Raw genomic sequence first — 72,089 nt, 5'->3', positions numbered from 1 at the left:
ATACAAGCTGGGAGTGATGGGAGTTGAAATACAACAGATCTGCAAAGTGATGGCATTGGGGAGAGTTGAATTAAAGGGCTGGCTGCAGCTTAAAGAACTGAAGTGAGCCACGCAGGGCCATGGAGAAAAATTCAGAGGAAGTTGCACTCTACTCATGATGACATACAAGTACTACATTTCTGAATGACACAGGACTAGAAGTATTTGATACTTTTTAATAACATGGAAATGAGCTTGGCACAGAAGGCCACCTATGATTATGCAGAAGTTCAGGTACTTCAGAAGGTAAAACTCAAGAGACAGTGAAACAGTGTTCCAAAAGGCCTTAGAAATGGCAAATCATTTGAAGAAACTGGAATATACCTGAAGGGAATGAGATAAAATGAAAGCCCAGGAGTCCTAAAGACCCAGACCACAAGAGATCAAGCTGTGTTTGACAGTACAAATAAAGTCTGAAGAAGAGACAGAATTGTACTTGTCTGAGATTTTTGAGTTAACAGTCTTCACAGAGTGTAGCGAGGATGTACATGGTTTGCCTGTTGCACTCTTCACTGCAGTTTTGCTGAACGCCAGTTTTTGTTTTTAGAGCACCGCATGTAGGAGGGACAGGCTGCAAACCTATATATGCCTGGGTGTACATACTGTTGACTTTGCTCATGAGTAAAGCTATACAGGATTGCACTGAGGAGGAAGATCTAACAATATTTGAATTTCAGTGTGTGTGTGTTTTGTACCATCATGTTGCATCTGACTTTTAGAGACTCTGATAGGGTTTTCAAGGTAACTGAGATATTTAATGAGTGGTTTCATCAGTTTCACCTCTCCCCTTGAGTTTCCATTGCTGAGTGAGGATTCAAATCCAGGTCTTCTAAGTTGTCTGTCATTCTATCCATTACACCTAGAGAGTTCTCCAGAGCTCCATCAGTACAGGAGAAATCTCCCTTCCTCTCTGCCCAAAAGGCACACAATTTCAAAATTGTGCTCCGTATGACCCACAAATCAGATGAGAGATAACGGGCTGCAAAAGTGGGAATCCTTTCCAGTGATGGATGCCATTCCATCTGTGGACATGCACAGCTAGATGTAGCACTCAGACTTTTTCCCAACGTTTTCCTGGGGGGATATGTGCAAGAACAAGAAAATGGAGAAGAAAGGAAAAGAAAAACAGGTATTGATGAAGATATCGATGCTATTAGATTACTGAACACTGGGGTTCAGGATTGCACAGACAAGTGTGTAAACTCACTCTACTGAAAAAAGAGAAGGCTTAAATCACTATCAAGTACTATGAGGGTTCTGTCTGTGGTAAATGACCTGTGATAACAGATTCACACATAAAAACCATTCTAATGCTACTGTGAATGAAAGAGGAACCAGGATGTCTGGACTAATATAACCTTGACTTGAAAAAAACTTTTTAAATAACAGATTTGTAGGTCAAATGGTGCATGTCAGTAACCTTCAAGTCCCCTTATTTTTAAATACATTTTGGAGAGCAGCATCTGTCTTAACATAAAGGACAACAAAACAATGAGTGATGCCCATCTATTCTCCATTATTAGGGCCAGACCATATGAAAAACCTGTGTGAAAGATAGCTTTTAGAGGAAGAACACTGTGGAACCTGGAAAATGAATATCATCACAGTGAAGGTCCAGCTCTTTAGGTGCAAATGCCTTCATTTGCTTCGAATAAAATTACTTCAAACTTCTTTGATTCAGACCTCAGCTGCTCTGCTAACTTCTATGGGCTACTTACTACTCAGTAAAATAAATGCATGGTGATTTGGAAAAGAAGGCCTTGCTGCTGAACATCATCTGGCCCACACAGGGAGAAAGGGTGAGTTAAGTTTCCTCAGTGTAGAAGGGCTCGGCAAGGACAGGGAAGCTGAAAACTTATTTGCTTTCTGAAAGAATTAGATCAAGTTGGCTTGCTTTGACAAATGGTCTGAAAGCTGTTCCTAGAAAACTAGTACTTGCAAAAACCTATTTGAACCAACTGATTGGTTCAAAATTGGGAAAGGAGTACGACAAGGCTGTATATTGTCTCCCTGCTTATTTAACTTATATGCAGAATACATGATGCAAAAGGCTGGACTGGATGAATCCCAAGCCGGAATTAAGATTGCCGGAAGAAATATCAACAACCTCAGATATGCAGATGATACCACTCTGATGGCAGAAAGTGAGGAGGAATTAAAGAATGTCTTAATGAGGGTGAAAGAGGAGAGTGCAAAAAACGGTCTGAAGCTCAACATCAAAAAAACTAAGGCCATGGCCACTGGTCCCATCACCGCCTGCCAAATAGAAGGGGAAGATATGGAGGAAGTGACAGATTTTACCTTCTTGGGCTCCATGATCACTGCAGATGGTGAGAGGAGCCACGAAATTAAAAGACACCTGCTTCTTGGGAGGAAAGCGATGATAAACCTAGACAGCATCTTAAAAAGCAGAAATTGTGGTGCTGAAGGAAACTCTTGAGAGTCCCCTGGACTGCAAGGAGAACAAACCTATCCATTCTGAAGGAAATCAACCCTGAGTGCTCACTGGAAGGACAGATCCTGAAGCTGAGGCTCCAATACTTTGGCCATCTCATGAGAAGAGAAGACTCCCTGGAAAAGACCCTGATGTTGGGAAAATGTGAAGGCAAGAGGATAAGGGGACAAAAGAGGATGAGATGGATGGACATTTTCATTGAAGCTACCAACAGGAATTTGACCAAACTCTGGGAGGCAGTGGAAGACAGGAAGGGCCTGGCATGGTCTGGTCCATGGGGGTCACAAAGAGTCAGACATGACTTAACGACTAAACAATAACATTCAGTTTTAATGAGTAATTAGTTACAATTTTACTTCCAAGGCAGCATATATCTGCCATTAGAATAAAAAAATATTTAAAACACCTTGTTTTCTGTTTTTCAACAGAAACATCTGAATGCTGCAGGTCACCAGTCTCTGATAACAAAACATTCCTTTTTCTATTATCTCCTCAGTAGAGATGATTTGGTGGTTCAAATGTTCGAAAAAGAATGAGGAGACATGGGTTCAAAATCTCACTTGCACAGGAAACTCATTGTGCGTCCCTGAGGTAAGTGCCTTCTCTCAGTCTAACATATCTCACAGCATTATTGTAGGATACACTGGGGGAAGGGAGAGGAAGATATGTTGTCCAGAGCTCACTAGAAAAATGGCAGCCTAAAAATATCCATAAAACTCAAGAATGCAACAAAATGCACAGGCTGAGCTGTGTGATGTGGTATAGAATTGGCCGGAGAGGAGAGCCAAGCAAGTAAGTTGTGTCAACAATGGAATGGAGGAGGTAGGTGCACTTACGTTGAGAAGCCCAATGAGGTTTACTGAAATTTCCCCGAAACATCTACACAGACATCCTAAGGAACCCTGTTATCACTGAGTGATTTTATGAACAGAGAAGATTAGCTTCTTCCTTTCCAGGATCAGAATATGATCACTCTACTTAAATGTGTGAGAACACAGTATTAAGTGTGGCAAAATACACATGCCAAGCACTAGTCAGTTCAGTTGGTCTTTAAAAAGAGACACTATCAATATCACGAAGATTTGCACAGTTATTATTATTATAATTACTCCAGAAAAAAATCATCACTTTCAAATATATATTTTTTTACAAAATTACACTTAATTGGCCAGATACTGACCCAGAGTTATATAAATACCCTTCAAGTGTTCTCATATAAGTTCCTTAGAATTAAAAAAATGTGATTGCTAAGAGTTGTCATACAAAAAAAAATAAGCATTCAATCTGGACAGCCAAGAAAGGTTACTATAAACTATTAAAAATTATATAAAGTGTAGCACACATATATTTGGTTAAATATATGGTGCTGTGGCTGGCCTTCATCTTGAGCACTGCATAGATATAATCCCTTTTGGAGCTTCTAGGTAGAGGAGGGGGTCCATTTTTTTCAATAACATCCAGTACCAATAAAACGGCCAATTTTGTATCTAATCTGGGATGCAGCATCTTTTGAGCCTTCTAGTTAAAAGGCAGGCTTGCTCATATATTCTTCCATTGTCTGCAACAAAGAACAATAGGGATATTTAATGCAGTTATTAGAAAATATACAGAAACTCTACAATGCAATTGGTTCCCTAACAAGTGATGCTTTGAAACGATGAAAATCCAGAGGGTTGCAGCTAATTTGCAAAGCTAATTGGAACTCAACAACACAATTTGCATGAATGCTGTAAGGCTAATCCCCATCTCACCAGTTTAGTTTTCCAGCCTGGTAGGGTATCTGAGATCTTAAACATCATTATCTCTTAACTGCTCAAAATAATATTCATTATTTGCTTTGGTGTTAAAAATGAAACAAAAAATTTAGAAACCATGAGGTCTGATGGGAATAAGCATGAACATGGGCAGTAGAGTGACATTCTGAATAAAAGATAGTTCACATATCTCTCATATGTTCCTAAATATTAATAAAGGCTAACAGATTATTTTTTAAAACCCAAAGATTAAGATTTCCAAGAGTTTAAGTAATGAGAGGATACAAAACAAATTAGCAGAAATATATATTTGGCTGAAGTTAAGAGCAGTTCCCTATTTTGGCAAAAGTATATTTCAGTACCAAATTTAAGATCCTTTCATTAAAATGCTCAGTCATTTTCCCCAATCTTAAAGTAATGCCATAACCCATGAAAAAAATAACAGAAAATCTAGTAGATTTGAGGCAAAATTCTTAGACTCAAAGAAGCATGGAAGTTACTTTATGACTGATTTTACTATGATTTTGTGCTCAAGTTACACTGATTTTCTATTAAATACAGGGCACAAAATACTTTTCCCATAAAATTGTTGGAATTTTTGCAACCTTGCATGCTGTGTTTAGTAGGTTTGCCCAAGAGAGAGATTTCTGGGCTGGGGTGACTGTCAGTTTATCCAGCACTAATCAATTGTTCCTTCCCTATCTCTGATTTCAAAGCCCCTTCTCTTAGCTGAGAGCTTTTCCCCCCCTCTGTTGAAGTCTGTTGTTGAAAGCAGTCAAATCTGCTGTTTGATCTGTTCAATTATAAGTAATTATAAGTAATTAAATTTTATTCTTTACTTATGTCTCAGGGTGAATTGTTGAGGCTGTAAGTGCCAGTTAATGAGAAAGGGGTGGACTTTGGAGTGCATGAAGCTTTTCTGTTCTATGAATTCCTGTCCTTCTGCACAGCTAGAGGAATTTAACAAAAAAACAAAATAGGAAAGGGTTGTACAACATGCTAGGATGTCACCCTTTCAATTTGCTTTGGCTTTCAGTTTAGTTAGCAGTAAACAGAGGTTTTTACTGACAAACAAACCCTGGTACAATAAAAAAGAGGCATCTTCGTTTGTAATGGAAGTAGAAAAAAGAGAACATTATCTGAATATTCTGTTTTATAAATGGTAGAGCTGAGGAGAAAGAAAAATCTGTAGTGCTGGCAGGTTAAAATATGGGGACTGCTTTTTCCATAAATTACATAATTTTTTAAGTTTACAGCTTCTAGAAGCCTCTAGCCAATACGGTGCTGAGGTGTGGTGGGGTAGTACAGTGGTGTCTCAACTTACGAACTTAATCTCTTCCATAAGATGGTCATAACTCGAAATGGTTGCAAGTTGAAGCACCATTTCCCATAGGAATGCATTGAAATGTGATTAATCCATTCCGGCCAAAGGGGAAAAAAACCAAAAATCAAGCAAGACTCATCGAAAATGGGGGGAACCCAAAAAGCAAACAAACCCTATAACACCCATCGGAAATGGGGGGCAGGGAATCAAAAAGCAAACAAACCCTGCAAGACCCATCGGAAATGGGGGGGACCTAAAAAAGCAAACAAACTCTGCAAGACCCATTGGAAATGGAGGAGGGAAAGCAAAAAAAAAAAACCCTGCAAGACCCATCGGAAACGTGAATCCCTGCAAAAACAAAAAAGACTGTAAGACCCATCACAGCACAGAAACATAACCCCCTCAGCCCAAACCCATGCTGCAAAACACACCTGGAACAGGCAGTTTTAAAAAAGCAGAAGGCAGCACCTTACGAGGCAGTCGGAAGCCTCCTCCGAACGCACACTCTCTAACTGCTGGGGCGAAAGAGCTACAAAGAAGCAGCCTCTTCGCCACCAATATTTAGCAGCTTGAATTCCCCCCTTTTTTCCTGCCTGTTTTCCAGTCGTAATTCAAAGCTCTGGTCGCAAGTCGAAGGAAAATTTTGCGGCCGCAGCTGGTCATAATTCGAATCAGTCATAAGTCAGGACGTTCGTAAGTCGAGACACCACTGTAGTAACACTTCTTCAAATATAACTTGTTAGTTTTCACTGTGACACACTGCTATTCATTGTTTTTGCTAAAATACACAAAGATAGTTACCACATGGTAGTTTTAAAAGGTAGATATACCTTTTAATATATATATTCTATCCTGCTTCAGTGCTGGGTCATGGGGTGACTTAAAAATGATTTTAAAACACATACAACCAAGAATCAATCCATTAAGGTATAATATGGGAGAGAGTTTTTCATTTATTTTTCATTTCATTTGAAATACTTGGCTTTCACATTCTTACTTCTGTTTTTAGCACCTTCCCCCCCCCGCTTTTCTTCCAAGATATGTTTTTAATACCTTCTTTCCACTTCTCTGCCTTACCTCTTGTAACATGTCAGCATCTTCTATTGCTTTCACTGCACTTTTTTTGGATGTTTCTTGAATTTCCCCTCCCATTAGAAATTCATCAAGAATAAAGTAGGCCTTTTCAAAATTGAAGATGATATCCAGCTCACATACCTGGAAAGGATTACAGATAAAAATATTCAGATGAAAAACTACAGCACTGAAGGCAGCAGTGTGCAGAGAATCATCCAAAACCTGCTGCGTGTGTGCACCCTTGTGGTGGGCATTGAACAAGAAAAATACAAAAGTGAATGTAGTGAGACTGTGAGATGGGGATATTTTGAAGCTTAGAAACATTCTAAGAGCATTCTTGCTTCCTTAACAAGGGAAAACAGTGAGTTTTACTCTCCACTATAGCCACATACAGGATTGCCCACATATTACTTTTACAGTTCTGTACATTTGTCCTGATAAAACTGCACTGTCTGATTATTCTGTGTACTTGTTATGCCATTTTGGCCAGAGTCCTATTGCTGATTTGCAGTTGCACAAGGGACATAGTCTTATTGGTAAAATCCTTTTCAGTAGTGATGTATTTGGACACATGCCTGATAGTGTGACTGGTTGTGTCCTGGGGTGTCCTCTGTGCATCTCTGTACTTCTACTGTGTAGCAAAAAGAATTTTTTTCCCAGAAATTCAAAACTTGGCAACATCAAATACTAAAAAAACCCTCTAGAAACGAAGTAGAATACATCGCCTCCTGGAGCCATCTGTTCCACTGACAAACAGTTCTTATTGTCAGGATTTTTCCCCTAATGTTTAGTCACAATAGCCTCTCTTGTAATTTAGATCTATTAATTCAAGTACTACCCTCTGGTAGTCAGCTTGCTCCATCTTCCATATGACAGCCCCTCAGATATTTGAAGATGATGATCATGTCACTTCTCAGTCTCCTCTATGATAAAAATGCCCAGTTTTCTCAACTATTCTTCATAGGCTTGTTGTCAAGACCTTTTATCATCCTGATCACTCTGGACATATTCCAGGATCTTAATACCATTCTTAAACTGAGGTACCCAGAAATGGACACAATATTCCAAATGAGGTCTGACCAGAGCAGTATAGAGTCTTGCTCTCATTTTCTTCGATCTGGACACTACACTTCTATTGATGTAGCTTAGTATAGCATCAGCTTTTTTGCTGCCAGTAATCAAAGAGAAAAGGCTGCTCTAAAGCACTGTGCACCACTGATAGGATTCGGGCCTCCAGTGTCAATGCTGCATTTCATGACCAGTCTTCAAAACTAATGATTTGGACTGTGGGTGGGGATCATACCTCCCACAGACTGCATTCCCCCCCCCCCAGCATTTCCTGAAGCCCCACTTCACCCTATCTGAAAAACACGCCACTGAAATTTGACAGGAAATTATTCTACCAAGTTTGTGCAGAAGCTGGGGGGGCATGTAAGGCATACATTTGGTTTACTTTACATGCATTGTAATTATTTGCTGCTGAAATGTGGCAGTAAACCAAGAAGACCCCATTTAAAGCAAACAAGTGCAACCTGGAAAAGAAATCTTCATGGCAAGAAAAATATTTGCTGGAAAGGTTCAGCCTCTGTTACAATGTATTTAAAACAAGCAATATGTTTGATTCAAATTATTTTTATCCAAGGTATTGTTAACATTTAGAAATAAAATATACTACCGAATTTCAACAGTGGGGTATATGGTGAAATGTGTGAATTTGTGACCAATTGCAGCTCCTGGGGAGAAAAATATGGCCTATGCACTGAACAAAGCTGCCTCAATTTAGGTAAAATGCAGGTCTATCTAGAACAGGCTGAACACCCCCCCCCCAAAAAAGGGTAGCTTGTCCTGCTGGCTAACAGAAACATCTTAATATCCAGTATTACTGTCATTAGACCAATTCTGAAATCATAAAATACTTTGCAAACTTATGAGGTCTTCCAAACTCTTTATCAGTTGAAATCGTATGTAAAATAAAGGCAGGAGGACAAGAAGAAGAAAAATGGGCTGTCCTTCGAGCCATGCAATTTGCACCTGATTACAGTTTCAAGGAATGAAATGACAGGGGAGTGGGGAGCTGAAAACATTCCCATCAGACTGTGACAGGTAATGAGATGGTTTCAGTTTATACTGTACTTGAGACCCTCCCAAGGAGTTCTGAGAAACAAACAGCACATTTTTGAAAGTTAAAATCCAGCAAAAACAGTTTCCTTGGTTTGCAGGGAAAAAAAACACAGGGAGGGGACTCCCACTAAACAGTACTTCTGCCTTATCAGGTCAGAAACTCAATATTTGTAAAGCAATTAATTATGCATACTTGTACAATGAACCCCTAATGCCCAAAAGCCTTCTACCCCAAGGAGAACCTCTCATACCATAGCTCAACTCATACCTGTGGGCAGAGGCAATAATGAACACTTAACATGTATCTGATTAGGAAAAAGTAAAAGGTATTTGACAGCACTTACATTACCAAAATACCGGTCCAACAGCTCAACGTAACGATGGACAACTTCAAGGGCCAAGAGTTCATTATCCTGGTCTTCTATTGCACAGCAGAAGTATAAACTAGCGTACCTAAATTGCAAAAGTGAAAAATATGTCATCATCTGAATAATATTCATATGTGACTGGTTTTCCAAGCGCAACATTTTCTGTAGTAGGTTTTTACATCATCAGTTTATTTGTTTTAAAAACAGGCAAGGTCAGCATTTATAATTAGAATTTCCTTACATAGCTCCTGACTTCATTCTCAGTGCTAATGAAAATGAAAGGATGGTCTTAATCACAGATCTGCAGAGCCAGACAAAGGTAGATTTTAGGTAATAATCAGATACGACAATTATGAGAGTCAAATGCTTATATCTTACTACATCAGTCTTTCTCACAGTTCTATATTTCATGTGGAGTCTGGGCCAATAATTCTGAAATTCGAGACCCCAGATGTTCTTGGACAACAGCTCCGAAAAGTCTAGCTAACAGCCAGTGGTTGGGGGCTTCTGGGGCTTGTAGTCCAAGACTATCCATCAGGAGTCCTAACTTTCTGAACTTCTGATCTAGGCCTTCAGTTAAAAATAAAACCACTGTGAGGCAATTAATTTCAACGGGCATGTTTTAAAGGTCATTTTTCCCTTGAGAGGTGTTCTCCGTGTTCCATTTCTATTGTGTATTATGTGTTGACAAGTCACATCTGACTGCAACACTAATAGGGTTTTCAAGGTAGGTGAAATATTTAAGGAGTGCTTTTACCACCGACACCCCCTGCTCCAGCAAGCTTCCACAACTGAGTGGGAACTAAAGCCTAAGTCTCCTGAGTCCTCTCTGCCATTTTATCCACCACACCAGACTAGGTACAGTACCTTCATTTTTTATTACAGGGCTCCTTCAATAGACTTCTGTAACCACAGCTGCCTTTTCCTTTCACTGGGAAGTAATGCAAGTATTTTTTAATGAAATGGGCATTCATCTTGTTTGCCAGTTCATCCAAGCAAAGCAGACAAGCTAGCCTTGATTTATAATCAAGCTATTCTTCTACTAATGACAGGATGTTTGAAGGGAAAAAGTTTACTCTATGTTGTTCATTCTCCTCTAAAACCTAATGGGATGTTACAGGATTTATATAAAAAGCTAACTTATAAAAACTACTCACACCTTTTGTAAACAAGCTTGAGGTCTTTCCAGTCAACAAAACTGCTCATTTTTTGATTCCGAGCCAAAATAATCTGCACAATTTCTCGGGTGATCTTCTTCCTCTCTTTTTCAGGCAATGTAATAAACCATTTCTGAAGTCTTAATTTCCCTTGTCGGCTGAAGAGCAATATGAAATGTATCTAGAGTGGAACGAAATAATTCAGTAATACGGAAAGAAAGACAGCCAACTTTCTTAAACACTGCATTTCGGATAAAGTCTGCCCTTTTCTTTTTTGGTGAAATACTTTAATTTTTTTAAGTTACAATATACAAACTTGAAACGATGATCATCATCATCTTATAATCATCATCTTACAACTGCAGAGTTAGAAGAGACCCTATGGATCATTGAGTTCAGCCCCTGTCAAGGAGGTACAGTGGGGAATCGAATTTCCAGCCTCTGGTTCTGCAGCCAGATGTCTAAACCATTCAGCTATCCAGTAGTTCATCTATACAGTAAGTATACCGATTATTATTATTATTATTATTATTATTCAGAAACGCTAGGCAGAGTCAACGTTATAGAAACATTGACTGGCATTATATAACAGATACAAGTTTTAACCCCAAACCTATGTATCTGTTAAATATCAGTGCAGTATGTACCGGTATGTTATTCCTAATATTGTTGTTTTTGTTATTATTTTTTATTAAAACTCTAATAATCCATTGCCATTGGCTTGACTTGAAGCTGAAGGAAATTCAAACTATCTGGAAGGTTTTTAGCTTGCTGCTCATGCTATAAAATAAGACAAAGGGGGAAATCCATCCTAAATTATACACTTCTAAGTCCCACTAGAAGAATCAAGATTTGTCATTTTAGCTTTTCAAAACAGTGATAGAAAATAGGCACATACAGATAGGAATAAATAATCTTAGAACTGCTGAGCTGGAAGGGACCCTATGGATCATTCAGTCCAGCCCCTGTCAAGGACGTGCAGTGAAGAATCAAACTCCCAGCCTCTGGCTCTGTGGTCAGAAACCTAAACCACTGACCTATCCTGCAGTTCTGCTAAGGGAAGAGGTAGGCAACTATGGACTCCTGGATGTTGTTGGACTGCAGCACTCTTCCCCCTTCATCGTTGGCTGAGCTGAGTAGGACTGATGGGAGCTGTAGTCCAATAATATCTGGAGCCCTCCCCTCCCCAATTAGGGGAATGTTAGATTAGATTAGATTAGATTAGATTAGATTAGATTAGATTAGATTAGATTAGATTAGATTAGATTAGATTAGATTAGATTAGATTAGATTAGGCACCCTTCAATCTCGAGAGACTATGGTAATGTGCTCTGAATAGAGAACTTGGAACAGCGCCTAGTGCGGCTGAGAAGGCCAATTCGAGAGTGACAATCTCCTTCCACAATGAAGACAAATACAGTCTGTCCCCTGTCCAGCTCCCTCATTTTGCTGCCTTCGGGACTGCCTCTTTGCCTCGGCCTGCTGGACAAGTGCCTCTTCAAATTGGGAGAGGCCATGATGCACCACCTGCCTCCAGGCTGAACGCTCAGATGTCAAGGTTTCCCATCTGTTGTCCATTCCTAAGGCCTTCAGATCCCACTTGCAGATATCCTTGTATTGCAGCTGTGGTCTCCCACAGAATGTGGAGAAATACAAAGCAGTTAAATCTTCTCTCAAGTCTCCTCCTATTCTTTAGATAGGTGAAACGGGAGAGACAGAATGTCCATCATGTAATTCCACCAGGTTGCCTTGCCAGTCCCATTGCACATTTGCAAATCTGAAGTTCAGAATGGCCCAGAATCAGAAATTACAAATTAATTATGGTTAAATATCACAATTTGCTCTGCATATAAAACAATTCAAAGAATGTTTTATTGTTCGCATGACGTAAAGGTTGATTCAAATCAATTCAGCCCTTTTTACTCCCAAAGCAGCGTTTTTTTTCCTCTGCTATGGGGTGGGGTTCCACTTTTTCAAGCCGGAACTATTCAAATGAGCTTTTACCCACTTAGTTGTGATAAATTCTTGTAACATTGGGGTGTCTGTGTCTGTAGTGACATACGCAGTTGTGATGTGCTGTTCACAACTGGGGAAACATAACCCACACTCTTTCCTCTCTTTGATTGTCCTCCAAATTCTTTTTTTTAAATTCTTACATATATGAGATTAGTGCTAGATTACCCTATCACTTTATCTCTGGGTCACCATCATTATTATTTCACATATTTATTTCCTGTCAGTTCCCATTCAGATTGGCAGAGACAGGACCATAGGAAGGAAGGATTGGCAGAGGTGGGATCAGAGGAAGGAGGAAAGAAAAGCAAATCACATCACATGCAGTATGAAAAGTTAACTCCCAAATCAACCTACAGCCCCTGTGTGAGCTCTGACTATTATTTCAAATGTAACACAGGCTGCAAATCAGTGTAGTAACTGTTGTAGTCATATGACATTCCAAGTTCCCTGCTCCAGGAAATCTGCACTCCACATAAGGGATGAACAAGTGAGAAATGTAACAGGTCCATGATGGGACTCACATCCCCAAATGTTTCCATTCCTCATTCTAGAATGAAAATTTACTCTCTCTTTTTTAAACTGCAGTTCCCATAGAGTGGACAGTAGCTCACTGGGGATTTCTGGAAGCTATAGTTCAAACAAGTAGATTTCCCAAGCTTCAGTCACTGCTCCAAGTCACCATTTGTATTATCCTCTACTAACAAAAAACAAAGGAAGCCTCACTTGAATTTAACCCCAGCCCATTTTATACATATCATTAGAATTTTGCACTTAACATCTAATCTGATTAAAAGATTTATAGTAGCAGTACTGGTGAAGGCTGGGTAAAAAAAATATTTAATTGTGCTTTCAGAGCCTAAAACAAGAAGCACTTTCCAGTTTCACTGACACCTGGCCCTGTTGATAATATTCTCCAGCCTGGAGCAATCAATACATGGTCCAAGAGGAAAGTTCAAAAGCTGCAAGCAAGAGAACAGTCTGTGCGCTGCTGAGCAATCTCCCAGCCATGTAACATAATTAAAAGGGAGATAACAAGCAAATTAATTAAGAAACAATCCTTGATGTTAATTTGGCTCTTGTACCTCAGTAAGAGGTATGTCCACCTATATGAGACTTATGGTTCTGAAGAGGAATGAAGGGGGTCTGGTTCTGTTTTCATGCAGGGGACTATACATGCCTCCCCCTGCAATATAGTAGAGTTGCCATTGGATACCTGCAATGTTAGAGCAATACTACTATGGCTATAAGAATGGCAAAGAGTTTTCTTATTGTTAAAACTATTGATCCTATCCCATCATTTGAAAATTAAAATTTGCAATTATTATTTCTTCACCACTATTAATAAACAACCATTGCAAGTTAGTATCCAACTTCTCCAGTCCCATATTCAACCATATCTGCCATGATGAACCCCTTGCAGGGGAGCATTGGGCAACTTCAAAGGATTTGGGGGGCAGCCTCCCACCCTCTGGGACCTCCTGTGCTAGATAAATAGGATACTAAGAGGTATGACACTCAGAATCAATCTGGTTGAAAACTAGAGGCCAAAGCAGTGGTTACATGAAAAATATTTAAAGAAAATATTTTAAGAAAAGCAAGAACTAATAAGAAACTGGAAGAGTTTAAGGACATACATGTAGAGAGAGATAAACAGACAGACAGTTGTCAAAGAAAGGGGCATAAAGAAAGCAGGAAAAGAGTTTGGTTTGAGAACTGGATATTTAGCCTTATTTGGTCTTACTGACAGAATTTAGTGGTCTATGTCAATAGTGTGACTACTCAAGAGAAGAAATCATTCTGGAAACTGGTGCTATGCTTTTACTGCCTATAATATTCTAGGAAAGCTTTTTATGAATAATGGAAGAGAAAAAGATCTGTAAACTTAATTACAAAAGTCCATAGAATTGGCTGCCATGTCTGAAAATCTTCCTCTCTCAATAAAATGGCACAGAAAAAAGGAAGAAGATAACTAAGATTACCAATCTGCATCTAGATCTAGAAAAGAAAAGATAGTTAAAACACACCTAGGCAAACTATCTAACTGTCACCTCCTCACCCAGAGCAGGTTACTTGCTACCTGCAGAGACGCTGTATTCTAGGGCAGAGTCAGAACTCAGATGGAAGGAAGCATTCAGATATTCTGTGAGCTGCAGCTCAAAAAAATAACTTTTTCACCTCTAAAAAGAACTGTTGCAGGAAAAAGGAACAGAAATTCGATTCCACTAGATTAGTCTCCAACACTTGAATCCAAGTCATAACCTGTATTACAAATTGCGCTCCTGTCTGTTTTCTCCTCTTTTTTTCATTGTTTGAGCCAGTGTAACCTGGTCATTGGCCATGAGCAAAGACTTAATAATACAACATTTACACATAGTTAGTTAAACAAGTAAAGGGAAGATCTATTCCCAGCTGGTAACAAAAGCAGACAAAAAGCAGATCCCTCCTGCTCAAGGGCAGGAGGGATCATAGGCTGATAAGCAGAACAAGGGGACAGGAACACAGATACTTGGCAAGGGAAAGATAGCCAGTTGGCCATATGTCTTGACATATTATAAATTGATTTTCCACAAGGTTTGCACATGAACACAATGGACATGGTGAATTGAGATAATGAGTTGTTTCTCATAAATGAGGAATGGGATCAGATAACTGAGATTACATTCAGAGATGGCTATTAATGTTGTCCTACTGCTAGCTTGCAGCAAAATGTCCTGTTTATCATTCAGTCGGTTCTATTGTTCTCACACTCTCTCATATACGCACTATAATATGTCGCTCTCCTGTTATCTTTCCTACAGAGATTGCATGTGCCCTAGAGCTAAGGACCTCATCTTTCTTGTCAGTCTACATTTATTTTAATAATCAAAAGGCAGGCTTGTGATATGTAAAAAGTGAATACTGTAATTTCTTAGGCTACCTAACTATAATGTTATGAATCAGAGGCCAGCCTAATTGGCACGTTGTCCAGCAGCTCTTCTCTTACATCAAGACCAGAACGTTTGGAACAGTTACAAATCGGACTACAGCCCTCATAACCTCTCAGGCAGCATAGCCTTTGACTTCATAATTCTTTAAAACCTTGTTTGCAGGATTTGTGTACAATATCTGGCCCGATATGAACACATGGTAAACTTGCATAACTAAGAAGCATATGTGTTAGAAATAGGTTTGGGTTCAAATAAGAGCTTAGGTATCAATTGCTGTTGTTGTTACAAGCTGTCAAGTCAGAACCGACTTATAGTGACCCTGACAGGATTTACAAGGTGAGTGAGATATTTAAGGCATCGTTTCACCAGTTCCACTCCCCAAGTGAGTTTCCATGGCCAAGTGAGGATTCGAACCCTGTCCTCCAGAGTACATATCCATCACTCTGTCCACTACACCACACTGGGAATCTACAAGTATCAATTACTTGTGGGAAATAGTTGTTCCTCAGAGGGAAATGGATACTATTCCAATGGGGGGAAAAACCTTGTTTTTAATAAATGCCCCTTCTCAAGTTCTCTAACGCATGTCAAAAATGCTAGGATACATTTTGTGAGCTTGCTAAAGTTACTTTTTGAACTGTGTCTAGAATCCACCGAAGAGCATGGCAGTGTGATCTGGAGGGAGCTCTCAGAAAACATGAGGCGTTCAGTACTTCCAGCCATGTTCAGGCATTATAAACTGTATAGACTATTTGTGTGCAAAGGACAATGTCCTAGCCCTGACCACTTTTGGCATTACATCTGTCACACTCCTACTTGCAGAGAGTGCCAAGTATGAAGAGGGAGATCCCTCTTCACGTAGGCCAAAACCCTGGAAAATAAGGTGTCAACTAACATGAAGAGCCCCTGTGGATACCTGAGGCAGTCCCTCTTCATACTCATCATCTTCATATGCATAAGGGTGAAAAAAAACACCAGGAATTAGATAGAATGCTACCCTCTACATGTGAGCTTTCTACCTAGTTAATGCTTGAAAAAGGTGTTTTGCTATAACTCTTCTGATAATCTTAGAGCTGCAGAACTGGCAGGGACCCTATGAAACATTCAATCCAGCCCCTGCCAAGAAGGCACAGTGGGGAATAGAACTCCCATCCAGAGACCTAAGCCACTGAGCTATCCCTCAAATTCAGCTTCTAACTTATCACAGTCTTTCAGTCATGACGAATTTTTTGGAGCATCTAAGGATAGAAAGTTGGAACACCACCATAAACAAAGCCAGCTCAAGACATTTTGTCCAGAAAATCCCATTTGCAATAGGACTTGCCTGGGTCAGAGAAGCGAATGTCCCCTCCCAAATCAGACACAGTCAGGTTGTTTTGCCCCATGAGGCAGAAAACATCCAGAAGCAACTCTTCTTTTTCCTGACTGTAAGTCTACAATTACAAAGTAAATATCTGTTCACTGTCCTTTCATGACATCCCAAATCTTCTGCAATGATAAGGAAGTGGGAGGCTTCCACTTGGGGCTGCTTGGGCCCCTCCCAGTATTATGGCATATCTCTAATGATATGAAAACGGCATAGCTGGCTCCAAGATGTTTCACTGCTGGAGCCAAAGGACAAGATGGCATGTAATCTCCTTCTGACTACAGCAGCTGACCAGACTGGCAGGTGCCTCTTACATCAGCACTGGACAGAAGTGTGCCTTCCATTGCATCTGAGGAAACATGTCAGCTTAAAAAGACACACAGAACCAGCTCACACATATGGGCACACATATACCCCGTAATATACTGCTACAGTTCCCCACCTTCAGCAGCTTCTGTCTCACTCCACCTAAGGCCAGAAGGAATGTCCCAGCTTCAGCCAGTTGACTTTGTTTATATTTATTTATTTTATATCCCGCCTATCTGGTCGGGTCAGGACCACTCTAGGCGGCTTGTATATTGTATATTCTTGTATATTCAAGAGTGATGCGCCCACAAATAAAGCCGACATGGCACTTGGACAGGAGATGCATTTGAAATGTAAGAAACCACTTTACACTAGGTAAAACTCAGTGGAAGGAGCTTTAACACAGTGGTAGAACACATACTTTGCGAACACAAGGACCAAGGTATAATCTTCAGCATCTCCGGGCACAGGTAGCAGAATATCTTACTGGGTATTGTCAGGTTGGGATTGGCAATGCTGGGCTAGATATACTAAGGATCTTACTCATTGTAAGGCAGCTTTCTATGTCCCAAAATTATCGTTTCGGACGACAGTTCCCAGAATCTCCCACCCAGCATGACCAGCTCCACTGGCTGCTCGTCCATTTCCGGGCACAATTTGAAGCACTGGTTTTAATCTACAAAGCCCTAAACAACTTGGGTCCAAGCTACAGTAACTCAAAGGTCATGTCTTCTTTATCCTGCCTGGGTACTAAGATTATTAGGATAGGTCTTGGTCCCACCTCCTTCACAGGTGCGTTTGGTGGGGACACAGGAGAAGGCCTTCTCTGTCACTGCTCCCAGAGTGGAAGCAGTGGAACTGCCTCTCACAGGAGGCCAGACTGGCCCCATCTCTAACATCCTTCCACAAGCAGGCAAAGACCTTTCTCTTCAGTTAGGCTTTCCCTGAGTGCCTGGCTGCCTGAGTGAGGTTTTAAAATGGACTGTTGTACCTTACTGTTTTGAATGTGTTTTGGTGCTACTTTTGTTTTTTAGTATAGAATTTGTTTTGTTTCTTCTTTTAGAATTTGCATAAGATTTTAACTCTTAAAATCTTGAAACACTGTCTTTTAATACTTTAAGCCACCTTGAGTCTTTTTAAAGAGAAAGGCAGAATTTTTAAAAAATCAAATAAATAAATAAATTTATTAAGGAATTGTAGTCTTTTCCAAGTTGCGGTAAATGTTCATCTAGCAATCCGGTCTATTCTGACTGGCAAAGTGGCTCTCTGGGGTCTGAGGGTGAGTTTTGTCCCATCATCTGGACACCTCTTTTTAAAACCCAGGTGTCAAAGATTGGACCTGGAAAACAACTTCTTATGTTTCAGATTATCACCCATTTGTCTTGTTTCGTGTTGGCTTTATTTGTGTGTACGACACTCTTTAAAGAATCGAAGAGAACAGAGCTGACCAGTTAAAGCGAGGACATCAGAACAATGCAAGTGTTCCACCAGAATATTCCGGCTTCTCCCATTTCCCTTACTTCCCTCTTCCCAATTCATGGGTCCGGTCAGCAGTGACGCTGCCACCAGAGAAAGCAGCACACCGCTGCTCCTTCCACTTTGTACTTACAAAAGAGGCACAGACTCTCACAGAAGGTATAAAAGCAAAGCTCCTGGCAAGTGTCACCAGACTGCTACTTTAGAAAAGCAAACATGAGGGATCTACCCACCCTTTCCAACTGATACTGTGTGTCAAACAAAAGTATTCAGGAGCACCACTCATTGTGTGGATTGCTTGGTCTATTCAAAAGGCAAAGTCAATACAGAGACAGGAAGAGACAGAAAAGAGAGAGGCACAAGTGAAAACTTTTACAACAGCAAACATACAAATCAAGGGTCAAAATCCACCCTGTGCCATTTCCTGCCCTTGAGTTTACAAATGGAAAGAACCACACAGAGCAATTGGGTGGACAGACGAATAGGACATCGATCATGAGTTAAACCAGACAGAGCCAGATATGAGCAAAACGTACGTTCCCCGGTCAGGAATGTTGTCCAACACCCTGAATAACTTGGCCACCTCCATTGTTCAACATACGGGCTTTTCTAATTTGCCTGTCTTTGAATATTTCTACACTGGTAGTACTACTCCCTTCCTGACCCCAACTGCTTACAGACTAAATGCATCTTAATATTACTGAATAAAAAGAATCACAGAGGAGGTCCAAATTATCTGGTAAACATATGTACACATACAACTACAGGTGGGAAAAATCTCATGAACCAGTTTTACCTAGAACAAGATTCTGCCCTTACCTGTGTCGATTAGTCTGGTGCCTTCCCGCTATATAGAAAGACAGCGCTCATCATCCCAAACAGCATGCTGTTGGGCGAATAATGGGGGTTGTAGTACAGCAGAGAGCACTGGGTTGGGTAGAGAATTGCCTGAATCCTGACAGAGAAGCAAAACCTATCCATTGAATTTCAACCCAAACTAATAAAGTTCTATTGCTGCAAAATTACTGCCTTTCATTAGAGCAGCTTTTTGTGTCCTAAATGCACAACTGGGAAGGAGAGGAGGGGATAAAGAAGACCTCAAAGTATCAGCTGAAGAAGAGTAGATACCTTGGTAGGAAAAATATTCCTAACAAAAGTCCTTGCCAAAGATGAGAAAAGTAATGTTTTTAGATTACAACTGCCTAAATATACAGTACCAGCTAGCAGGGCCAGTGAAAGTTGCAGTCCAAGGCACAAAAAGTAACTTCTCCTATCGCTTTCCCTTTCACACCTGAAAAACTTGCCAACGTTTATGGCATAAAAATTTAAACCTCAAACATCTTCGCGTGGGGGCGCGGCAGCTGCTCCTGTTGAACAACTGCCTGTCTCGCAGCTGTTGAAAGCACAGAGACAGCCGGAAGACTCCTCACCGATCCCTTTGGCCCCACGCCTCCCTTCTAAACACTCTCCGTTTCTTTTGTTTGTTTGCTTTGTTTTGTGTTTTCGAAGGAAGTTGAAATCGGATTTTCTTTTCGGGTTTTCAAACCGCTCCTGTTTCATAGCCTTAGTGCACACGGCCTGCCCCTAATGAAGTTATGCCCAGGAAGAACCGTCTCTGGGCTGTTTCCCCGAAAGAGGAGTGGATGATGGATCAGTTTCCAGAGAGAAACTGGAGGCGATCCCAGCGCGTCCCGTATGATCTGCTCCGTCCCTCTTTCTCCCCTGCTTGGCAGCGCATCCGAGAGAGAGAGAGAGAGATCTTGGAGAAACAGGTAAGAAGGAAGCGAAGTTTCACTCTCTCTCTCTCTCATGGCCCGATCAAGGGGGGGGAGCGCTCCCCCATCTCACCTTCCCTCCCTCCTTCGGCTCAGAAAGTCCGCCAGGCGTGCAATTTCTGGGCACATCCAAGAGGTCCGCGCGGCGCTCAAGGGCAAAAGCACGCCTCGCCTTGGCGGTACCTGGCGGCGACGGCGGCTGCACCTGGCGGCGGCAGGTACTTCCTCCTCCTCGTCCCCCCCTCCCCGGCCGAGCTCTGAAGCGGTGCCCCCCCTCAAGCGAGCTTGTCGCCCCCTTCCCCAATGGCCCGCGCCCCGACGGGACTCACCATGGCTACCAGCCCAGGCCAGCTTCCCCGGGGAGGCACGTCTCCCCCCCTTTCTGCCCTGTGCGGGTCTCCCCCCTCCCCCCCGCCGCTGCCACAGGTGAACTCGCTGCCGCTCGCCTGCCTTTCCCATCATGCCCTAAACTGAAAGTTTTATGACTCCACCTCCCTCGCCTCCCTCCCTCCCTCCCCGCCGCCCCCCCCCCGGCTGCCTGCCTGGCTGCCTGCCTTCCTGTCCGCCCTCCCTGAGGCACCAGCCCTCGGCCTTTGGAGGCAGGATGGGTGGTGCCAAGGGGGTGCGGGAGGGGGAGGAGAAGGGTGCTTTGCAGTGGCCCAGAAAAGAAACAGATCTCTCTTTTATTTCCCCTCCCTCCCCCCCCCCGCCTTGTCTCTAATTTGGGACTGGCGAAGGTAACCTGGAGATGGCCTCTACCTGCACAGATTTTCCCAGTGGCTCGCCTGCTTCGGGGAGATGCTGCCACGTTTGCTCTCCAGGGTTGCACCAAAACGAGAGAAAGGCCGGTCTCAGCCCGGAAGACCTTCCCTTCAAATTTAGCTGAAGGGAAAGGGTGAAAAATTCAAAAGGTGAAAAGATTGAAGCAACAGGTACGAAGAAGGCAGGTGAATGCCGCTCCACATCCCCAGGACTGTCTCACACATGAAGCTGGGACAACACTGAGCTTGCCGGTATTTCCAGTTCTGGCTCCCAGAATTGGAGGCCCTTTGGGCAGGATACGCTCAACAGACAACCTCCCTCAAAGGGGTCCGTATAACCTGTCCAGACATAAAGAGCAACATCGAAACTTCCTTTTCTCTTGTCTTCTGGCAAACATCCAAGATTTCCCTGTGGTGGTCTCCTATATCTAGAATGCTTGCTCCACAGAAAACCCTAAATGCTTTTAAAAAAATAAATCTGAACTGTGTTTGGGTCATTTTAAACCAGACAGTTAAATCAGCAACATCTGCTTCACATGATACCATATTAAGTCGGGAGGTGAAATATTTGTTGGAGGAATATTAGATGGAAGGTTCAACATTTGTCCATTTTTATATGACATTTTGCCTTTTTAATTAGATCAGCAGATGTTTTCAAGGTCATAGTGATCGCTTTTGGCTACAGCAACCTGGAAGACCTAGGAAATGCAAATTATTATATAGAATAATGGCCATCAAGTCCAACCACCTGCTTAATGCAGAAATACAAATTAAAGTATATCTGGCAGATGAATGTCTCATTTTCTTTTCAATGCTTCCAGCCTTGGAGCACTCACCACCTCCCAAGGTAATTGGCCCCACTGTCATACTGCTTTAAGAGGAAGTTTTTCCTGATATTCAGCCAAAATCTGGCTTATTGTGACTTGAGTCCATTACTATGTGTCCTGCACTCTAAGATGGTTGAGAACAGATCTTGCCACTCCTCTGTATGACAATCTTTCAAGTATCTGAGGAGTGCTATCATATCTCCTGTATCTTTTCTCAAGGCTAAACATGCCCAGTTCTTTCAGTCTTTCCTCATAAAAGTTGGTTTTCAATCCCCTCATCATCCTTGTTTGCCTTTCTCTGAATCTGTTTTAGTTTGTCAGCATCCTCCTTGAAGTACAGTGTCCAGAAGGGGACACAATAGTCAACATGAGGCCTAACCAGTGCTGACTAGAGGGGAGCTAATACTTCACAGGATTTGGAGATTATATTTTTGTTAATATAGTCTAAAACAGCAATTTTTTGCAGCCACATTGCATTGTTGGCTCATATTCAGCTTGTGATCTACAGTTCCAAGATCCTTCTGACTCACAGTATTATTGAGTCAAATATCCCTCATATTGTATCTGTGTGTTTGTTTGTTTTTTCTCCCTAGGTGTAAAAAATTGCACTTGCTCCTTTTAAATTTCATTCTGTTGTTTTCAACCCGATGCTCAAGTCTATCAATATATTTTGGAATGTTTCTGTCTTCCAGGTTATTAACTATTCCACCCAATTTTGTTTCTTCTTCAGATTTGATAAGCATTCTCTGCACTTTATCCAAGTCATTAATAAAATTTTGAAAAAGCACCAGGTCTGGGACTGAGCCTTGTGGTACCCCACTTGAGGTTACCTCCTCCCAATTGGAGAGGGAGCTATTGATAAGCACTGTCCGAGTCCGATTATGTAACCAACTATGTATCCACCTGACACTTGCTCTATCTAGCCCACACCTAGTTAATTTGCCAATCAGAACATCATGGGGCACTTTGTCAAAGGTGTTGCCGAAGTTAAGATACATTACATCTACAGTATTCCTGCTGTCTACTAGAAAGGTTACCCAATCAAAACATGAGGTAAGATTAGTCTGGCAGGATTTGTTCTTGATAAAATCTGTTTGCTTTTGATTATTATGGCATTGTTTTCAAGGTGATTGCAGTGTCCACTTTATAATTTGCTCCAGAATTTTCCCTGGGATTGATGTCAGGCTGACTGGTATGTAGTTCCTAGGTTCCTCCTTTTTGCCTTTTTCTGAGAGGGACATTAGCCCTCTCCCAATCATCCCGCACAGCCATTCTCAACAAAGGTCATATGGCCCCATAGGGGCCCCTGACCCATTTGAAGAGGGCCACAGACTAGAAACAATTCTTCATAAGCTGCCTTATAAGGTTTGTTATGCAACTTATACAATCCTGATTCAGCCAGTATTTCTTTAATGCTGTGTTTATGGCATGGCAAAAAAAAAAAGGTTAAGAATGACTGATTTAGCACTTTATCCAGCAAAATAAGACATTGGTTCTCAGAGTTCTTCAGCCAGTTTCTCCAGTACTATTAGAGGCAGTTCATTGGGCCCTGGAAATTTGAACTTGTCCCTTTCTGGCACACCAGGTCTTTGGGAGAAAAGTGTCTTCTTAACCATCTCCTTTGGCCCCTCAACCTGGCTGGATTGCACAGAGACGTCATTGGGACATGTCTGAGGTTCACAAATATCTGTGCCTCCCTGTACCAAAGACTTTTCTGCCACCTCCTTGGCAGAGACACAGAAACCCTGTGAGGCTGCCTGCTACTGTTTCATAGTGTCAGCGTTCAACAAGGCAGCTGTGTGACAGATATTTTGTGTGTGTGTGTGTGTGTGTCTGTGTGTGTGTCTGTGTGTCTGTGTCATAGTAGTACTGTAGTTGTATTTTCCCCTCTCAGTAGAAGCTACTGCAATGGATGCAGGCAGCCTTCCTGCAGCCTTCCTTAAGTGCCTACTTCTACTACAGCCATGTTTTATACTGCCTGTAGACTCTACCCAAAGAACAGCATCTGATTCTGCTACAGCAGAACACAAGCCCTTCATATGAAAATCACATACAGAAATGAAATCAATTATCTGTCTGTATACAACAAAATCTTATTTCCCTGCCTAAAGGGCTCAATCCAGGGTGGATAAAAATCCATGATTTTTTTAAAATGAAATTGATTTAAATTACAGTTTAAATTTAATTTTTTTTACATTGAAGTTGCCAAAGTGTTCTATTTAAATTGTGATTTAAATCAATTTGATTTTAATCATCCACTCTAACTAAAACTAATATATATCCCTTTGATTTATAATGTATTAATCTATGAATTTACTAATCCTAAATCTTATTCTGTACTATATTAAGTAAACAAGACACAATGAGATGTAGAGAAGGTAAATGTAAATTGATGGTTCAGAAAAAGATAAAGAAAACTACTGCAGTGCAGGCTTCTCCCAGAGCATATCCTAACAGCAAAAACACAGTGAATTTATAAGCAGCTATGCTTATTTTTCAATTGGAAATGACCAATGTGAGAAAAAAATAGCTTCTGGTATCTGTGACTTGTTTTAGAGATCATTGGTGCAGACATGATTTAGAAGTTTTGCTCTTGCCCCAGCCTCCCTACCTTAGGAAACCCATGACTCCCAATCAGGAGACAATGAGTTGTCTGCTCTAACTACACTTGGTACTAGAATGTCCTTAAGCTACATTTCTCAAGAAATCATTCCAAGATACCTGAGAAATAGGTTTCACTTTCACTTCTTCCTCTAGCAACCTAGCTTTTCGCTTTGTAATCTATAGGAGTAAATGGGACTCCAAATATTAGGAATTGTTATTATGGACATTCAGTACTACAGTCTCTGACTGTGGCATTATTTGGTGAACTGAACATTTCAAATCGGAATGCACATCACTAAGTAATCCATCCCCAGAAAGATCAGGATCACACACACCAGAAAGACCACTGTCAATGACCCATGACAATGGGTGGAGAAGAACTGCAGAAGCGGGATTTTCACTCACTCATCCTCAATCCTTTGTCCATCTAACGAGCCTATTCAGACCAGGGGGAAGAGAAACCAATGCGGAGGGTATATCAGGGACTCCTACCAACTCTCCTCAGACTGAAGAAGCGAAATGTTTCAACCTAATAAGAAAGAAGTTGAGTTGCCATGACTCAACTTACATATGAATTAATCTTGCCTTGAAAATAGAGACAGTATTTTTAATGAAAAAATAATTTGCCTGTGGGATTTTTATGTTGTCATGTGCTATCAGGTTGCTTCCAACTTATGGAGAATAAATTAGTGACAGCAGTGGACTTTTAAAAGAATATATATACTGTACATAATGCTATTCTGAGACATGCAGTATGGTTTTCCCCTGTGGCGGCAAATTTTATTATATGCATTGATGTTGTTTAAGGAGAATCTTTGTTATGCGGAGGTGTTCATGCCCTGAACTACGTTCCTATAATGCAATCTGATAGTGAGATAACTTCAAAACTATAACTCTAGTACCTGTATGAATACAAAAAGTAATTGTTATATATTTTATATTCACTTTTTGGGCAAAGAAGATAGGAAGAGGACTACATTACATTTTCTTTTGTCTTGATTAATTTTTTTAAATTGTCAAAGTAGATTTTCAGCTTTTATTAACAGTGATTATTCACTGAAATGATTACAACAAATCATAGTACAGTATTATTTTGATTAAATACTTTTTAAAAATTGTTATTGTATTGTTGCCATCCTTTCAACTTGGTTTGCACTGCTTCTGCTTTCTTAAATGAATCAGTGATGGGTCTAAAATGCAGCCCATGCTCAGATCAAATATATATGACATTCTAGCTTGATTTGCATTGTAGAATTCATGATCCACGTAACTGAAGTGTTCAAGTCTCTCTTTTCTCCTGTAAGATTAGATGTCAGAGCAGTGGTACAGTTGTGTAGAAAAAGAGCAATTTGGCTAGCTGAGCAAGTTGTACAGGAATGAGAAAACACATCTACCAAAATCCTCTCCTCCCCCTCCTTTGTTTTTGTCAGGCTGCTGGACCTGTCATTCTGTTCTTTCTTTCTTGAGCTTACTTTTCAAGTGCTTCCACTGTGATTAGGGTGTGACTTCCCCTATGCTGACGATACTTGAATAAAGCAACCAATTTCAGAGAAGTGCCTGAAGAACTAGTTTTAGATGAGAGAATTCCAGCAGTTGCCATTTTCCAGAACCCTACATGACAACCTTCATCAGCAAATACTTCCCCCTCTCTCACACTTCTGAGTCTACAATATTACAAGACAAACTCTATTACTTTTGGTCCATGTCAGATGTAAAGTTGCTTCTGATCACATGGTGACATGCCCAGTTTCTGCTTTTCTTTTGTAAACTCACTGGCAAAAAAAGGGAAGAAGCTGAGATCTCACTAAATTTCCAGCTTCATTTGTTTAATGACCAGGACATATAATTGTTTAGAAATGGAGTATGACACTACTAATAAAACTACTTACTGTACTGTATTTTTCTGTGTATAAGACACTCCCATTTATAAGACTCCGCCTGCTTTTCTAAACCAAAATTAAGAAATCTTAACTTAGCTTTGAGTATTCAGCCTCTGGGCTCAGAATGCTCGGACATTACAAGTCCCTCTTGCATCTGAGCCTACAGGCTCCACCTCCAATGAGGTGTGCTCCAATTGGTTTGTTCAACATCAGCTCAGGTGACTTCCATAAAGCTTGTGACTGGAGGAAGCTAAGTCTCCTGACTGTTGGAAGCTAAGCCTCGCGATTGAAGGGTTGAAGCCTGTTTACAGACGCAAGGTATGAGCAGTTTTGTTCTCTCCTTAACTTATTTCCATGTATAGGGCGCACCTCAATTTTTAGTGTAATTTTAGGAAAAAGTAGTGACTTATACATGGAAAAATACAGTAATTGCATATGCTCAGAGTCACCACTTCCAGGTACTCACAAAACTGAAACTAGGCTAAAATTGATCACTGATGGACATTCTCTTCAACTGGGTGGCCCTGCTTCAAATGAACTTTACCTGCGTGAGCTCTTTTCACACATGTCCTGAATCAGCCTGATATTATTCTTTAGCTATTTTCTCCTTAATTCTTAATAATTATGTGCCATCAAGTCAATTCTGATTTACGGCAATCCCTTTTCAGGATTTTCCAGGTAAATAAATAAATATTTCCAGGTAGAGAATACTGAGAACTGGTTTACCATTCCCTTCTTCTATGGGTGCGCTGAGACTGGCTGGTTTGCCCAAGACCACACAGGCTGGCTCTTCCCATAGGAGACACAGTGAGTAATTGAACTCCCAACCTCTGGTTTTACAACCAGGTATCGCAATGACCATATAGGCGGGGTATAAATAAAATAAATAAATATATAAATAAATAAACCACTTAAGACAACAATTAAATGTATTTAAAATTCAGAGGCTGTCTGTAGAAGTAATCTTAACCTCTCTCTCATTGCTCTTTGTTATTGGATTAAATTCCTCTCATCTAAAACCAGAGTAATTAGCCTCAAATTCTGTTTCCTGTTTGGTGCTTCATTAGCTTGATATAGTTGTAACTTCTGTTTCATCTGACTGTTGTATCCTATGCCTTATCTTAGGCACTAGAATATTACTTCTTCATTCACTTAGCATCCTCAGACCAAATGAGTTTTTAAGTCTTCAAGGCATCTGAAGGATTCCAATTGGGGAGTAACTTGCTGGTTTACTTTACATTCATATGCAACATCCTCATTCAATATTACCTTTGTCAAGGACACAGGACTCAGTACACAGACTCCTTCTATACCTTCAAGAGCCACAAAGAAGGAAAATGAACAGGTGCAGTTTTTTTTATCCCTGCTTTCTAGTAGGATGCACTGGCCTCAGTGGAGAAACATTATGGACACAAGAGTCCGTAATTTTGAGTAAACTACTGTATGTACATAGGTTTGTCCTGTTCTCCAAGGATGGCTTCACAAATTGTTTTCATATCTCCTCATATGGCAGAGTAGACCTTTGGTCTAGATGGGCGGGGTAGAAGTTCAACAAATAAATAGTTAATGTCAGACATCTGCCTAAAGGCTAATTCAGACATGTCAGGTTAGATCAATGTTTTATCACTCGTAATTCACACCTGAGCACCCAAGATATCTCTACTGAAAACCACTGTGTCAGATGACATGAAAGCTATGTATATGTGTGCTGAGTGATAAAAATTATAATGTGCATCAGTACATAATGGCACTGCCTTTACGATTGTGCACACATGAGATCACTCTAACAATTATTAAAATTTCACACATCCTTTAAAAAATAGTTTACGTGCATTATATAGGCGGGTTGAAACCGGGGAAGATCATTAAAACAAGAACATGGAGATGCAGGCTGAGTACACTTTACTGATTTAATCTATTAAAGTTTAATATGTCTGCACAATATTGCCACAATTACAATTCACTTTACAAATCTAATTAAGTTGGAGCATTGAGCTAAGAAAATCTATCATGTAGGTTTCTTGAAAAATTATATTGTGCTTTGTGTTTGGAGATGGATGAATTGTGCCTCATACAGGTACAATAAATAGCTGGAAGTATGAAACAGAAAACATACGAAGTAATGCAGCATTCTTCTAAGAAACAGGAAAGTCCAGTCTTCGCAAGCTACCACCTCAAGCAAGATGAGAGCAGATTCATCTTACCCCTTCTTACCTTCATGGGAAGATAGGCCAATATGAAACCAGTTGTCAGAGGGGAAAAGGTGAGATAAACTGAACATCATTTCTACTACAGTAAGTTTGATAAAGCAAAGTGTTTGCAAGCTTCCCTTCCCCCATGCATTTTATAGTCAGTCATCATTCTTAGTACTAAATAACTACAAAAGAAACAAACAAAAACAAGAGCATGCTGTACCCATTTAGTCTTGGTGAACAATCCTTGTAAGAAGTTCAGTAAAGCAACTGTATCTAAGATGGAGGGTGTAAACTGACAGTTAATCTGCTGCTTCAAAAGCTCTGCAGCTGATGTTATCTGGGGCACAGAGTGGATGCACTGCTTTCCTTCTTTGTTTCTTATCTCACGTCATTTTATTTTTAACCCACCCACCCCAGTTCAAATCGGGGAATAGGGATAAATTAGTACCAACTGCATGGTGATATTGGAAAGAGGCCTCCTGGGAGTTTCCTGACAAATGAGATTTTAGATTCATGGCTACCTCTCTCCTGTTCCAGTCCAACATGCAGCACATCTCGATGTGAAACCATACAATTTTATTTGTGGAATTTTAAACACACTTAAATAGCCCACCCATGGCAGAGAAGCCTCAGCCCCAGTGGTAGGAAGGGAACCTCTGACCCATCCAGTGTATTTCAGTATTACTTTGCCCTTCCTACGTGTTCTTAGATTTTCAATTGGCTTATGGAATATACCCTTGATTTAATCACGTTACAGATAACTAGGATTCTTTTAATGGTCACTCCCTTCTCAAAACTGTGTAAGCAAAAATTACCAAGCATATGGTCCTGTGCATTCCTTGTTTGTCACAATTTATTTATTTATTTATTTATTTGATTTATACCCCGCCTATCTGGCCCACCGGTGGTTCCTTCTCTTTGAGCCTCGTGGTATAGTGGTTAAATTGCTGTGCTGCAGCCAAAACTGTGCTCACGACCTGGGGTTCAATCCCAGGTAACCAGCTCAAGGTTGACTCAGCCTTCTATCCTTCTGAGGTCAGTAAAATGAGTACCCAGCTCGCTTGGGGGGGGGCAACGTGTAGCCTGCATAATTAACTTGTAAACCGCCCAGAGAGTGCGTGAAGCACTATGGGGCAGTATATAAGCAGCACGCTTTGCTTTTTGCTTTGTTCAACCAGTCTTCTGGTTGGCTTTTTTTTTCTTTTCCCTCATCCATTTGACCAACCTTTTAAACAAAGCTCATATATCTCAGTAAGAAATGATTACTCCCAAGCAGAAGGGTTATGAGAAAGGAGAGTAGAAATTACTATCAGGAAATACTTTTTTTATTTATTGTACAACATTCAAATTCTTTTTCAAAAGACAGGAGGGAAAAACAACAGACAGCATTACTAGCGTCTCAGAAAAGGGATGATACAGTCTTTCACAAGAGCATAGCGACTGGACAAAAACATCAGTACTTGTTGCTCTGCCATGAAGAACGGGAAGAAATGGGGTATGTATGTAAAGTCAAATTTAAGCAATTACACATTTCAACTGACAAGGACAGTCACTGTTACAGCGCACAGCATGAGTTGTTTCCTCCCCTTCACATCATTTTTTTTAATATATAAAAATTAGCCAGGTATTCTGTAAACGTGTGCAGTTCACAGAAAGTGAAGGAAGCAGGCTAGTCCTGTCCCCTCCATTACTGCTTTCAAATTGCAAAAGCAACAGTCTGAAAGGAGGAGGCTGTTGTATCCATGCAGGCTTTCTCAAGTGAGCCAGAACATATATTAAAATTGGTTTTTGGCTTATATACAGAACCCACATATATGTGAATATTGCTTTCACATATTGAAAATAATCACAGAATGGGCACGATTAGCACATTCCCTTCACTACATATGGAGTACACTTATTTACAGAATATCTGGGCTAGGCCACAGCCTTCAGCAGAGGTCTATGACTTTGCTAGGGAACTTCTGTTCGGAAATATTCAGACTGTTTAATGTTCTTGAATGTATTTAGCTGAGCCAACACTTTCTTACTTGCCACAAAATACATATATTCACTCAGTCAGGAGGCAAACTCAGCACCCTTCAGGAAAATATTAATGGAAGATAATGAGCACAATTACCAAGAGGTGAAAGCTGTTATTCTGAAGTTTATACTCTTAAGAGATTCTACTTCGTACACTCAGTACAGGTGCTGAGTGTTTACCAGATGCAAATAAGCTACCCCAATTTGGCAAGGAGGATATATGTGAAAGATCACAGTCATTTTAATGGGAAAAGGGAAGGTAACAAACATTTTCAAGTCAGATGATTTTTAAAAAATACAGATACACATTTCCAGATAAAATGAGCTTTCTGGCACCAAGGTGAAGAAAATAATTCTAGTTTAAACCATAGACCTTATGCTTCACTTATATATAATCCAATAAGGCATTTAGTAGTATGAATTTACTAGTCCATGGGGTCATTTTTCTCAGCCCTGTGAATTCATCAACTCAGAGGAAGAATATTCTATTCTTGGTTACTCTTCTTTAATCTACTATGCAAGTAATACTGCTGAAATATGTGATTCTTGTCATATCTATTCCTCCTTTCCCCCTTCAAAATGGAATTTTATATTAACTCAGAAACTTAGGAACAATTGTGTATCTTTTCTGAAGTTTCAGTCTATAGCTAAGAAATCAGTAAGTCATAAAGCAGTAGCATGTAACATTGATTCATCCCTATTTTATGACAAATTTTGGAAAAACATTGTATCACCTTCAAATAACATTTCAAATTATGTTTTTCTTCCTCTCATATATATATATCCCTTTAACATATAGAAGGCTATAAAAGATGGAACAGTTGATCCAACTGTTCACTCAAGGGACTCACATTTCAACAACGACTTTTCCAGAAACAAGGGGAAAATCCTTTCCTTGTTAGAATTATTTTTTCCCCCAGTAAGGATCCCTTACAAAGAATCAGCATAATGTACAATAGGAGAAGAGATACTGCTCTCTACGTGGAGGGAGCTTGAGCAGTCCATATCGTAGCCTAAAGGAACTTTTTTTGTCCTAGATCTTAACTGGCTGCCAGGCAACTAATAGTCATTTCATTTTGTTGACTCTGGTGAGCTCAAATATTTAAAGAAAGCTATACTTCCTCTCAGAATTGAAAGGTAAAAAATAGTAATGATGTAACCCTCAGAAAGAATGGAGTGATGACTTGAGCTGACGCTCAGGTGACATTTTCTAACTTATAATTTTGTAGTGTAACAAATAAATCACCTTCATTCACAACATACGGTAAATCAGTATTTTAAACCCATAACTTTCCATGCCTACTCATTCCTAAAACATTTAATTGTAAGAGTCCAAATGTATGATGCTAGTTATTATTGAGATGGTTCAAAAATCATGTTTAGTACTGACTTTGAGATCAAGATGGCTCTTACTACTTCATTAAGACTCCACTGAAGTGGGAAAGCACACAACTCAGTGTTTCATAGCCAACAGAAGAACACAACGCTGTTTCATTCAAAGTATGTTGACTGTCAATGTCATTAAGATTCCACTGGAACATATCTGTACATACATGGCATACAATGCAATGAATCAGTTTGCTTTTATTATTACAGAAAACTGCATTGTTGTGATTTTGGTATTTTATCATATACAAAAATCTACTCAAGACTACCTGGAGATACTTTTCTCACAGTATGAACACATCTGAAGGGAAAAACAGCAGATTTTGTAAAAAATAGTCCAAAAACATTCTCATCCTTACTGCAGTGCTGCCGGGAAAGGATTTATTTATTTACTTTTTCCTGCAGGCAAACTCATACTAAATGTCTGTGAGCCAGCCTTCACAATGCCTGTTCATAAAACAACACTAGTCTACAGCGATGGTTTATAAGGACTGAGAATAAGTTACTCCTACTTGTGCATGTCTTCTTGCCATTATACCCATTTTAACCCCTTACTATACAGTATTATTTCAGCAGAGAACAGCACATTAAACACTACAAATAAATCAAATCAGAGCAGTTTTTCTTCATCAGATGTTTTCTGTATTTGTTCCACAGGTGGTGAACTTGCAGTTAAGTATACTCTGCTATTTCTGGTAAACCTTAAAGAAGAATTCTGCTCCACAAAATGGTGGCTGTCCCATCTTGAGAAAAAAAAGCTTTTACGGAGTCAAGTAGCCAGCATTTTTGTGGTAAATGTCACAGAAGAGAGTGTATCCATTTGGTGTGTAAGGTAGTATATTCTGGCAGGCCTAGATTAGCGTGAGGCATAGCCAGTTGCAAGGCCACAACCCACAACCGGTGTCATGTCCCATATCTGAAGAAAAAGAAGCAGAAGAAAAAGAAGCCATTCTGTGATTTACAGTACGAGTCTTTAACCTTTTCACGTCCATGAGCCCAATTTTGCCCAAACACACTCTTGGACACTCACTTCTTAATGTTTTACCTTACAATGGTGAAACATTAAGTGGTGGTAGCATTTCTATTGGAACCCAGTTTAGGTCAAGCTGTCTCAACCCACTATCTGAAGGTAAATGGTTACCTTTCTCAATTTTTTACAAACATGTATATCCTTTTATACATAGGTTCCAAGGGAATACACAACAAAATAATGAAGATGATCCATTGCAACGCAATGTAACAGAAAACATCAAAAGCCAATCTTTAGCAGACTGTTAGAAGATAAGACCAATTACATTTAGAACCTGCATTAGTCAGCTTGATATTTAATCTTGGTTTTTTAAATTCTAGATCCTTACAGCTGCATTGCTTCTTATTGCTTGTTCCTTGATATACAAAAATTTAAAATGGATTCAGGTTCAAAGATAGTGAGAATAGGGTAGACAAACCAGTTTAAATATTAATTTTTCCAAAACTAAAGATACATAGGGTCAATTAATGCAGTGATAAAATTCAGAGTTGGAGCAGTTGACTACAAAGCCAGAAGCTATGAGTTCAAATCCTCCCTGTCTTTCAGGATGGGGGCGGTCAGCAGAGATCACATGGACATGTGAGGCTAACAGGTCTACATTCCCTGCCACTTGTGCAGCCCTGGGCAAACTGCATGGTCTGAGAGCACCGCCAGAAAGAGGAACTGGTAAATCCCTTCTTTATATATAAAAAATCCTGCAAGTTATCTTAAGCTAGAATTGACAGTAGCAAACAATTGCTAATTAAAGACCCAATCATCAAATGCTGGAGTCAGGAAGATGTAACTATTTCCACTGTGTATTTTTCTGAGCTTTTTGAAGATTACCCAGTGAAAACAGAACAGTGCTGTCCTCTGAAGATGCCGGCCACAGAGACTGGTGAAACATTAGGAAGAACAACCTTCAGAACATGGCCAAAGAGCCCGAAAAACCCACAACAACCATTAGATCCCGGCCGTGAAAGCCTTCGAGAATACACAGAAAACAGAATGCTTTTTAAATAAATCCCTGGCTCTATTCAACAAGGCAATACCTGTATTCTTGAAATCATCTAATTTTTAACAATATAGGCAGTCATTGTTTCTTGTCCCTGGACCTTAACTGTAGCCTGACAATTGCAGCACCTAGCACAGTTCCTTTCAATCACTTTGAAAGTGACCGAATGTTGATTCTGAGTTAACATCAAGCCCCTTCCTGCCTTCTACAAAATCCAAGTAGATCAAGAGTTCTGGAGAATTCAAAAGCTTGCTTGTTATTCTGTAACATTTCTGGTCCTAACGAAGCACTGCTCAGATTGAGATTTTGCATTTGTTTCTTAAGGGCTCACATGGCTTCCTTTCCCTTTAAAAAAAAAAAACACAATTTGTTGAATGCACTAACTTCTACTTTAGTTTATTGAGGGCACTAGACTTCTAAGGTAAGTACAGAGTTGCACCAGCACCGACACACAAGGTATCAAGTGCTAGGCTCTTCGGCAGGAAACAATACTGATCTTCCATTAGTACAGGAGCAAATGGAAATATTGTTAATTCCATTTCAGCACAGGACATCCACATGGCCCTAACAGGGAGGTGAAGTACTACTTTCCCCTTTATGTAACAGTCTACACAGAGAGTTCAGAAGATGGCTGATGTCACCTTGCCTGCAACCTAGATAAAGGTGGGATACTGGCTGACAAGTGACAAGCTAGCTTTATGCCAGCTGTCTAAGATAGGATACTGCACAAAGTTTAATAAGCCAAGACAATGCAGCTATTGAACCTCTGTTAAACTGTTCTGTTAAGGCTTCCAAATTATTATTAAACGTTGAAATTTATTACTGCTATTTGTTTAAGGTTTTCCTCAATCCAACCGAACATTTCTGCATCTCGGGTTTTTGAAGGTTTGCATGTTTCATTAATAGTCAAGAGAACATTTTGGTCAAGGCAGAAGAGAAAGATCTCACCTTCACTACACGATCACTTCCACATGTCACCATAAGCCCTCGTGAGATGTCCATTGACATATGGGAAATGTTATGTTTTCCTTCATGAAAAGTTGCCAAAGAAGTCCGACTTGAAGGGAGAAAAGGTGAGGTTAAATAAGTGACACTTGCTTGATGAGTTCTCTAATATTAAGATCTCTGACTAGCCAGTTCATTAAACAGTTCTCAATATCTGGGATGAGTAGAACATTCCAACCTTACTCCCACCTCAGCCCAGTGCAAGTCCTTGTACAGAGAAGATCCGAGTCTACTCTCCCTTTTAAAAAGTATAGGGGGAAATATCTCCACAGCCTGTCACAGGCTAATCTGACTGCCCTAGTGCCTTCTTAACTTAAGATAACAAGTTCATTAGGGTATCCTGCTGGTTTATACTAGAAAATATCTGTACCATCAGTAAAATTTTGCTTTGAGGGGAAAACAACCCAAATTCTTTAGAAGAGGGCATTAATACCTGAAACACAAAGGAACCGTTTTTAAGCATACTTACTCTTCGTCCTTGATTGAGTCAAAACAGGAGTCACACACCCGGACCTGGAATTCAAAGCCCATTATGGGATAGCTGGAGCGTTTAGTGCTGCACTTGCCACATACTGCCTGGCCACATTTCCTACAGTGATGCTGGATGAAATGAAAAGCAAATGCAATTAGAAAAACCTGGAAGTGCATCATCCTCAAATCACATCTCCTCTAAGATGGTCTCTCTAATCCTCAGTCCAATGAGCTCCAAGAGGTGAGGCAAATAAAGATTTCCAATGAAGATATTGATCAGAAGGCAAGTTCATCAAGGAGCAAGAGGTCATTTAGAAACTCAAGTGCAGACCATCCCAGGGTTTAGAGATCTAAGAAAACATCTGGAGTTGTGACTTGGAACAGAGATCCAGTGAAAATATTATAATGTATTGAAAACAGCTTTTCTGTGTCTATGTGGTAGACAAGGTATGTGTATATGCATGCATATAAAGGATGCAGAAAATGACACAGCTGGTGCAGAATCTAGGCTGCTGCAAGAATAAACTACTAATTCCTGCTGCCACTTTCACCAATTTTCCATACACTGGTAGCACTCAAATGATCTGCAAACAATGGAGCCATCTCACCTGCCTCAGTCCCAGTGTCTTTGTGTCCCACATCTGCTTTATGTTCCAGAAGAAAGGCTGTTCACATTTCTGACACGAATCACTATCCAACCACTGAGGGGCCTGGAAAAAGAAAGACCAATGGATTCATTTTGATACATTGCAACAAAAAAGGAAAAGTCCCTCCCAAATGGTGGAAATGTTGCAGGTATTAAGCTGTCTGCGCTTGGACATTGCTTTGTCTCAGTAAAAAAACATGAAAATACACTGGAGTCTATAGCTAAGACACAGAGTCTGTAAAAGCAGTGTCCCTGAAATCTAAGCATGACTTGTAAAATTTGCCACCCTCCAGATGTAATTAGACTAATTTAGTCTCAAGCTGCACATATGAAGGATAGCTGAAATTGTGGCTGTCCCCTAAATCTTTGCGCACCTCCCACACTTTGCCCTTTGCTGTGGCATTTTTCATTACAACCATGTTAATGAGGAAGACTCCTTTGCCACAACTGAATTATTGGCTGGCTGCAGGGCTTTAAAACTCCCCACTCTCCAGCATCTGGATGATCAAGAAAAGATAGTGAGTAATTGGAAAAGCTGAAGCTTTCAACAGTCAAATAATTATGCCTTCCGTTTTCACTCATAATCTGACGTTAAACATGTCCTGTTCTTGTTTCTGAGTGCTATAAATGCCATTCAAAGCAATTAATTTAATGATCGCCTGGGCTTATTTTCTGTACATGTGTTAAAATCTCTTTCTGTCCTCCCTGGAAATGGGGCCACTTGGAAATCTATGAAAGGACTAGAATATTCCCTAATCTGCTTTCCCATACATAAACACCTGTAGCTTTCAGCCTAAACAAAAGGTTTTTTTAAGGATAAAGGTCTTGGGAGAGGAGGGCAATATATGGCGCACATATGGCCCCAAAGTCATCTTAAGGTGCCCTTGAGTTTTCAATACTCCACCTGCTTGAGTATAAGATGTTTTCCTTTGTGTATGCTGAAGCAACCCGGAAAATTTGATGGCACTAAATAATGGACTCTAATGTCACATGAGTTGACTTCCACTTGCATGATGGGACACTATCTTCCAGCCCTCTCCCTCTCCCTAGATCTTCTTCCAAGAGTCCCTAAGTCCTCCAGAAAGGATACTGAGGGGACATGAAGGCCAGATGAAAGGAAAAACTAAATAATGTTTTGCTAACTAAAACAGCTATGCCAATGCTAATCAGCTACAGATTTTAACGTTCTGTGATCATCAAAGCACAAGGCTAAGTGGATAATGCTCCCCATATCAAGATTTCAAAAACGGGATCCCTCCAAATGGGAGTTGATGATAAAGGGAAAGAAGTAAAAAGTCTTCAAATAAATCCAACAAGCAAATGTTTGATACTTATTTTTCCAGTTTTGCATCCCACTTTTTGGCACACACTGTTGCCAAAGCAGCTGCATGCTATGGCCAGGCAAACAATGGGTGAAATCCTCTTGCTTCGAATAGCAGGCCACAACTAGATAGGCACATTTTTATCACTGGAGCTTATCAAAGAGCTAACTCACCAAATACCCACTAAAGGTAAAGGTAAAGGTTCCCCTTGACAATTTGTCCAGTCGTGCTCAACTCTAGGGGGCGGTGCTCATCCCCGTTTCCAAGCCATAGAGTCAGCATTTGTCCGAAGACAATCTTCTGTGGTCACATGGCCAGTGCGACTTAGACACAGAATGGCGTTACCTTCCCACCAAGGTGGTCCCTATTTATCTACTTGCATTTGCATGCTTTCGAACCACTAGGTTGGCAGGAGCTGGGACAAGCGATGGGCGCTCACTCCGTCGTGTGGATTCAATCTTACAGCTACAGAACTATAGACCTTACAGCACAGAGGCTTCTGCGGTTTAAACCGCAGCGCCACCACGTCCCATAAATACCCACTACTCTAGTGCAAATTACTATGCAAAACAACAGGATTTCAGCCACCATTTAAACCGCCAAGATACACACATGCAGGAGAGGTAGCCCTCTGCTAGAGGGAGAGGAAAGCCCTTCTGACAGTAAAGGATGATACGGAGGAGGCAACAAACTTTCTTACTTGGGAGAATGAAAACCAACCCCAGGAAGCCGAAGGACAAAGGAGAGAATCAAGACCCTCAGGAGATGGAAGACTAGGGAGATGTTTGGGCAGAGTGGCCAGACAACTACTGAGTCAAGCAGTCCTCTGGAGAAGTAGCCCCAGATGAATGAGACCACATCTCTACTTTTAGAGGGGTATGGGTCCAGTTTTGGGTGCCCAAAGGAGAGGACTCCAAATATGAGTACAGGCCACCCCTGCAACCCTCCTTTACAGGAGAAAGGGAGAAGAAAGAAGAGAGGGAGCTAAGAAAGAAAGGTGGCTCTCTCTCGTCCCTTACGAGATGCTGGCAGAGAAGATCTCACAACCGACAACACTGGGAGGTGAGGAGACCATAACACTGGAGGGGAAAATCCCGGCATACCTGCCCTCAGGGTGGGCATATCACGCCTTGCTCCAAGTTGATCAAACTGGGGGCTCAGTAAAGGGAACTAAGTCACCCCAAAAGACTTAGTCCCTTTCAGCGAATAAAAACAGGGAGTGAATGCAGGACTAGTGCAGAAACTGGGACTGATGTCTCAGTATTCAACCATTTGTTATCCTTCTCCATGATCCAAGTTCCAATAAACCCTGTTGAGTTTTATTCGCTGCCTATTGATTGTGTGAATCCAGAAACGGAAAGCAGGAACTTGGCCAAGGCTACTGGGGCTGGCTGGACTCACAGGGACACCCTCCTCACCCTACTTTGGTTTTTACAAGTGCCCCCTGCCCCCTTATTCCTCTATTTCTTAGTTACAGTACTTGGCAAAGTTAACTAGTTAACTGGATGCTCATGAATTAATATAATACATAAATGTAAACAACACTATTTGTCATATTTATGGAACAATCACTTCGAATTGGCATTCCTGAAGGAAATACAATAATTTTAGGCCTTCTGACAATTCCTACCTCTTCTCTGCTAACATCCATATTCCAGATTGTGATCCCCCCATCAGCTGAACAAGAAACCAACTGTCGTGTAAGCTGCAGGTAGCAAAGGGCCTGCACTTTATCACTAAAACAAAACAAAAAATGCAAAAGAACACAATTCTCAATTTCAGTACAGTATTTTAATTGATCAGCTAGAAATACAGAATCGTGATCTAAATCTTCCTGTTGCTGGTGTAAGTATTTTTTAACAAGTTTATCTCCAGGTAAACATTCTTGATTCATGATAACTAGAGGGGATCTTGCTTAATGTTACAAGGTCTTAGGGTATCTTTTTTATGTTGTTGTTTTTTTAATTTAGGAGTGCTGCATGATTACTATCATTTGTCATGAAAGAGCTCTGAGTCAATCCTAGATTAAAGAAATAAACTCACTGCATAAGGTCTTACACCTTCCTCATTATCTTCCTATCACATTTGTTAATAAGAGTCAAAAAAGGAAACTGAAGAAATGCTTACCTTATTTTTCAGTTCATTTGATAATTTCTTTACATAGTCTAACAACCAACATTACAATGTTTGCTACACAATTATTTTAAGCAAGTTTTACACATTCAGACTTGGAATCTGAGCCACACCATCTTGTTCTTGGGGACATTCACCAGAGGGATCAAAACAGAAAAAAATTAGTATCTTCCCACATAGGAGAAGACATATCGTATTTTTCCATTTATAACACCCCCCCGTTTATAAGATATCCCCCTTTTTAAACCCAAAATAAAGAAAACTTAGCTTTCAGTAGCCTCTGGGCTCAGAACGTCGGACATTAGGAGTCCCTGTTGAATCTGAGTCTACAGGCTCCACCTCTGAGGTGTGTTCCAATTGGTTTTTACAGCATCAGCTAACGTCAGTTCCATGAGGCTCATGATTGGAGGAAGCTTAATCTCCTGACTGTAGGAAGCTAAGCCTCGTGACTCAAGGAAGCCTGTTTACAGAGGCAAAGTATGTGCCATTTTGTTCTCTCCTCAGCTATCTCAGCTTACATCCGTGTAGAGGATGCCCCTCAATTTTTAGTGTAATGGTTTTAGGAAAAAGCAGCATCTTATACACAGAAAAATATGGTACCTATTCAACTCCCCCACTCCCACTGAACGCTTTAGCAAACATTTGTGCTTTCTCCCAACATATATGGGAGAAAATGTCAGTGAAGTGCAATCATTAATATTTATAGTAAGAGGTCTTGCCATTATCTTGCAAAAAGAAAATAATGCATAAAGATTGATCTGTGTTTTTTGTAAGAAAGGAAAATTGCCACTACACTGTCTTGACAGATGACACCAGAACAACAAAAACCATTATTGATATTGGAGCATCAACCAAAAAAATACAGACCCTACGCTATAGCTTCTACAACCACATACTTTGCTAGGGTGTGATTCCAGCACATATTCCTGGAATGCGGGAGAACTGACTGCTGTCAAAGCGCTAAAGAAAGGATGGAAACTTTCTAGCACTGGGGAAATTAACACCAGCATGTCAAATATTATTGATGTGTTTGCTGCATCTGTGTCAATATGTTATACATGCAAATGAAGTGCAGTATCTCTGCAGTAAGGAATTATGTATGGCTGGCTAGCACAGAGAGGCAAAAACTCTGTCAACCTGAGTTTAAATCTTTGACCTCCACTTCGTTAAGCACCATTAAACATGCAAGGATTCATTTAGGAGCAGCATGGGGTGGGGAGAAAAAGGGCAAAACAAAATCCCTTGGCACAATATAAGTACCATCAAGGACTCCACCAACAATTATACGTACAAGAAAAATGAAATAATACATACTGATGGCCTTGAAGCAGCAGCGTCCGGCCTTTCCTTCCACCAATATCCCACATAATTATGCTGTTGTCAGAAGCTCCAGAGAAGAGTAACCGCTGAACAGGATCCCACCAGAGGGAAGCAATACTTCCTAGGTTAGGAGGGAATAATATAGTTTTTTAATTTAAATGAAAGGGGGGAACTAATAGCTTTTGGGTAAAGAACCTACAGGCTAAGGAATTTAACACTGCACTTCAAGGTGCCAGCTATAGTCTTGGCCATCTTCCCCTTAAAGGGGGCAAAAGAAACAGCCTAATCAAAAGACAGTAATATGATACAGCTAAAAGTAGTAGATTTTTTTAAAAAAGTAATTAAGAAATAACAATTAGGAAGCTATGCTTGGATGTATTTTTCATGATTTTTTTAAACACCAGACACTACCACAAGGAACAGAACTCAGCAAGGCAAAAGGTGGTCTCAGAAGTAATTTCAAGTATAGACATCTTTAAGCTTTTCACAAGATTTCATCTCTTCCTATTATTAAATGTAAACGAGTTGCTTGGAGCACTTAAATTTCCTCTCGTCCTCTACACAAAATTGCAAACCATTTCTAATAGAAATAGTAAATTGTTTCTGATCAAGAAAATTATATACTGAACATTTCTGATTCTGGAAGTCTTGTTTTGACAGAATGGAAGTATGTGGCCATTTCAAAAATAGTCCTGCACTCTGGGAAAAGGCAAGGCAAAACTGCTTAGAATGCAAAATTTGCACCCAGCACACGAGATTCTCTTAATCCTCACCCTGGCATAAGCTAAGGAGGCAGGCCAGGAAGAAAGGTTTCATTCCTTCCCCAGCCTACTAAAGAAAATGCAGAAGGAGAATTTTTGTTAGACAAAGAGAACCAGTACAGTGTATTAGTTAATAGTACCAGCACAGGACAAAGGAGGACCAATTTCAGACTCCCCAATCATTACAGGCCAGTCACCCACTCTTAGCCTCTGTTGACCCACAGGATTACTGTGAGGATAAAAAAGAGAAGGGAGCCATGGGACAATAAAGATACTTGGGCATCACAAGAACTTGCCAGAAATCTTATTATCAGTTGGACAGGTTTTCACTGTCACATTCCATGTCTGCTTACCATCACACTTTGAAATGAAGTAAAACTACTTAGTTTGCTCTCTACACTGGCCCTTGAAATGTATTCCGAAGTATCAATCTTTTTTTCCCAAGTCACCTTATCTGAATTTGCTCTTTATTCTGAGTTTATTTGATTTCCCTTATTTGTACAGCAGTGTCCCAATATTGACTGTTTCCACTTAATTCTTATTGCCCAACATTTGCAGTCTACTATAAAGATACATAGAAACTGCTAATTGTCTCAGGAACGCTGCTGCATTTGATAGTCAGTGCTGAGCCTCGTGCTTCTCAGTGTGTATAGCTGTGCAACTAATCATTCCATCTGGCAGGGCCATATATCACTATTAGTTTCCCAAGGAAGAAGAGATAAGTAAATGCTACACAGCCACACACATTATGATTCAGTCAGTAGTTTAAAGCATTGAACCCCCAAGCTATGTTTTTGACACTCTTAAGATCCCAAGCCATCCCCAAATCTATCACCACCAAGATGACTGCTGGTATTGCTGCTAATATGGTACAGCGCAATGGTGGTTCTGAAGCAAACTGGATTGCTGCTTTATTGCCATTAACGGTGGCAGTGGAGTAGTTACTGGGATCAGTGGGGCAGGAAGGCTCTCTTCTTTGAAGCTGCCAGCTTGCTGCTTACAATGATTACCATCACAACCAAGAAATGGCATTGGCCTGCCCCCTTCCCAGTAACCCTGAAGCCAGGCATCAGAAAGACTCTGTATATGTGAGAGCGAGCAAGGAGACCATAAGCATGAACATGCCTTTCTCTCTCTCTTTCTGTATGTGTGTGTGAGAGAGAGGGAGGAGTGTTCATGTGTCGACCTAAAAAGATTTTACACCAATGCTTTTAAGGCACATGACAGGGCTGAACTGCAATTTCTAAGAGGGTTTGCACTTGAGCAATAACTGAATGATCCAGGTAACTATAAATAAACGACTTAAAACCATGTAGAAGAGCAAGGGACAATAACACATATCTTTGGAGAGTGCCATTGGGAACCAGTGAATGAATGGCAGACCACTGGAAAGTTCCTACCACCACCATTTCCTTCTTTTAGAGTTCCAAGGTGGCAAGAAATGTGGGAGTTCCACATGTTGGCCAGAGTCAGAGAGCAAACTCTGCCACTGCACATGTCAGTGACCATTAGTAATAAGAACACTAGTGAATGAAATGGGCAAGAGATGGGGACAGCACAGTTAAGACAGAAGACGTAATGGTGTATATAGGGTCCCCATGAATCATCCTGTTCCATGTGTCAGTTTTAAGAAGTCATATATGTAGAAAACGCACTGGATCTTCTGGTTTTTCCTTTGTGCATAATGTTACTAAGGCATAACCTGTGTGCATTCAGAGCAAAAGTGAAGACACATTGCAGAAAAGGCAAAACAAATTAATACTGTGCGCCATTTGCTTAGGAAACAGGCAGTCTCAGTATTTGTAATGCTGCCACCTAGTGTCCACATGGCTTAATAAGTTACATTTTGAAGATAGTCATTCCAGAGTTGGTTTGCTTACCTGGCAGACCATTACCATTTCTGCTCAATTAGAATTGCTACCCACTGATTACTCATCTAAGTAAGCAACACAATTGACAGGAACCATTAGTCCATTAAATACTGCCTGCTCTGACAGTGAGGGGCCATCTGAAGTTACTTGCCCCTGCAATGCACATGCACGTGCCTATCTTGACATCCCTGAATGCTACCTCTCCTTAACAATCATTTTTTTTAAAAAAAAAAAAGCTATTTTCAGTCATTTCTTCTAATATGCTGGTGGGACACTATGGCTTTCCAGATGCTGTTGTACTCCAAGCTTCATAAGCCCTGGCTAGCATGATCAATGCTTGGAGCTGTATTACAAACAAACATCCCTAAAATATATTTATTTATTCCATTTATTTATTCCATTTATATAACAAGAAAAACTCTGGAGGACCCCAGGTGGCCACCAATTTTATCAGCAGACCAGATGCACTGAAAAGTAAAGCACTGACTTCCAGCCGCCTGCAATCTCCATTTTATGCACTAATTTTACCATCTGGGAGCCTCACTAGCATTTCACTTTGAACTGACTCCTCCACCAAAACCGAACAACAAAAAGCAACCTAAGATGTTGTGAGGGCAGGGGCCAGTGCAATAGGGAAAGACATGCTACACACATATATACACATGAAGATTAGAGGTTTGATCCTGGGTGGCAAAGGTGTACAGATAAATGAGGATGCTCGAGGGATAATTCTAAGTGAAAGGAAGAGAGTAAGTAGAATTGGGAAATAAATAAAATCACAGGCTGGGCCTAAATGGGTTTTCTGCTGTAGACAGAAGAGGGACTAGGAAGTTCTGAAAACGAATTGGCCAAAACAAACAAAAGGGGGGGGGGAGTTGGCAGAGGTGAGAGAATGGTGGAACAAACTGAGTGTAATTTATTCAAAAGCACTTTATCAAAGTGTATTGGTTTCTTTTCTATAAAATAGGTGTTTGGCACAAAACTGTGGTTTGGGGGCTCAGGCCCCATCTCTACCTTGTTCTCAGGTTCTTAGGCACATTACTTCTCTTGCAGCCTTTGTGATCTGGCTTCTTTGAAATGGGCAGTTGTGACTATCCTAACCCACCACGGCAGCAATTTTGTGGCAGAAACCATTTGGTCATGATACACATGACATCTCAAAATTCCAATTACAGAATGCCTATGGGTGTAAAAAGATGAAGAACCCTAATGTGGTCTCAGGCAAAGTCCTTCCTGCTGCCGCTGCCCAAAATCCCAGACAGCCTGTTATCTTATGCATAAAAAGATGCTATACTTTCCTTGAAGAATAAATTAAGAGCCTTTTACTACCAACAAACAATAGGGCCAATTATTCCCTTAAAAAGAGGGTTCCCCAACCCCTGGTCCACAACCCGGCAGCAGTCCACGGCCTAAGCAGGATCGGGCCATGGACACAGATCTCGTCGTATTATTAGGTTGTATCATTAGGTACAAGTATTATTCGTTGTTGTATTATTAGGTTTTAGTAACTGTATTATTCTATCGAATTTTATCATTTTTTGTAAGCTGCCCCGAGTAGACTTTGTCTAGAGGGGCGGGGTATAAGTCTAAATAAAGTAAAGATCTCCTGCCCCCCCCCCGCGAGCACTGCTACATGCATGCACACGGGCACACTCCGCCCCTGCGAGCAGTGCATGCATGCACTTCCTGAGCACCATCATGTGCATGCGCGCAAGCACGCTCCACTCCCCAGCAGGTGCGCCACACTCCTGTGAGCATGCCACCCCCCCCAACCGGTCCGTGATTGGGAAAAGGTTGGGGACCACTGCATTTAAAACACACACATACAAACATGTTCGCCCACTATATGTCAACTTAGTTTCTTCAGTTTGCTATCCTCTGAAGATGCCGGCCACAGAGACTGGCAAAACGTTAGGAAAAATCACCTTCAGAACACGGCCAAGAAGCCCGAAAAACCCACAACAACCATTAGTTTCTTCACTTTAGAACTTAAGCTTGGACCTTTAAAAGCAGGACTGGAAAGCTGATAGTAGACACAGAAATAAAAGGTAAGGAATCCCCACTTCAAAAATCATGAGGAAGGACTAGCTGCATCTATTTAGTGTGTTATTTACAGTTTGCATCTATTTATAGTGTGTTATAGATTAATGCCAAAATGAAAAGAAATTAGGAAAAAAGGGTTACCTTCATGTCCTTTGAGAGTTGTAATCACTGAGCATGTGCTCTGTTCAAGCTTCAGCAACGTGATCTGTCCAGAGTAGTCGCCAACAAAGGCGTGCTGGGTTTCAAAGTCGTATCTTGCAACACACAAGTTAAGGAGTGGCTATCTGCTACAGTTCTTGAGTGCTAAGCAGCACAGAAAACACAGAGGCAGGCAGTAAACATATTTAATTTGTCCCAATGTAGAGGAAGATGTACCTACCTAGAAGTATACAGACAGATGTAGTGGATACTGCATTTATTTCAAGCCAACAAAGCTCCAGTCTTCTGTGACTTTAAAAGCAGAGATGGGAAACACTACTTTAGACTACAACTCCCAAAAGCCTCCTGTCTGAGAGGCCAGTGGCTATGTTAGCTGGGAATTCTGGGTAGTGTTGTCCAAAAAAGCAGTTCCCGTTTCTGTTTAAAAGCATACCCGTGCCACTTAATGGTTCCAAAACTGGAGGGAGATGCTAGTCTTATTCAGGACTGGAGTTTCTTTCCTATTCTGCCTTAACCATCTTCTGTAAGCCCCAATTGGGCAAGCTAGAACAAAAAAACAAGGACAAATACATTGCCACGGCACCATGAGGAGCATTAGTTCCATCTCCTGGGCAACACAACAAGCAGCCAACGTCAACAAGAAAAAAAAATTCTCTCAGGGGTTTTCATAATGGGAGGTGGAAGTGAAGAGGAAGCACATGTGACTGCACAGCTGGCATATGTAGGAGTCCAACCAGCATGAGGCTGAAAATGAATCTCTGTCCTTGTGGAAAAGAGCATTCCAGAGAACAGTGCCAGATAAAACCACTTCCCTTTCAACAAAGGCCTTCAATATTGGATGGCTCTGATTGCTGGCCTGAACCAGATACTTCTATGTATTTATTTAAAACAGCCGAACATTCATGGAAGAAGGCCTGTGCATTCTGCAGAAAAGTTCTTAATCACCATCAATTCCAGAAACAGGGACTTTTGACAAATCCCAGTAATATTACAAGGAGGCAAAACAAGATGAACAGATAATACAGATAACATCTTATATTACAAAAGAGCTAAGCTGCTGAAACACTTAGAATTTTATTGTCATCTTAACTGAAGGAAAACACTTATTCTCCAACTGCTCAGCTTGAGGACAATTTAACCGGCAAAAACACACCTACTGTTGCCTTCTTGCTGTTCATAGCCTTCTTTTTAAGCAGACTATGTAAAAACGGTGTCGAGAAATATGTACAAAACCATCTTAAGGACTGGTCCATTGCCTAGACTCAACTGAAAAGGAACAGGTGGTCCTACGATCTGGATCTGACACAGTAACAGGCCAAGGTTCCTCCCTTCTCTTTTGCATTACTCTTGCATGCGTCTCAATTTACTAGGTTAGAAATAAAAGCCGTCTAAAACCTGTGTATTGTATCATCACTGCCTCATACTTCGGTACCGACTTGTGGACTACTTGTTTCAAAGAAATGGCCACTGCAGATTTAGACTGATCATGCAACACATTTAAGAAGTTTGCTGCTCCAGCTTTTTACCATTAGAATTCCATTCTCTGTGGAAATTTTATTACAGTTTGCTCTGATGGACTGACAATGTTGAACACTCTGGACTACCTCTATTACCGTGTTTCATGTTTGCCTATCTTTTCCTAACTGCCTCATTAACTACTTCAGAGGCTCTTGACAAACATACTGAAATAATCATCTGTCTTATTATTAGTGACTCTAGCAAATGGCCCACTGTTAGGAGAGAAAAAATCTGAAGTAAAGGAACCCTCTGCAGTCAAGAGCCGGTGATGCCTTCTGTGAAAACCACACTGGATATTTACTAGAAGCCGTAACTAAGCAGATATAGTAGTATATATTTATATGACTGTGTTCAAATCACAGTCTCCTACAGATTTACTCAAAACCCAAAAGCACAACTCATCTTTTACAGATCGGAAAGAAGAGTAATGAAAAGTATCACAGGGATGCTATAAATATTAAGAATACTTTTATCCTTAAAACTAAAGCAAGTCACAATTGGAGTAGGCACATATGAATCAATAGAACGTACAGAGCAGCTGACTCATATCCCACTGATTCAACAGGCCTACTCTAATGTAATTTAGTCACTAAGCAACAGGGTTTTGTCATGCTATCTTGCAAAATTCATAGAATACAAAGGGGATGAAATCTTGACTGGTTTCCAATGGCATGAATGAGGTAGAAGCAAAGAGGGTGCTAATTTTGTCTCACCAACAATCATGACTTTCAGGACAACTCATTTTTTTAAAATAAAAACATATGAAAGAAGCATTTTGTTTTGTTTTTTGATTCTTTCAGTTTATTCCACTAGAGAGCCTCTGAAATCCAATACTTTTCAGTTTTCTGAAAAAGAGGGCCCCTAAAATATCCAATTTCCACTATTGGATAAACACTGTTTAACCCATTAAAACCACTCTGATGGCAGAAAGTGAGGAGGAACTAAAGAACCTTGTAATGAGGGTGAAAGAGGAGAGTGCAAAAAAACGGTCTTAAACTCAACATCAAAAAAACTAAGATCATGGCCACTGGTCCCATCTCATCCTGGCAAATAGAAGGGGAAGATATGGAGGCAGTGACAGATTTTACTTTCTTGGGCTCCATGATCACTGCAGACGGAGACAGCAGCCATGAAATTAAAAGACACTTGCTTCTTGGGAGGAAAGCGATGACAAACCTTGACAGCATCTTAAAAAGCAGAGATATCACCTTGCCAACAAAACTCCGAATAGTCAAAGCTATGGTTTTTCCTGTAGTGATGTATGGAAGTGAGAGCTGGACCATAAAGAAAGCTGACCGCCGAAGAATTGATGCCTTTGAATTGTGGTGCTGGAAGAGACTCTTGAGAGTCCCCTGCACTGCAAGGAGAACAAACCTATCAATTCTAAAGGAAATCAACCCTGAGTGCTCACTGGAAGGACAGATCCTGAAGCTGCGGCTCCAATACTTTGGCCATCTCATGAGAAGAGAGGACTCCCTGGAAAAGACCTTAATGTTGGGAAAGTGTGAAGGCAAGAGGAGAAGGGGACGACAGAGGATGAGATGCTTGGACAGTGTCACCGAAGCAACCAAAATGAATCTGACACAACTCCGGGAGGCAGTGAAAGATAGGAGGGCCTGGCGTGCTCTGGTCCATGGGGTCATGAAGAGTCGGACATGACTAAACGACTAAACGAAACCCATTAAAGGCCCTGTCACCTATCCTTCCCTTCCTCCTTTTGCCTTACCACCACCACTACCACCAGCACACCTTTTAGGGAGAGAAATGGGGAGGACGGGAACACTGGAGCTGATCCTCTCCTCTTTTCCACTTTCCTGCTAATCCGATCTTAATCAAGGCAGTTGTCAAGATGGCATGGAGTATTTGAAAAAGTGGACGAAAAACAATAAGCAGGCAATGTGGGATCCAAATACAGCCTTCTTAGCAACAAGGCCACTCATGTGGAGTAGTTTAAGTGTACACTAGCTAACCCTTATTTAGCAGCAAATGAGGTACAGACTTGTGCCATAGGTGCCTTTCTAATTCCTAAACTAAAAGAACCCTGGCATCTTTTTTAAGGAGATTGTTCTAATGATATAGAAGCATTTGGCAGCATGCATTTCATAGTCTCCTGCTATAAACACCATGCCCTCCATCCTCTTTGGCTACAGGAACATCTTCCTTCCATTCAAATCCCTAAGCATCTCAATAATTTCCCCAAAATCTGTAACTGAGAATCCAAGCTTAGACAAGCAGGCGACTACACATGCAGACAACTAGACTGACTTTTTCACCTTTGTCTCCCCCTGCTCCTGTCAACTTTTAACCAATCTTAATTTCCGCTTGGTCTGAATGAAGTGACAAAACAAGGTTCTTGGAGAATCCTGCTTAGAGATACGCTAAAGTTGACTGCCAAAAGTGCCATAAAACTTCAGATCAGTCAAGGATTGTTTTCTGTTCTTGTAGATGCTCTCTGCTCCCCACTCCTGATACAAGTGCAAGGGCAGAAGAGAAGGAAAGAATACCAATGGTGGTACCTTTGTTATCACAGAGAGATGGAAGAACCCTTCAGAGCTTCACCCTTACGTGGCTCTGGGAAAAAGGGGTGGAGGGAAAATCAAACCACCTCAGATCAAAAAGTAGGAGAAGGGAAGAGACACCAGAGATGATCATGTAACCTTTCTTTACTTGAGACAATTAACTCCTACTTGTTTAATAATTGCAGCAACAAATGAGGCAAGCAGAAGTTGATTTGTGCATGGAAGGACTGAGATTTCTAGCACTTAGCACAAATTCATGGGATTTCTTTAGCTATACATAAACACGAATCCTGTGGCACCTTGAAGACTAACAGAATTATTACAGCATAAAGACCATAATTTATATGTCAGTCTTTAAACTGTTGCAAGACTCCTGGCAGGTTTTGCTGCATCAGACTAACTTAGCTCCTTTTCCAGAAATTAAATCTAAGTATATGCCTTTAACACCTGTCTCCTTTTGGTAAATTCAAGTATTCTAATAAAAACCAGGACTGATCCTGTAAGTGTATGATATACTAACCACTGAACTAGACAACACTGTCCTACTGTTACTGTTACTAAACAAAACTCTTTGTAGCTATGTCTGCTTTGTTCCAACAGAAAAGATCATTCCTATGTAAGCTTAAACCCTCATCAATAATAGGCAGGAACAAGATGAAAATTAAAGAAACAGATAACTGGACAGGAGTGGCAGCCATACCATGCTTCCCCACTCAGTTAATACAATACACTTAGTGTGAAGAAGTGAAGAATCCAATCAATCAATGACAAGGAATCTGACAAATCTTGCTTTTTCATTCCAAACATGTCTTGTAGATATCAAGAGAACAGTCTTCCACACACAGACGTGCACTGCACTATTGGATGAAAGTAGCTTCTAGTCCTGTCAATGAAGCAAGTGGACGGGTTGCCCAGATAGGCGGGGTATAAATCAAATCAAATCAAATCAAATCAAATCAAATCAAATCAAATCAAATCAAATAAATAAATAAATAAAATAATAATAATAACAACAACACAGAGGTGACTCGCTTAGCGATGTTAATCTGTGCAGCAAAAATCGCTGCTAAGCTATTTAATCGCTAAGTGATATTAAAAAGCCCATAGAAACGCATTAAAACACCATTAATGCATTCCTATGGGCTTAAAAACTAAACTTAAGCGAAAATCCTCCATAGGGGCGGCCATTTTCGGTGCCTCTCAAGCGAGACAACACAACGGGTGGCCATTTTGTTTACCCGGCAGCCATTTTGGAATTGCCGATCAGCTATGTGAAAATGGGGGCAATTTTCCCCATAGGGAACATCGCAAAGTGATCGCTTTTGTGATCACAAAAACATTGTTGCAAAGCGATTTCTTCGTTAAACGGGGTGATTGCTATGCGAGGCACCACTGTACACATCTGAGGATTTGTGAAGTACTGAAAAACTGCACACGGAAACACTATCCAGCAAGTTTAGATATATTTAGTCATAGCAAATTGACAAAAGCATCTGTAATGATAATTAAGTCTAACAGAAGAATCTGTCACTTAATCTCTATCTCTTGGTAAAGATAACATAAAGTAGGGACAAAACTTTTGTGTGCTTTAAAGAAATCTCAAGGAAACCCCACACACTGAGCAGTGCAAACACTCTGAAGGATACTGGAGACAAGAAGCCCAGGACGTGAAATAGTGTCGTCCTAGCATGTTTCCACTTCTGGTACACATCCAGCTAACGCATTTATCATGGCCGGTGCTGATAACCCACTCTGCTTCCAAACAAAAGATGACAGCAGACACTCTGTTCTGGTGAGCTGTGAGACAGATAAACATTACAACACTTTGACTTAAATACACCTGGATTTCAATAACGGATGCCTAACACTTATACAAAGTCAGATTGCAATCAGTACTATTTGTTTTACTGTACAGGTGGAGTCAGAACCACCAATAGCCTGGTTTCTGCTTTCTATGATAGCAATGGGAAGGGGTGGATGCAAGGCACGTTCAACATTGCCAGAAGCTCCTACAGACACATTACCTGGGGAAGGAAAAAAACTTCAGCAGGTACAATAACTGCATCCACACTAACATGCTGACCAGAGTACTATTAGCATTTATGTAAGTCTTGAGTAACTTTTTGTGGCTAATCACAGCTAACTGACAAAGTTCCAGGGAGCGTTTCAGTCTCATTGCCTAGCCACATGCCTAACTGTATAACTGAGATGCATCACAATGCATTGTAATTAGCCACAATTACCTGCAGCAAACTACACAAACCTTATATGAACAATAACAGGATTCCAGCTTTTTAATGCTATGGATAAAAAACAGGGAGAAAAAAGTGACTTCCCAATTATAATCACAGGAGGCTGGCAAGAAGACAGGGTGTATCTTCCCCACCTCTGACATTTTGGGGTTAGGCAGCCCTGACCCAGTCTCAAAAACCATATTTGGCTACAAATGACAACAATTTGCAACCTACAGTGGTGCCTCGCTTAACGAGGATAATCCGTTCCAGCGAAATCGCTGTAGAACGAAATCCTTGTTAAGCGAAATAAAAAAGCCCATTGAAACGCACTGAAAGCCCTTCAATGCGTTCCAATGGGCTGAAAACTCACCGTCCAGCGAAGATCCTCCATAGGGGCGGCCATTTTCGCTGCCTGTAAAGCGAGGAATCTGTCCTAGAAAACAGCGGGGGGCCATTTTGTACACCCAGCGGCCGTTTTGAAAACTGATAATCAGCTGTTTTTAGATCATCATAATGCAAAAATCGGTTCCCGAGGCAGGGAACCGATCATGGTGAAGCGGATTTTTCCCATTTAAACCATTGTTTTGCAATCGCTTTTGCGATCACAAAAACCTAATCATCAAGCGATTTCCTTGTTAAGCGAGGCAATCGTTAAGCGAGGCACCACTGTATTTAGGTACAATTTGTTGTTGAACAGGAGAGAAGCAAAGGTCAACATTCAGAAATAAATTTTGTTGTGGCTTATACATGGATGACTCAAAAGACTGCTGGCATTTAATTCTCAGGCACAAAGACAAAACTATTGTTTTTATTATAATTGCTCCAATAACAAACCACAATTTTTTTTCATTTATCATTAAGTCTATTCATTTAAAGATTTCTTGCATTAAATCAATTCCTTCCCACAAATATCTGAAGGTCATTTTCCATTAAGGAACAGAAACTCAGAGAAAGAAAAAGGTTCAAACAAAGAGCAAAGCACACACATAGTTGCTATTAAACAAAACACCAAAATAAAAGTCAAGGGAGTGACGGGAGAGCAATAGAGAGAAACCACTATTATTAGTTAGAAGGGGAAAAAGCATATTCTTGAAATGGAAAATAGTTATCCATTGTGACATAAAAGCTCTTTTACTGCCATTTCAACAAAAGATCCCACTCAAAGCCAACATTATTTTCTGATGCAGAATAAGTCAAAATACAGATCAGCTTATATGGGGTTGGCCTTGTACTGTAAGAAAAAGCTGTGCATGAATGGAGTGACTTGCTGCTCCAAATATTACTCCCCCTCTCCTAGGATCCCACACTGAAAATGTTGCCTGCATGTATTTTCCATTTCATCCTGGAGAGATATTCTTTCTATTGCTTTGTCTTCCATGACCAGCTGAAAAAAGAGAGCTTGGGAGTTCAAACAAAGTCACTAGTCTTACCACTGAATCTGCCAGAATCTATTGGCACTCCATATTGGATCTCTGTGGCAGATGACAGAGCCCAGAATGGTCCACAGGACAGCAGAGAGAAAAAAATTACCTCACAAATGGCAGATCAAGTCCATCCCACTAATGTTCACAGAACCCATGTTAAATCTGAGGAAGAAAGGTCAAGGATGCTTTGGACCAAAGATCCTGCTGAGTACCAAAGTCATGTAAGCTTTAATTAAAATAACATTTACAAGTTTAATTTTTTTTAAAAAAAAGTCTAACTATTCATTCCCACAGGCAATTTATCACTTCTATTTCCAAACATGTTTAATAATCTGCATAAACATTTGATACTATTTTATCAAATTGTATTGACACTCTCAAATTAATCATTCAATGTATTCGCAAAAGCTTTCACGGCCGGGATCTAATGATTGTTGTGGGTTTTTCCGGCTCTTTGGCCGTGTTCTGAAGGTTGTTCTTCCTAATGTTTCACCAGTATCTGTGGCCGGCATCTTCAGAGGATAGGAATAGCACTCTGTCCTCTGAAGATGCTGGCCACAGAGACTGGCGAAACGTTAGGAAGAACAACCTTCAGAACATGGCCAAAGGGCCCGAAAAACCCACAATAATAATTCAATGTCATCTATGAAGGAATGCACACTTCACTGTTCTATTACCTGGGTAAGTCTTCACAAAGTTCATCTTATTAAAGTCTTCTGAGATATGAAACTCCTGAAACCAAGCAATCAAATGATTATCAAGAGAAAGATTTTTTTTCCAGAAACAAGCAGGCCCTAATGATGCCAGAAAAATACCTTCATTCGCTAACAACAATGCAGTATTTGTTAAACAGAAAAGTCAAGTAACATTGCCCTTCTACAGAATAATTTACAAAGATTGCCTACCAAAATCTTTTATTTCAGGTTCAGTCTGGAATTTCTGTTTTCTGATTTTTTGTTATGGAGAAACTTCCTGTGAGAGGATGACCTTTTGGTGCAACTGCAAGAGTAGCTCTTGGAAAGCACCTATTTCATTGCATCTACCATGTTTCCACAAAAATAAGACAAGTTCTTATATTAATTTTTGCTCCAAAAACGCATTAGGACTTATTTCCAGGGTATGTTTTTTCTTTCTTTTCTTCTGGTTGCTGCACAACGGTGGAGGGCGGGGTTTCACTTAACTAGGGCTTATTTTGGGGGTAGGGTTTATATTACAAGCATCCTGAAAAATCATACTAGGGCTTATTTTTAGGTTAGGTCATTTTCAGGGAAACAGGGTAGTACACCAAATTCATTTTAGTTTACCATATATTGGAGATACACTGCTTATAAATAGTGTATAAGTAACATTTACTTATTTTGCTTTGGAGGTTTCATAAACATCTTGATTTGGAATGTGCATGTCAAGGGGATATAGGAACTTTGCTTAAACTGAAACAGAATGTTTTGAACAAACTGGAAGAATTGAAACCACTAAATTGAAATGGGTTGCATGGAGAAAGTCCCATCTATTTAAGCTATGCCTTCCTAATTAAGAAATGCTCAGGGAAACTAACATATATTTGTTGAGTTTTTGTAAGTAAAACCCCACAAACATCAGATTAAATGTGAGTATAAGAAACAAACAACAGATTACATGTGAGCATAAGAAACAGATTATAAGTACAGAAATCACATCGATGATGGAAAATATTCTCCCTTTATATATTTGTGTGTGTGTGTGTGTGTGAGTGAGTGAGTGGGTGAGAGAGAGAGAGAGAGAGAGCAGTATTGGTATAGATTTGGTTTGTGCTTGACAGACTTAATAACACTTTCATAACAGACACCTCATCAGTTTCCTAACATTTTCCTTACAAACATACTAACAGCAGACAAATTAGCAGCAGACAGCATTAACTGAAAACTAACATATCAACAGACAAGCCTCATACTGACACTTTTTCTTGTATCTGACAGTTAACCCCCAAAGCATCTGTCTGCTGATACGAGACACAATCTGGTTATACATGTTCTCTTAAGCATATAATGCAGTTTATTCGTTCTTATATATACACAGTCATATATACATGCTGGCTAGCATAATATTTACATATTCTAACACTATTCTGCTTCATCTGGATTTGGATATTAAGGGTTTATCTATGTGAGACACAGTCCTCCAAGACTGTGTGATTTCAGAACATAAAGGGAAAAACTATTCTCTGGACTACTCTCCAACAACAAAACAAAGCATACGTAAAACAAATGAGCGGAAGAAACCAGCACCTCTCAAGGAAACGCCAGTTATTTTATTCTAGATTAATTACACTGAGAATTAATAACGTCAATATATGGACTCAAAATATTGAGAGTAATTTACAATATTGTACAACAATTAGTAAGCATCGATCTTGATCAAGTCAGTCATTTTTATTTCTACTGAAATCAATGGGACATTTTGGTATGATTATCTGAAGCCCCACTGATTTCCAGGGAGTAGAAAATGACTGGCAATATAATCCTAACTTAAAGATGTGGTGGCTGTAATAGGTCTGGATTGCAAAGAAGTCATTTGTACTGGCAGAATAGCTCCTACAATGGCATGGCTTCCTATGCTAGATGATCTTGGCTCTCCTGGTGCAGCTGGATCTGCTAGCACAACTGCTATGCTAACTGAGATCAGCTGTCAGGAGCCAAAAAGGGGGCAGAGAAGGGGAAGGGTTGACTTACACTAGCATGAAGCGCCTCCCATCCCAACCCACCCTGAATCACACCCACTTTGCTGGCACAAAGGTAGGGCGAAGGTAGTCCTAAGCAATTTCCAACTTCTCTAGACCAGTGGTTCTCAACCTTGGGCCTCCAGATGTTCTTGGACTTCAACTCCCAGAAATCCTGGCCAGCAGAGGTGGTGGTGAGGGCTTCTGGGAGTTGTATTCCAAAAACATCTGGAGGCCCAAGCTTGGGGACCACTGCTCTAGATGGAGAGGGGTTTGGATACAGCACAGCCTCAGCTGCTTCGCGTTAGCTCAGCCAGTCAGCCACTTGGGTGATGACAACTGCAATTTAACTTACCGTATTTTTTGCACCATAAGACCCACTTTTCCCCCCAAAAAAAGAGGGGTAGAAAGTCTGTGTGTCTTATGGAGCGAAGGTGGTGACTTCGCCCCCACTGGCCCCGTGGGGGCAGCATCACAAGGGTCCGTGGGAGCCTTCCAGGACCCTTGCGACACTCCCCCAACCCCCACGGGGCCAGTGGGGGCGAAATAGCAACCTTTCAGGACCTTTTTAGAGGCTTGAAAGCCTCTCAAAAGGTCCTGGAAGGTGGCGATTATACCCCCCCTGCACCCGTGGGGGGGTGGGGGCAGCGTGGCAAGGGTCTGAGGGAGCCTTCCAGGACCCTTGCCACGCTGCCCCCACCCCCGCACGGGTGCCGGGGGGAAAATTGCCAGCTTCTGGCGAAATAGCGACCTTCCAGGACTTTTTGAGAGGCTTGAAAGCCTCTCAAAAGGTCCTGGAAGGTGGCGATTTTACCCCCCCTGCACCCGTGGGGGGGTGGGGGCAGCGTGGCAAGGGTCCGAGGGAGCCTTCCAGGACCCTTGCCACGCTGCCCCCACCCCTGCACGGGGCCAGAGGGGTGAAATCACCACTTTCTGGGGCTCTTCTGAAGCTTCCCAAGCCTCAAAAGAGCCCCAGAAGGTGGCGATTTTGCCCCCTCTGGCCCCTGGGGGGGCAGGGTGAGTCTCTAAAGGGTCCTGGAGCACAACTTAGGACCCTTTGGAGGCTCACCCTGCCCCCCTCTGGGCTAGAGGGGGCGAAATCGCAACCTTTTGGGGCTCTTGTGAAGCTTCCCAAGCCTCAAAAGAGCTCCAGAAGGTGCCGATTTTGCCCCCTCTGGCCTTCGGGGGGGGGCTGGGTGAGCCTCCAAAAAGTCCTAAGTTGTGTTCCATAAGACGGACCTCTCCGTAAGGCTCATCAATTTTTAGGAGAAGAACACAGATTTTTTCCTGTTTTCTTCTCCTAAAAATTTGTTGCGTCTTATGGAGAGGTGCGTCTTATGGAGCGAAAAATACGGTAGCTTGAATCTTACCTGCTATCTGTATCAGTAAGCCAGTCTTTCCTGAAATCATGTTACGTGTATATAAGCTATATTCTGCTGCATGCAGTCCACACATTCCTACCTTGCTTCCCCCAACAGCGGCAACTAAACAAGCCAGGAATCATAAACAAGGAAGCGTTACTTTCCAATGTAGCATTTAGTTTCGCTCCCAAACAAGCCAGGACGCATAAGCCAAGAACAGACAGTGACAGGTGATTCTGGCTTCTTGAGCGGGTGGTAAGCAAGGAATCCTGGTTCAAATTCCACAAATGCTTCCTGGATTATTTAGTGGCTGCTGTTACAGGAAGAAGCAGGATGAATGGACTGCATGCACTAATACACAGTTCATACTCAATAAGGCAGTATTCCATACAGGGCAGATTTAATTAAAATTTTTAAATCTTTTTTTTAATTTAAAGAGTCAAAACATTTTTAATTTAAATTGTGTATTAAATCAATATGATTTTTTAAAAAAATCATTGATTTTATCCACTTTGGTTCCAGACAAATATAACTTGCTATACTGTGAGAAATCACCTATTGTTTCTAGTTCTTAAACCTAAAAATAGGCAACAAATGCTGATTTTTGCTTCCTCTTTAAAAAAAATCCCTTGGATTCTTAGGCATTTAAGAAGAATCTGAAAACCTCACTACTATGCCTTAGAAGGTTATACCAGCAAGCTGCCAACTCCCAAAAAGATTTTGCAATATTGGCTTAGAATTGCATCTTTTACAACCAACAAAAAAGGACCAACCTACCCAGCCACTAGTGATAAATGACACATAACACATACATACCCACACCACTGTCTGTTGGGGGCTGTTAGAATAGAATTTTTGAGGGAAAGATTAACTTGCTTTAAAAAAATCCTCCATTTTCAAAACTTCCTTCTATTTTCAAAACCTCCCCAGGGATGGGCAACTGTGACCTTTCATATGTTTTTTGACCACAATTCCGAGGCTACCTTAACTATGGTGTGTAGATACTTCTGGAAGCTGCAATCAGCAGGATCTGGAGGGCACCAGCTGCTTATTCCTGACGGTGAGATCTAGATGTCAGACTGGATTTTCGTCTATCTTCCCACAATTCTTCCAGTGAGTAACAAGGAGTGCACAGAGGGAGTAGTGGACTAAGAAGACCCGGGTTTGAAACCCCACTTAGCCATGGAATCTCACTGGGGAGTTGAGTGGGACAGATGAAACTAATCTATAAATATCTCCCACACCACAAAAGTCCTATTACAGTTGCTGTAAGTTGGTTCTGACTTGACAACATATAACATAAAAAAAATCACTGTTCAATATTGGACAGGCCTAACTTCACTTGTTCTCCACAGATTAGGTACAACAAAAACAAGCTCTATTGAAGTCCATATAAATCAATGCTTAATCTGCAGAATCTATGCTTAGTCTGCTGATAATACCAGTTATTTGTTCTATTGTAATTTTTTTATTGCCTTTGCACACCACTGTGAAATTTCCAATATAGAGATGATTAGTTAATAAACATATAAACAAGCAATACTTCTTAACATCTGTACAGTTTTGAAATGGAAATGTGTAAAATGGCTTAAGAAAAATGATAATCGGATGCATGAATTACAAGACCAGCATTCACCATTTTTAGCAGAAATTTAAAAATGCCGCTCAGCAGCAATAATGTGCTCACCATAATGGCTCCATTATCTTGGCCAACAAATATCCGTCTGCTGTCGTGATGGTAAGCCATAGCTGAACAAGGAGCTGCCCAAAGAAATATCAAAGTAAGTATTCACTAGAACTATTCTAAAAATATCTTCATCTACCGAAGCAGCCGCAGGTTTTACCATTCTCACAGGAAAATTCTTACAGTTCCATATAGCTTTTAAACAAAACTAGAACTTTTCACAATACTCAAGTGCTTATTCTTAGCGTCGTCCCTTTGGACCCCTTATACAAAAGAACATGTTTTGTTGTTTCGCTTTTACACCAAACTCTATACTTTTCCTACACTTGTTTTTGTAAGCATTTAGAAAGCCATGTTAATTTCTATATAATTTAGTGACATTTGCTGATTTAAATTCTATTTTATTGCAAATGAATATGCTGTTAATGATGCAAAATCAGACAACAGTGGGTCTCCTCATCAGAAGGCAAGCGTGTTTAAGAGAAAAACCTTTTACCGGCTTAGACAGCATGAAGCTGACCCAGCTATGTGAAGGATCTAATTTCAACTACCTCTGAAATGGCTTGTTGAGGAAAATATAATCCTATGGTTAGTAAGCATTTCTCTCCCTCCCTCCCTCCTTCTCTTTCAATAATTAAGAAATAGAGATTTTAGGTCTATCTTTTTAAAAAATTAAAGAGAAAACAAAGAAGTCTTTATGTTAGGTTAGCCACTCATTTGCAAAACATACTAGATAAGAATACACTTCAGTAAAGTAACAGAACCCTCCAGAAAGAGATTTTCAGAACATGACTGACATTCTTGTATTTGTCAGCTTCCTCTGGCTGCAAAATTTCCATTGCCGAAATTATATTTTTTCCATAGGTCAAGGATCTTTTGCCATCTCATGGCCTACCCTGAAAAATCCAGAAGATGCAGCCTTGTCACAAGACTGTCTCATGGATTATAAGTAGATTGTTGAAACAAGCCTGCTGAAAAACCACCAGACAACCTTTAGAACTGAAAGTTCTTTAGAAGGGCAAAACAGAACACTAATAGGCACCAGAAAAAGATGTGTCTTCTTTCTGGGACCTGCCTTCAATACTGCAAAATGTTACAACAATTATGGCTAGCTTCCTCCTACAAGCATTCCAATAATGGGCCATCTGCTACATGAAAAGGTAAAAGGGCAGTAAGGGAGAGTTACATTGTTATTCTATGTGTGCCATAAATACAGTGGTGCCTCGCATTACGACATTAATTCGTTCCAGCGAAATCGCTGTAGAACAAAAACGTCGTAAAGCGAAAATAAAAAAGCCACTGAAACACATTAAAACCTAGTTAATGCGTTCCAATCAGCTAAGAACTCACCGTCCAGCGAAGATCCTCCATGGGGCGGCCATTTTCGGGTGCCTGTGCAGCGAAAAATGGTTCCTAAACACAGCGGGGAGCCATTTTGAGCACCCAGTGGCCATTTTGAAAACCCGACAATCAGCTGTTTTGATCGTCGGGAAGTGAAAATCGGTTCCCGAAACAGGGAACCGATCATCGCAGAGCGAAAGTCCCCCGTTCAAAACGTCGTTTTGCGATCGCAAAAAACTCGTAATGCGGATTCGTCGTTAAACGGAGCACCCGTCTTGCGAGGCACCACTGTACTTCTAGGTGAGGTGTGAATCTCTCTTCCTAGAGCTCCAAATAGAGGCCTGTGTTTTCTCTTGGCCTGTCAATTGTTAATTCTAAAATCCAGTTTCATTTCTACTCAGTATCAGTATAATTACAGCAGTATGTGATGTTTAAACTGCTACTTTTTCACTTACAATATAAGGAAAAAATGAGGCCTTTCATCAAAGACAGAGAGATTTCAATGTATGTGCAGCTTTCATACATAAACACATATCAGAAGCCATGGAACTGCAAACAAGTTCTGTAAAGCAAAGCATGCTGGTTTTATACCACTCACAGAAAAAGCACTCTCCAGGTGGTTTATAATTTAATTATGCAAGCTACACATTGCCCTGCCCCCACCCCCATCAAGCTGGGTACTTGGGATTGAACCCAGGTTGGGAGCAGAGGTTTTGGCTGCAGTTTAACCACTGTACCACGAGGCTTCTAAAGTACTGTCACACATGTACACTGTGCAAGGTCAGTGATCTACACAAAGCTTCAATTGTGAAAATATGTAGCAAAGCAATATGAACTAATCGGACTTTACCATCTTTTACTAAAAAGAGTGAATATAAATTATCCTATGTAAGCTATTGCATATATTATACCACTTCTCAGCAATTCAGGCCTGGAAGACAGTAAACACATCTGTAATAATGATGCTTATTTTTAAAAACCTAATGGTCAGCGTCTCAAATTAGACAAATTATCCACTAATTTAATTTTAAGGGGCAATTCTGAAAGCCTGCTGAGTACCCTCAATACTAATGGTGGAATTCCAGCCATGTCTACTCAGAAGTACACCTTGTTGAGCTCACTTTCCAGTGTGCCTAATTGTTATCACATACCCCTTATTTCGTTTTATTGTATTGTTTTGCTTTATATTGTATTATTGCACAGTGTAAACCTCCCAGAGTGGCCTGAGTTCCAGACGGGTGGTATAGAAATTAAAAAATAAATAAATGTCATGAACCCTTCAACTCTGTCCTTACCAAAAGCGAAGGAAAGTGTTTATGCGGAATATATATTATCGTAAACCAGAACTATGATGAGGGGCATTCACACTGTGCTGCCCCAAGATCCAACTAGATCCTCTATCAATGCTAGTATAAGTAGCTGAGCAGCCTGCACATCCTCACAGATCCTATTTTCAGTTCCAGATTGCACAACATTGTGCTGATGCAGATGCAGTTTAAGCCAGATACCACCACAGTACAAATGAAAAATAGATCATTTACTGCTTATTCCACAGTCAGCCCTACCATTAGGTGGAGTGGATTAACTTCAGATAGCAAGTGTTGGGAACGGGAAGCAAGGTGTTAAAGACAGCTGTTGTCCATGTGATCTGCTCTTAGATGACAAGCTAGCATAGTGCAGAATGCTGATCTAATGTCAAATGAAAGCTGAATTGTGAGTCTGGCATGTTTTGTAGATGGAACAGAAGGAAATAGAGTCTGTATGTCATTTTGCTCTTTCCCTCAGGCAGAAAGACATCTTGGGCTGGCACTGCCCTTTTTGGCCATATAAACTTCTCTCATAAATATAAGGGAATAAGAAAATAAAGGTGCAAAGACATCTACAGATGTATGTATCGTACATTGGGAATCTGTTGTCACGAGGGGGTTGGAATTTGCTTCTTAAATTCCTAGTAGAGACACAATATATCCAACAACAAAAGAGCTCATGTACTTACTTACATGACATTGTGTGGTAAATGCTGGGCCAGTATTGGCCACTGTCTCTCTTCAGCCATACTCTAATTGTCCTGTGAATTTTAAGAAAAAATAATATGTGCAATTCTTTAGAGGAAATGTCATAATGAGATACTACAGGAGGTCAAACAACAGTGTCTTTACTCATGTCTCCACTGTCATACCACATCTATAACATTCAGCTGATTTTATGAGTTAATAAGGCATAATGGCTATTCAATGTTTGCATGATTTGAATGGTAAATGATTATCCAGCATTCTGACCATGAGCAGTTTCTTTTCGGAATGACTGATGAGATCAGATGGCTATTTTTCATCATGATTCTAAACAGCTTGTTCCATATAAACCTGTACCCAGGATGTTCTCACTCAAAAACTGACTTCTGATCTCAAACACAATCCTGACAGCTCTGATTAGAAGTTGGATCAAGACTAAACAGAATTCTGCATTATAGCCTTGCTACATTTACAGTGTATTACACAGGGTGATAGGAAGGCAAATTCCAAGATCTCATATATAAAAATGATGCACATGGATGTAAGAAATTAGTTCAAGCATCATTCAGCTTTAAAACTAAAACGACGAAGGGTGATCACATGTCCCACTTTACAGAGGACAGTCCTTTGTTTAAAAGTGATATCTGCTTAAAGGGCTCACCAATCCTAGTCCAGTCTAAACATAAAGGTATGCAAAGGGCAATGGGACTTCCAAGCTGGTGGCTATTAAATTAGCACCTGGGCCACAGATTAGCAGCCACATGAATCACCTACTCACTTTATTTTCCAATAATGCTGACTTACAGTTGGATTAGTTTAAAGAAGCAAGCTTTTAACTTCCTATTGTCAGGACTCTACTACAAGAAAAAGAAAAATTCAAGGCAAAAATGCATTTTGTGAGAAGTATACTGAGCAAGACCTTAGGAAGAAAAAGGTGAAGCAAGCATAAATGAACAGCACATGTGGATTTATGCACTCAGAGAACATACACTATTGTAACAATGCTAATTTTTTAAAAAAAGAAAACAGATTCTCACTCAGCTTTATTACATCTGTTAAACAGGACAGTGGCTGTCTTTATGAACCTGCCTGACTGTTAAAATTGTCAGGAGAGGTCTTTCTCTCATTCCCATCATCTTCCTAGGTGCATTTGGTGGGACACAGAAGAGGACCTTCTCTCTTGCGGCTCCCAGACTTTGAAACTCATGCCCACAGGAAGCCAGGATGACCCTATCTTTTTTTGTCTTTCCGCAAGCCGGCAAACACCTTTCTCTTCAGGCAAGCTTTCCCTTAATGCCCGCCTGCTTGAGTGAGGTTTTTAAATAGATGGTTGTGCCTTACTGTGTTGAAAGCATTTTTGGTGTTGTTTTTGTTTCCTGTCTTTTAGTGTGGTATTTGATTTTTTTTTTTTAAGTACAGTGGTGCCTTGCAAGACGAGCGTCCCGTTTAACACCGAAATCATATCACAACGAACTTTTTGCGATCGCAAAAGCAATCGCTTTACGATGTTTTAAATGGGTTTTTTTCATTTTGCGATGATCGGTTCCCTGCTTCGGGAACCGATTCTCGCAAAATGACCATTTTCGGCCAGCTGATCAGCGGTTTCAAAATGGCCGCCGGGTTAAAAAAATGGCTCCCCGCTCTTTTCTGGGACAGATTCCTCGCTGCAAGGGGCATTGAAAATGGCTGTGCTATGGAGGATCTTCGCTGGACGATGAATTTCAAGCCCATAGGAATGCATTAATCGGGTGAATTTCAAGCCCATAGGAACGCATTAATCGGGTTTTAATGCATTTCTATGGGCTTTTTTTATTTCATATTACGACGTTTTCGTTCTACAGCGATTTCGCTGGAACGAATTAACGTAATGCGAGGCACCACTGTATTTGGATACTTACTGTTTTTAGTTTTCAATATTGTATTTTAATTATGTGAGCTGCCTTGGGCCCTTTTTGAGAAGAAAGGCGGACTAAAAATATTTTAAATAAAATAAAAATAATAAAATTGTTTGACACATCCTGCTATATTTGTTATTGTTCAACAGGCACAGCACAGTGCATGAAAACAGCAATAAAAATAAGCTCCAAATATCCAGAAGCAAAACTATCCACATTATAAATCTCACACTGCAAGACAGAGACCCTTGGGAAACAGATCTAAGAAGGTTTATATCTGAGGTGCAATTTCAATGATGGCTCTGCCAGCTAACTGTATACACTAAGCAATTACTCCGCCCAAACTCTCAGCTGATATACAAGATGATATGCAGTAATGACACTTAAGGTGCGCTACCCTGCCTGCTAGGATGCCTGCTGCTCCTGCAGATTCACCCATATGAGTAGCAAGAACTATTTTCTTTCTCTAAAAATTAAGCACTGCTGACTGGTGAACTAAAACCCACCACTCAAAAGTGACCTATCTTATATTCTCCAGTCTCATTTTAAGACAATAGCTCATACACTCTAAGCGAACTCAGGTTCTTCTGTTGGCTTAAAGATAATCAAATGCAACAGATGCTATAATCCCTGAAAGCTCTTAGGAAGGAGTATCAATTAACCCTCTGGTCTGATGAAACAAGAATGCTGTCCAGTTATTTAAGCACAGCTTTGAGGGGCACTCTCTTGCATACCATTTGTTTATATACAAATATACATATACTGCCACTCTGCTCCACCATAAAAAAGACAGATACTCTGTAGGGCAGCTGACATTACTGAACCCAAGGAATAGCAAGTTTTCACCACTGATGTATTCAAATTATGTTATTAGAGTCTTCAAAGTTAATGGTGGTAATATAATAGATACTGACAAAACTCCTGTTATGGAACTACACTGGTGACAAGGCAATTGCTTATCTTACTACAGTGGTGCCTCGACTTACAACCGTCCCGACATATGACCATTTCAAGTTGTGACCACCTCCGGCCGCAAAATTTTGCTTCGACTTGAGGCCAGAGCTTCGACTTGCAAATAAAAGAGGCTGGGGAAAAGGTGGAGAATTCAAATTAGAGTACTAACCATTGGTCGGCGAAGAGCTTCTTTTGCAGCCTTCACCCCAACAGTTAGTGTGTGCGTCGGAGGCGGCTTTGGTGCTGCTTTCTGCTCTTGAGTAAGTACACTTACTTTGTTTTGCAGGGTGAGTTTGGATTTTGGGGGAGGGTCATGTTTCTGTGCTGTGATGTTTTTTGGTGTTTTGGTGTATGTGTTTTTTCAGCCCCATCGCGTTACGATGGGGCTGGCTGTGGTGTTATTTTGTCTTATTTGTTTTTCAGTCCCATCACATTCCAATGGGGCTGGCTGTGGTTTGTTGTGGGGTTTTTTGGTGTGTTTTTTTTTTTAAATGCTGGAATGGATTAATCACGTTCCAGTGCATTCTTATGGGAAATGGTGCTTCGACTTACGACCATTTTGAGTTACGTCCATCTTCTGGAACGGAACATTACAAGTTGCTGCTTGAATACCTAGTCATGAATCATGCCACTCGACTGGCATACAATGAAGAATTTGAGAGGCAATTTGCTACTGTACAGGACACCATTGCTCTTCCATCAGAATAATTCCACAACTGGATTTTGGCCACTAAATGCTTTAAACGTAGAACCCGGCCCCACATATCAACTGTGCTACATAAGCAGCAGTCTAGGAAACATTCAAAAAGTAGATTCATAGGCCACACCAGGCCAAAGCACTCTTTCCATTTTCAAGGCCTGAATGAGCTAAGAAACCACATAATTATTCCTTCAAAAAGCTATTTTTCCCATCTGAAATCAGTACCACATAGCATTTGTGCTGGGAGACATAAAATGCTCAAGGTCAAACCATAGTTTATGTTAAAAGCATATCTGCTAACTTATTTCATTCAAAATCCTTGCTTATCCAGACACACACACATGCAGAGACAATGAGACAGCGGGCTGCTCTGTCTGCAGGACCCCAGATCCCAGCAGACAGAACAGATTACTACATCTATGTCTATGTTAATCATCATTTTTATTCTCTCTGAGAAAACAAACTTGGTGTGTTTCTACATTGATATCATCTGTGGGCTGGGGAGAGAAAGACACCACTCTCTAGTTCTTCTACTTGCATAGCCCTTAAGTACTGTATAAACTAAATTATATACCTCATCAGGTTATACAGGCATTAAAGTCATACATGATTTGGATGGGAAAAAGTTATCCTTCCCACCCTAAGTGGAAGGTCTCCTGATTCTTCCACAAAAAGTAGGAAAAAACTAGTTCCCCATTTCTTTCCCTATCCCTGCATAACAAGGGTATGTGCCTATCCTAATTCAAATATTATCTGGGAAGACAGTGGAGAGAAGAGAAATAAGACAAGCTCTGAGATGCTCTCATTTTTCTATATTTACTGCTAGCATGCTTTTTGTCAGAGCACTGGGAGGGGAAAAAAGAAAACTAAAGGCCACTCTGTGAGAGAAAGAGAACATACTTCTCTTAGACATTTTGGAAACACCAGATGTCTCTGAGGCACTGTGAGGCATCAAAATGACACATCTTGCATTTCCCAACTTTATGGACCCATCACTTAAAAGCTTCCTTATACAGGCATCTGACTGTTATGGATAAGCATATTACAGAACAACTCTAATTTAACACAACCTTACACCCCAAACAACTCCGGCAATTTTAGGCACCAAGAGACTCCACCACACATACAGATCTTCATTTTCCCACTTTCCGTAAAAGGCTGATATGTATTGCCATTCCTCTGGGATTTCAGGCTATGCATGAACAAGGGGGCGGGGGGGTTCGGGAAAGGAAGGAAGGATGTAAGGGGGCATCCAGAATCAGGGATGTCATATATATATGTGTGTACCCACGTATACATGTGTGCGTCTGTAACGTGTTTGGTTAAGTGGTAACTCAAAATCGGCAGCGCCATTCTCACGGCGCTGTGCGGAACAAAACAAACGCGATGGGGGGGGGCGTGTCCCCTACCCACCCGCTCACTAGTCGCCCAGCGCCATTCGCACGACCCTGTTCTTGCAGAAAAGAAGGCAGCTTCAGAACACACAATGACCTATTCATGGGGCGGAGCACGATCCACAACCGAGAATCCCCTAACCCTAAACACTGACGGATTTATAGGCGTCTTTCCTGCCTATTTTTAAAGGGAGCGGAAAAGCTACCCTCTCCTTTTTTTGGGGGGGGGGGGGGGAGAGACCTCAGGAAACTCTTCCCTTTTTTGCTCGACTTTCCAGGGAAGGGGGGGTGAGTGGTGGTCTCTCTGCCAGCCCCCCAGACCCTCCCACCTGTCCTCGCTGGCGGTGATGATGCCGTCCTCCTTGGGGATGATGAGCGCGGCGCTAACCGCGTCCTGGTGTCCCTCGATCTTGCTCAGCAGGACAGGCCGGCTGCTCTGAGGCCGCGAGTGGATCTCGGCCGCCATCTCGCAAACATACGGAGTGCAACAGCAGTGGCGGCGGCGGCGGCGGCAGCCCGTCAAGCGCCGCTAGGGAAGAGCGGCCCGTAATCGCGGGTATAGCGGCACCTCCGGAAGGAATCAGCATCCAGCCATCTTCCGTCATGTCCCGAGTAGCACCGCCCCCGGAAGTTGCGGGCGGGTTAGATTAGGAGGAGGCACCGGCGTAAGGGCGGGATGAGCTGCGTCTCTGTATTGGGCGGCTAGAAATTACCGTAATACGCCGAATAGAGGAACCTCTAAGGCCCTGTATTAGCGTTGAAACGCAGGGAGTCTTGTGGCAAATAAAAACTAGCAAATTTTATTTCATGTAAAATTGTTTGGTAGCCCACAAAATGAATGCCAAATGAAATATGTTAGTCTTTAATTAGCGTGGAATTTCTCGGCTGCAAGAGGAACCTTCCTGGAAATGGTTACACTTTTATTTCCTCACAGACAGCAAAAAAGAGGGAAAATACGATAATCGGACTCTACCATATTTTACTAAAAAGAGTGAATATAAACTATCCTATGTAAGCTATTGTATATATTACTTCTCAGCAATTCAGGCCTGGAAGACAGTTAACACATCTGTAATAATGATGCATATTTTTAAAAACCTAATGGCCAGTGTCCCAAATTAGGCAAATTATCCACTAATTTAATTGTAAGGGGCAGTTCTGAAAGCCTGCTGAGTACCTTCAATATTAATGGTGGAATTCCAGCCATGTCAGAAGTACACCCTGTTGAGCTCAGCAGGGCTCACTTTCCAGTGTGCCTAATTCTTATGACACACCCCTTACAGTATTTTGTTTTATTGTATTGTATTGCTTTACATTATGTTATATTATATTATACTACTGTGTAACAACCCAGAGTGGCCTGAGTGCCAGATGGGCGGTATAGAAATTAAATAAAGGAATATGATAAAACCACTACATGAGAGTTAAATGAAATAATTGAAGTATTGAGGGTTTTTAAAAAGGGAGAATGCATTATATAATGTCCCAGTGTAATTAAAACAAGAACCACCTGCTGTCACCCCAACCCCTCATTCCCAGGTGTTGAGAACCGTTTCTGAGTATTAGGGCCAGATCAACAGCAAAAAAAATTACAATTTAGTTCACAAAATCAAGTTTGGAGGAAAAAAAGGTAACAAAAATTCATATTGGTGAATGCAGAAAGAAACCCACTTTTATTTTTGGTTTGTTTCGGTGTTTGGATATAACTTAAAGATATGGCTACACAGTGAAGGAAATACAAATTTGTTTATTGTGAATGTGAACCAGGCAATTTGGATTTAAATAACCACAGAAAACAGGATTCCTGTTGTTTTTTTCCATTTGTTACTGTTCCAAAAACTCCCCTACAACGAACAGGGTTCCTACTTCAATTTCCTCATCTAGTTCACTTGTTAGCTTTAAAAAAATCCCAATCACCCTTTAATTTCCTCATCTAGTTCACTTGTTATATATAGAGAGAGGCTTGGGAGGCAAGAGATAAGGTGTGTGCACTCAACTGGGCTTTCCTGTCTACATTAGTTCACTGAAGCGAAAAGGTTTGACAGTTTTAAAAAGTAGAAGGGTCTCTGGTGGGGAGGAAAAACTATGGGTTGGGACTGTAGGATTCCAACTTGATGATTACTTTGCTTTTCCCATGGTGACGTGTGAATTAGCCCACCCTAAACTTCTGCTTTCTCCATTTCCCTCCCATGTAGTCAGTCTTTAGAGGAGCATCCTGACACAAAATTAGGAAAAAAAGATAACCTGTCCATTTCTTACATGGCCCTGAAGACATGCAAGTTTATTTTAGCTACAGAGTTGCCTCTTCAGTATTATTAAATAATCCTGAGATGCAAAGACTTTCAAAGAAATGTATTTTCTGCATTTGTCCATTAGGAGGCAGCCCATATAGGAGAAGGAAAACTCCGATTTCAAACCCCCACTGAGGCGGCGCCATCGCCGTCCATGCCATGAGGGAACAGACTGGGTAGGTGGGGCTCATCAGCCTTGGAAGGCAGCTCATCTAGGAGAAGGAAAACTCCGATTCCAAACCTCCGCTGCCTTGTGGCTATATCCACTGATGGAAAAGGCTTCAGCAGTTAACCTCGAGGCAAAATCCGGAGCCGGAGTCCCGGAGGCAGTTCGTGTCATTCTGTCAACTACTGCGACGTCACTGAAACCAGTTGTATTGGCTCTTGCCTTTCCATTGGACTATTTCAGTGATGTGTAGAGGGGGAATTTGCTGGTTGGGTAACAGCCTATCCATATTATTTTACCCAGGCTTTGTGCCCTGGAGAAGACACTCCAGCGTTGCATACAGCGTCAAAACACTAGACGCTGTTCCAAGTCCTCCATACAGAGCATGTTACCATAGTCTCTTGAGTGAAGGATGCCTTTAGGAGAAAGAACCACTTGGTCCACATTGAGATCACTAGGAATGTGCCTCTGCTTGTGGGAGATTAAACAGGTGGTAGCTCTGGCACAAACCTTTGCAATAATAGCACTCCACCTAGCCTATCTGCCCTTCCCTGGGCTATAAACTGATGCTAAGGAAATCCTTGACTTAGATGCCAATCAGCTCCTTGCTGATACAGAGCATACACTGCTAAAGCACCAAATTGATGACCCACTCGATCTTTGTTTTAAAACTTCTAATAAAAGAGATCCCACTGCTTTCCAAGGCAAACTGTTCCAATGCCAAGCTGCTTGTACAGTTAGTAATCTATTCCTAATAGTTAGTAACTATTCCCTTTTGTTAACCTGAATCTATTAAATCAGGTCCTAACCTTCTAGAACAATTATTTGCTCCATCATATGTGACAGGCCTTCAGATATTTGACAATGACTATCATATGATCTCAGAATCTCTTCTGCCACCTAAGCATACTTAGTTCATTTATTTGAAAACCACACCCACGAAGAACAGGCATTTTAGGAAGTAATTTGGGTGTATCTATGAGGGTAGAAAAATCCTAGCTTTCTAAGATTCTTTTTGAAAAGATGTTTCTATCATACCTGTAGAACCTTCCTGTAAGCTATATGATAGGTTCTTGGAAATAAGTTTTAAAACACCAACATAATACAGTCACAACACACAGAACATGCACCTGAAAAATACAATTTCCATCTATTGACTCAAATGTAGTTCTGTACCAATGAACAATATTTTTTAAGCTTTATAATTACGCAATAATTGTGTTCGGAGGCTTTAGGGGCAGGAACAAAGATATTTCTTTAAAATAAGGTTTGGTGGTTGACTTAACATTTTCAGTTTCCATTTCTATTATAACAGGCTCAGGCTTTGAGATGTAAATCATTAAACTTTTGAGTCATATTTCAGGATCTTCGTGGGATTATATATCATGAAGAATACTAAATGGTTTTTGTTTGCTGAATCCTAACAGAGCACGTCAGAGGAATAAACCTGAGATGGAGCTCAGGGAGTGAGCAAGCAGGAGTTTGATGGGTGGTAGTAGTAAGAAAAGGATCCAATGGAGAGAGACACAAAAAAAGAGGGGAGACTAAGGAAATAAAGTCAGAGAGTAATATATGAGTGGACTCTTCCCAGCATCACATCAGACTTTGAAGTTCTGGGAGGATAAGGATTTTGGGACCCAGATAGTCTTCTTGTCCATCCTACCAATACTCGGAAGAGGAACAGAAAGGGAAAGGGAAATATTCCATGTTAGCAGCTGGCTATGAAGGTGGTGATGGATTTGGATTTTGGGATCATGGGCTCATCTCACAAGAGCTGGAAAGAATGTCTTTGGCCACAGCAGGAACTTAATCAGGAGGGCTTTAAACTGAATTGGAAAGGGGAGGGAGACACAAACTCAGAAGTAAAAACAGATAAAGGCTTATCCACAATAAGAGTAACAGAGCATGCAGCTCTAATAGCATCCAATAATAATCTTCATTAAAATGTACAAAGGAAAGCAAACCACAAATCACACAATTCTTGGTGCCTATACCCTTTCCCTCCGAAAATAAGCCCTAACCTGAAAATAAGCCCTAGTATGATTTTTGAGGATGCTCATAATATAAGTCCTACCCCAGAAATAAGCCCCGGTTAAGTGGAACCCCGCCTTCCAACATTGTGCAGCATTGTGCAGCAACCAGAAGATGACATGACTGTACAGTGGACCCTCGACTTACAGACGGCTCGACTTACAGACTTTTCGAGTTACAGACTTCTCTGGCTGCAAAATTTAGATTCCACTTGCAGCCAGAGAATCGACTTACAGACCAGAAAAAAAACCAAAATGGAACAAAAATGGCCGGTTATGGGAT

At 40.8% G+C, this 72,089-nt stretch overlaps 2 protein-coding genes across 2 annotated transcripts; both read right to left on the bottom strand.

Moving 5' to 3' along the window:
- Window positions 1-3,133: 3,133 nt before the first annotated feature.
- Window positions 3,134-20,609, bottom strand: AP1S3 (adaptor related protein complex 1 subunit sigma 3). Its single transcript, XM_072995973.2, has 5 exons — window positions 20,488-20,609; window positions 10,295-10,473; window positions 9,112-9,220; window positions 6,650-6,787; window positions 3,134-4,052 (listed from the first exon to the last, which is right to left on the bottom strand). The coding sequence occupies exons 1-5, from the start codon at window positions 20,488-20,490 to the stop codon at window positions 4,017-4,019; spliced, it is 465 nt and encodes a 154-aa protein (XP_072852074.1). The 5' UTR covers window positions 20,491-20,609; the 3' UTR covers window positions 3,134-4,016.
- A 9,119-nt stretch (window positions 20,610-29,728) lies between these two features.
- On the bottom strand, window positions 29,729-67,936 carry WDFY1 (WD repeat and FYVE domain containing 1). Its single transcript, XM_020795488.3, has 12 exons — window positions 67,649-67,936; window positions 62,365-62,432; window positions 59,027-59,100; window positions 53,961-54,015; window positions 51,272-51,422; window positions 45,571-45,683; window positions 40,749-40,875; window positions 38,932-39,037; window positions 35,942-36,043; window positions 35,332-35,462; window positions 34,806-34,914; window positions 29,729-32,749 (listed from the first exon to the last, which is right to left on the bottom strand). The coding sequence occupies exons 1-12, from the start codon at window positions 67,783-67,785 to the stop codon at window positions 32,690-32,692; spliced, it is 1,233 nt and encodes a 410-aa protein (XP_020651147.1). The 5' UTR covers window positions 67,786-67,936; the 3' UTR covers window positions 29,729-32,689.
- Window positions 67,937-72,089: the final 4,153 nt, after the last annotated feature.

Source organism: Pogona vitticeps, chromosome 3 (genome assembly GCF_051106095.1).
Source record: "Pogona vitticeps strain Pit_001003342236 chromosome 3, PviZW2.1, whole genome shotgun sequence".
Classification (NCBI taxonomy): Eukaryota; Metazoa; Chordata; class Lepidosauria; order Squamata; family Agamidae; genus Pogona; species Pogona vitticeps.
Note: the sequence above shows the minus strand (reverse complement) of the source record. Positions and strands in the feature narration are given on the sequence as shown.

What these genes read in the sequence shown, in the direction of transcription:
- AP1S3 (XM_072995973.2), bottom strand. An exon ending in CTCAAGCTTGTTTACAAAAG is followed by an intron (nt 9,221 to 10,294) that starts GTGTGAGTAGTT and finishes TTTGCAATTTAG; the next exon opens with GTACGCTAGTTTATACTTCT. An exon ending in TGGACCGGTATTTTGGTAAT is followed by an intron (nt 6,788 to 9,111) that starts GTAAGTGCTGTC and finishes AATCCTTTCCAG; the next exon opens with GTATGTGAGCTGGATATCAT.
- WDFY1 (XM_020795488.3), bottom strand. Translation starts at nt 67,785, where the DNA reads ATGGCGGCCGAGATCCACTCGCGGCCTCAGAGCAGCCGGCCTGTCCTG. An exon ending in TCCTGGGCTTCTTGTCTCCA is followed by an intron (nt 45,684 to 51,271) that starts GTATCCTTCAGA and finishes GTGTGTTGCAAG; the next exon opens with ATACGACTTTGAAACCCAGC. An exon ending in AGACACTGGGACTGAGGCAG is followed by an intron (nt 35,463 to 35,941) that starts GTGAGATGGCTC and finishes CATTTCATCCAG; the next exon opens with CATCACTGTAGGAAATGTGG.